Source organism: Alnus glutinosa, chromosome 12 (assembly GCF_958979055.1).
Source record: "Alnus glutinosa chromosome 12, dhAlnGlut1.1, whole genome shotgun sequence".
Classification (NCBI taxonomy): domain Eukaryota; kingdom Viridiplantae; phylum Streptophyta; class Magnoliopsida; order Fagales; family Betulaceae; genus Alnus; species Alnus glutinosa.
The window spans coordinates 1,538,735-1,605,959 of NC_084897.1; the positions used below are offsets into that span (position 1 = coordinate 1,538,735).

The window sequence follows — 67,225 nt, forward strand, 5'->3', positions numbered from 1 at the left end:
AGCTTAAATAAATTATTAAGATTTCACTTGTTACACAATTCACGATTACAGCCATTAAGGGTTTATTATCTCAAAGAGTAATCAGGATTTGGATTACTAAAATAATTTTTTGAGGAAACTTCACAAAATGATATTAAACTATCGCGTTTTTTCAATTAAGGGTATCGATGTAACAAAACGTTCAATTGAGTATATGCATTTATCAAAACCGTTCAATGTAGGTATTTTATCACCCTCCGTTCTAAATCGATGACGAAACCTAAAACACGTGCGTTTCACGTGATATTTTAGCCTCGAATAACCACTTTTGCCCCTCTAAGGAACATGACCCGTTTTGCCTCTCGCTTCACTCTCCCTTGGTTCAATCTCTATCTCTCTTGCTCTTCGCTCTCTCCATTTCTCTTAGACTTCTTCTCTCTTTCTTTCTTTATCACACACACATAAAAGAGGCAAAGGAAAAAGCAAAGAAGGTGAAGAAGGCTCTGCCAACGTCTTGGTTTCTTAGCCGTTCCTGGTGCGGTGATTCTCGGTTTCGGAGGTTCCTGGTGGTGTCGCCATCGGCAAGTTATGTGCTGCTTCTTGGTTTATTTTCGGCCCGTTCTGTGGTGGTGAACAAGAATGATTTCTGGTGTTTTTGGTTCCTTGTTCCATTGCTTTGCTTTATGGGTCATGGGTATCAACGTGGATGTGTTTTTGGTTGTGGCTTCATTTCATGGACGTCTTTTTTTTTTTTTGGACATAAAATCATATAATAATGCGGAAAACAAAATCCATCTTTAAGGTTTCCTGCTTCTAAACCAAACTCATCAACACAAAAATTTGGAAAGTTCCCACAAAAGAGTTTTAATATTTGAATAATGTCTAGAAGTCTCAGGAGGAATTTCTCTAGGCCTCCTCCACTGGGTACTCAAACGCAACATCTTTGCCATAAAGTTTCCTGTGGACCGCAGCAAAGGTCTCCAACTTGTACTCAGTGTTGTTTCGTTCCTTAGGGTCAAAGAGATCTGCTGCGAGAGAGAGTGCAAAGCCTTAAAGCTTGTCTCTGGTCATGGACGTGTTTGCATGGGGTGGACATGTGCTTCTATGCGAAGCACCACTGAAGGCAAAGGCAGTGACTTGCAATCCCACGAAGTTGAGCTCATGCATATCGACAAAAAAAACAAAGGTGACTGCCGGTTGCAGAGAGTTAAGACCAGTTATGGCAACTCCCCAAAATCTCTCTTTCGTCCCCTCAGAGGATGTTCCACCAGAAAATACAACAGATTTCTCTCTTTCCTCCGTATCATCACTGCCTTCTTCATCTGTATCATCACTATCACTTCCACCAAATTTTTGAAAACTTACAATGCTGTAAAGGGCGTGCTTTATCACCGTGTGGGAAACCATCATGAAAAAAATGTAAAAAAACTATTTGGTTTTGCTTAAACCGAAACAGTGAATGTCCATTGCATATATATAGCCAAGTTGGCTTAAAGCATTTGTACAAAGGTTTTTACAAGAGCTGATAATTGTTACTACAAGAAGCTAAGAATCAAGAAGATCAATATGAACAATAATAGAGGAAGGCCAAAGCAGGAAAGTTGAGAAGACTGTTCTTGAGGCTTGTCTTAGGCGCAGCTGTACAGAGAGCTAATAATTGTTACTACGAGAAGCTAAGAATCAATAAGATCAATATGAACAACAACAGAGGAAGGCCAAAGCAGAAAAGTTGAGAAGACTGTTCTTGAGGCTTATCTGAGGCGCGACGCGGCTGTACAGAGTCTGAAAGAGTTGAATGCAGGGCTATTATAGTTGTAGCCTTTTATAGAAAACATGGACACATGTTTTCTGTGAAAGGCTGTTGTAGCTTAGTGCTTTGTTGACTTGGATTTGTTGCATGAGAAGGTGAATGCGTGGAGATTGCAGGCTAGCTTTGCGATTGAAGCTGAGCAGGTGGAGGCTCATGATTTTCTGCATGAATGGAGGGACACGTGGCTGAATTCACTTGCTGTTTTCTGCATTAATGGAGGGACACGTGGGAGAGGCTGAACTCACATTAGCAAAATGTACTGCATTTTCTTAAACTGGTTTAACACATCACATATACTCTGTTTTACTTTGTTTATGAAAGTTAAAACAGAGGAAGCTTATTAACAGTTATCTCCTAGCTGCATGTCAATCTCCTTATTTTTAACAAAGTTCTTAAATGTCTCATTCACAACATGATCAACATCTGAGCGCCAAAGCCCAATCCCAAGTTTCCAAATAAACTGCATCCGACGACCTAGTGCACCGTGGTAATGCGCATGAGAAACTGGGGCACACGGGAGCTGCTAGAGCCCAGTTCAAGGGGTTTCCCACGGAAGGCCCTATTGCCGAAGCTCTTGGGATCGATCTTGCCCCCAAAGAGACTCAAGCTCGCCAGTTGGTTCGTGCATGTCTCGTGGGAGAGAGTCGGTGGTGCAAGTTAAATCTGGCCTACAAGTTTTGTCCTTCATTTCAGGGGCTAACAGGAAGAATTTGATTTGAGGGGCGAACAGGACCAAACATAGGGGCGTGCATTTTATAAGTTTTGTCCTTTAGGTGTATTTTAGCATTTTCTTAAGGGGCATAACAGGAAGAATGCCATTAAAATATCACGTGAAACGCACGTGTTTTGGGTTCGTCATCGATTTATAATGGAGAGTGACAGAAAATCCTACATTGAACGGTTTTGATAAATGCATACACTCAATTGAACAGTTTGCTACATCGGTATCCTTAATTGAAAAAACGCGATAGTTTGATACCCTTTTATGAAGTTTCCCCTAAATTTTTTTAAATAATTAAATATAGTGATGTATGACTTTGAGATAATAATGAAAAAAATAAAATAAATATAACCTAAAGGCCATCCACTTACCAAATTCAAAACGACATTGTTTTAATGAATTTAATTAAATATATATATAATATATATTATATAAAGGGAGTGCATATGAGGTTATTAACCGCATCAGCATACCCTAAAACCAATATTTGTATCCGCATATGTGGATAATGGTTTTTGCTAATAACATATGCGGATAGCTGATTCATGCAGTTATTATCCACCCGCATTTTCACCCCTAATATCAGCTAAGAGCCTAGGGCCAGGCAAACCCTGCTTGAACCCGCTCCAGTCGACCCGAGCTATCTCATCGATTCCCGACAGCCTTTAGCTCGAAGTTGGTAATGGTTTCCCGAATTTCAATCAGGTCAACTCGAGTCGAAGTTCATTTGTCAAAAAATTGAATGGGATGTGCTATGCATCATCCCGATGCATGGTACTTCTCTCATTTTCCCACTTTTCAAAATTAACATCGGATCTATGGGGCTCACGTGGGCCCCACACATGAGCTCCATGGCCTCCACAAATTCAATTGTAATTTTGAAATTTGGAATGATAAGAGAATGACTAGAAGATGAAATTAATCTTTTCTCAAACCAAATACCATCATAAAAACCAACTATGAATAAGAATAATGATACATACTACACCAAATCCTATTTGGTGATGTGGCAGTGTCTATCAGGTCTTAAATTTTTTTGTTCACGTACTATAAAGTGCTCACTCCCTGATGTGACCGTAAAAATCACCATTGAATGCTATATGTATTTTCGTGACGTGACAATATGTAGCTTTACTATGTGAATGTGAAAGAGTTTTGTTATAACAAAAAAACTTTTGGTTGATGTCTTAAGGTATGCATGCAAAATTATTATTATTATTTTTTTAAAAAAGGATAAAAATCCAAATGCCAATACAAAATACAAGTAGAGAACATGCATGTAAGCCTTAGGATACGTTTGATATTACGATTTTAAATTAAATTGCATAAAATGAATCGTTTGGAAATTCATTTTTAAAAAATTGTAATTTGAAAGCACATAAAATATGCATTTTCAAATTGTAGGTATGTGGGTGTTTTTTTGAAAAAGTCAAATTTTAAAGGCAAAACTGAGATTATAAAAATTAAACTGCAATTTTGCTAAGCGTTTAACTGTGTTTTTTTTTTTTTTTTAAATTACATATTTTTTAAAAATTGCAAACCCAAACGACCTTAAAATCTCATGTTAGCAAATTACTGAACAAGTTTGTGGTAACCTGATTTGTCATCATCGACTTGTCGAGGTTACTACGCGGAAGATATAGAAGGTCATGATTCATAGAAAAATCCTAGGCCTATATATATATATATATATATATATATGAAAAATTAAATCATTGATTCCTATAGTTGACATAAATTACAAATCGCTCTCCCTGTTATCAAAATTAATTAAGAGATCATTGTGGTTGGCTTAATTTACAAATCGTTCCATAGAGTCAAATTCTTTTTACATATATATATATATATATTAAATCATTAATTCATGTGGTTGGCCTAAATTACAAATCGCCCCATCTGGTATCAAAATTAATTTAAAGATCATTGTGGTCGGCTTAATTTATAAATCACTTTCTAGATTCAAATTCTGTTAAAAATATTGACAGATTCAGTTAAGCGCTACGTCAACGCCAATAAGACGATACGTGTCAACCATAATAATAAAAAAAAAAAAAAAAAAATAAATAAATAATACTTAAAAATTATTTTTTAAAAAAAATTGAAAAGAGAAAATGAGTGGCTGCCAGTTTCCTTTGGGTGTGGCACGCGGCCACCCCTATATGCCCTTGGGGTGGCCGCACGCCACCCCTAGCCACATACGGAGGTGGCCGCACGGTCACCCCTATTGGCTAGGGGCCCACCCCTTATCTATTTTTAATTTTATTAATTTTTTTTTTTAAAATTTTGTTTATTTATATTTTTAATATATTTATATATATTTTTTTATTATAATTAATATGTGTCGTTATATTATTGGCGCTGACGTGGTTCCTCACCGAATATGCCAAATTTTTTAACATAATTTGATTATAGTGAGTAATTTGTAAATTAAGCCAATTACATGAATCTTTGAATAATTTTAATACCAAAATAAATGATTTGTAATTTAGACTAACCACCAAAACGTATGATGCATATGCGTAAATATATATAAACCTCATGCTCGGCCCATTTGGAACCACTCAAGAAAACAACAAGATGCGTGTACCATTGGCATCCGTCAAAGAAGGCAGCTACATGCACATGTCAATGTTCATGGTATAGGGCCAAAGCCCAGTCTTTGTCACGTAGGACTTGCTATCTATTTATAATTGGACATCTTCTTCTTCTTCTTCTTCTTATTATTTTTTTTTTTTTTTTTTTTTTTTTTTTTTTTTTTAAATAAAATTATATGTATTGGTTTGACACTGTAACAAATAAATTCATATAATTTCAAAATAAACTTATAAATTTTTGTTGTACGCCTATGTAATAAAATGATTTATCCTTAAAAATGTGATAATTTTTCTAACAGTCCTCATAAAATTATAAATTTATACTCATATAAATTTTTTATAAAAAAAATAAAAGGAAACAATTCACATTATGTATTGACAATATTTCTCAAAACTTTTAATGAAGACAATGTCCTTACTAAAGTCAACAAAAAGACTAAAATGACTATAATTTTTTTTTATTTTTTATTTTTATTTTTTTTTTTAATTTTTCAGTAGGACAAAATGAAAAAATCTTAATTTAAAAGGAAAAAATAAATTTAAGGGAGAATTGAGCATGTCATGTCAGTCAAGAAGAGATATGATTATCCTAAAACACAACTTCTAACCACCTTTACACGTAACAATTTTTACTTTTACTTTTTTTTTTTTTTTTGGAAAAAACCCCTAAATCTAAATAAGGAACCACCTTACCACATGGATAAAGTGGTCAAGAATTATATTTTAGAGTGACAAAATATCATATCCTCAGTTAAAAATGCTCAGAAAATGCAAAATATCATTTATCTTGATTATATCCGGTAAGAATTTGGTTTGTCGTTGGTGAAAGAATTTTTGGAGATCTTATGTGAAAAAAAAAAAAAAAAAAAATCCAAATGTGGAGAGTAAAAAGTTAGGGGATAATTTCAGTTATTTTTTACTTGAGGTAATTTGTACTGTTTATTTTTTCAGAGGAGATCTAGTTATCTTTTGGTAAACAATGAATTAAAGAAGAATTTTTTAAAATATAAAAATTCAATATATTATATATACACTTGTCATAAATGTTAAAATGATACAATAAAAGTAGGGCCGAGATCATTTGTCAGGCGCGACTACGCTGAAAGAATAAGCTGAAGCCACAGCGTTGTTGACAAAAACAGAAACACAGAAACCAACGACTCCATTTTCCAATTCAATCACGAAGTTTCGACCCGTACAATGCTCCGACACCTGTTACCACTTCTACTGCTCTTGTTATGCTCCAACTCGATCGGACGGGTCAGCTCGCACCAAGAGTCGGGCGAGTGGAGCTGCGAGTCCGACTCGGAGATTCAAGTGGAAGCCGAGTTCAGGCCCGGCCTCGTCACCGTCGACGGCCACGCCGACGACTGGAAGGACATTGATGGCTTCGAGTTCTCTCTCCTTCCTGCTCTCGACCCAGATGAGGACCACGAATACAAAGGCGGAAAAGTGACCGTTAAGGTGTACTGTCGCTAAAATATTGATTCAAATTTTGCTGGGGTTGTGGGTTTCGTATGAAGTTGCTCTTTTGATTGATAGATGTGGGTATGTTGCAGGCTTTGCACGATGGTCATGATGTTTTCTTTATGGTACAAGTTGATGGGGACTATGTGTACTCTAAAGGGTAAGTCCTGATTTTGAGAATGAGGGTTGTTTGCTGTTTGTGAATCTGTGATTGAGTGAGATTTGTTTTTTGTTATCTGTTTGATCTTTTGGACACGTTCAATATTGGTGACATAGCTTTTGTATTCACTTTCTGGCAACTGGATCTGATTCAACTTTGTTATCTGAGAATTGTTTGCTTCCCCATCTTATTACATGGTGTTATTGTCTCTAAAATTGTTCGGAAGGCGAAGAAACTATATGGGTTTCATAATTTTGATGATTTTGCCAATATGATTGGTTTCAATTTTAAGTCAACTTTGCTGTGCTGGCTGTAAAATTCTATTTTGCCGTGCCATGCTTTCATGGATATTCAACAGAAGTGCATGCTTTGTTGAATTGAATGAGCAATCAGTTTCAAGCCTCAAGTCCTTAACACAAAATGGCTCTTGTTGAATTGGTTGTATTGTCCTTAATGCAGTAGTAACAACAAATGCCCTTCTGTTGCTCTCATGTTTCAAATTGGAGAAAGTGCCACCTATCATAATGTAAGTCAAATTATTCCGGTGATTATCCAATTATGATTATCTTTTCTATTTTCCTATAAATTTTTAAAGTTTCTGTTGCTCTTCATTTCACTTTCCTCTATCTACTATAATTCAAACTGAGAAGATTTGTGTTGTAAGATGGGTGGATGTTCTCAAGGGAAAGACACATGCAACAACAAGTCGTGCAAAGGGCATGAAGTTGATATGATGCACTTCTCAATTGGAAATGCTATTCCAGGACGGCTCTATGGTGGCAATCCGATAGACAACAGGGATGGATATGGCGGTGACAGGTGATGTAATACAATCCCTATCCTTGATATTCACAGCAATTTGTACAGGAGTAAGCATTTCTCTTAGTACAATCCCACGTTTTGACCTTCAGTACAATGTAGTACAACGTCACTGCAATGTAGTACAATCTTATCTTCTTAGATAGTGGAATAATTTTTCCGGTTTGTATGTTTATTTTATTAATTACTTTTTCATAACACAGGTTTGGCCATTTGGTTGACCTTTATGCGTGGACCCCGCACTGTAGATACCTTGATGGACTTGGCCCTTCAGGTACTTCTAGAATTAATAAAATATCCTATTGCTCTATTTTTTATTTTTTATTTTTTAATGAAGAGTGAATTTATGAGACCCCAAGAAGATTAGACAACCTTTAAGTAACGGAAAACAATTGTTAAAAAAAAAAAAATCAAAGAGGGATATGGCACCAAATGAAGTGACTTCAGAAGCAAAAAGCTATGAAAGTGACATGGACCTCATGACTCCTCCAAAATCAAAATTCCATATTTGTGATACAGTCCATTGCATGCTTTGCAGATCTTGGGACTCAGCTAAAAGAATCATTCAAATATTTGGTTTATCTTCAATTGTCTTGTTGAATAATCGACATATCTTTAATTGGACAATGTTAGACTATTATATATTAGCCTTCCCTTATGCCCACTAAACCAACTCTACTTCCTCCTTGGTGAACTCTAAATTGTTGCAGCCGTGCTTTTGTAACAGCCTCTATCCTCCTTTTTTTAAGCCTTCCTATCTTTCTTTAGCACCTTTGATATTAAGCAAATCATTAACCTACATTTGTGTTTACTTTTCTGAAAAAAATTCTGGTGTTGCAATGACTTCATATGTAACACCCCAGTCCCAAATGGAGAAGATAAGGAGTAGCTCACAAAGAGTAGGTGGTTTATAAAGATAGTCATGAGTGTTAAGTCCCACATTACCTAGTTAGTAAGTGAAGTTGAGCTTTAAGGAATTCTACGGAAACTGCAAATTGACTAGTTATTTTGAGGTGATAGCGCAGATGTGACTAGCATTTTTTCTTCTATCGTTATAAATAGTATCAGAGTCACCTAGTAACACTAGGGCATATGGTACTGGAGCACTGTATGACGTAGTCCTGACGAGGACATTAGGAGTTTATAACATCCCGATCTCATATAGGGAAGATAAGGAGTAGCCCACATAAAGTAGATAGTTTATAAAGGTAGTCATGAGTTCTAAGTGTCATATTGCCTAGTTATTAGGTGAAACTGAGCTTTATCAGGAATTATGGGGAAGCTCCAAATTGACTAGTCATTTTAGGGTGATAACGCAGATACAACTAGCGCTTTTCCCTATGTCATTACATCATAACTATTTCATTCTTCCTCTTTTTTTTTTTCTTTTTCATTTTTATACTTATTTTTTCCATCTGAAACCATATCCTTTAAAGCTAGATTTTCTTATTATATTCATGTTCACCCACGTCTTTTAATTTGTAATACTAGACTTGGTTTTGAAGAGAACAATATAAGTTTCTTCATTGTATTGCTTTAGTTTATCATTCATAACTTGGACAAAGTTTTCATCTAAACTGGATTGGAGGAATTAAAGGTTTTTCTCCAACCCGGTCTATTAAACAAATATATGTCCAAAATGCATGTGAGCATATGCATTTTGGACACATGCCAGCTTAATAAACTGAGTTGGTGGAATTTTCTCCAACCCAGTTTGGAGGAAAACTTTATCTTCATAGCTCTGGCTTCTGTAAAAATATAAATCTGTCATAGCTTGGTATGCTAAATTCAATGAATTCATCCTCAGGAATTGTAAGATTACTTGAACGAACTATGTATATCTCATATATGTTAAAATTTGGAAGAGGAAGAGTGCCACCCCTTGAGGGCATTAAATGGGTCAGTTAACTATTGAAGGTAGACACTCCTAGGGCACCTTGAATGACATGTGAAACAATATCTCCCAATTAGGCCAAAAAGGAACCTTTCAAACTTGCAGTAATACATGGGTTTTATTAGTAAATGGATCAAGTGAAAGTGAAGCTGTTAAATATTATTATTATTATTTTAAAGTTGACATGATTAGATAATGAAACAAAACTCATCGCATTGCTATTCATAAAAAAAAAAAAAAAAAAAATGAAACAAAACTCCATTGTTAGGAACACTTTTAATAATGCTAATGCTACATTGTCATTCAACACCTCATCGCTGTTTTTGTCTTCAACAATGCCTTTATCCTACTTTATCCCTTCGACGACAGACTTCAACACCATGGTCACTGACATTGCTACCAACATGATGACATATATGAATCTGTATTTTCATTCAAATGTCTTTTTTGGCCTCCTATTTTTTTTTTAATAGAAAGCCCAACCAAATAGTGGCTTAATTTTTTTGTTTTAAGAAACAATTTGGTGTTTAAGCTGATGGAATTCTAAGTTCTTACTCGCAATTATGAATCTTGGAATCTTGGTAAAATTTCTCCATGAATTTAGTTGACAAGATTACTGTTACTTTATTGGTTTTTACTTTGTATACCATGATAATCATTAGTCTATTATTATTATTTTAAAGTTGACATGATTAGATAATGAAACAAAACTCATCGCATCGCTATTCATAAAAAAAAAAAAAAAAAAAATGAAACAAAACTCCATTGTTAGGAACACTTTTAATAATGCTAATGCTACATTGTCATTCAACACCTCATCGCTGTTTTTGTCTTCAACAACGCCTTTATCCTACTTTATCCCTTCGACAACAGTCTTCAACACCATGATCACTGGCATTGCTACCAACATGATGACATATATGAATCTGTATTTTCATTCATATGTCTTTTTTGGCCTCCTATTTTTTTTTTTTTTTTTTTTTTTAATAGAAAGCCCAACCAAACAGTGGCTTAATTTTTTTTGTTGTATGAAACAATTTGGTGTTTAAGCTGATGGAATTCTAAGTTCTTACTCGCAATTATGAATCTTGGAATCTCGGTAAAATTTCACCAAGAATTTAGTTGACAAGATTACTGTTACTTTATTGGTTTTTACTTTGTATACCATGATAATCATTAGTCTATTATTATTATTTTAAAGTTGACATGATTAGATAATGAAACAAAACTCATCGCCTCGCTATTCATAAAAAAAAAAATGAAACAAAACTCTATTGTTAGGAACACTTTTAATAATGCTAATGCTACATTGTCATTCAACACCTCATCGCTATTTTTGTCTTCAACAACGCCTTTATCCTACTTTATCCCTTCGACGACAGTCTTCAACACCATGATCACTGACATTGCTACCAACATGATGACATATATGATTCTGTATTTTCATTCAAATGTCTTTTTTAGCCTCCTATTTTTTTTTTTTTAATAGAAAGCCCAACCAAACAGTGGCTTAATTTTTTTGTTCTATGAAACAATTTGGTGTTTAAGCTGATGGAATTCTAAGTTCTTACTCACAATTATGAATCTTGGAATCTCGGTAAAATTTCTCCATGAATTTAGTTGACAAGATTACTGTTGCTTTATTGGTTTTTACTTTGTATACCATGATAATCATTAGTCTATGACAAAAGATGGATGCTGAATTCTTGATCAATTTTTTACCATGAAGGTCACTAACAATTTATGATATCCTTCATTGCTTTTGAGAAGAAGGATCTCTTTGCACCTGAAATTTTTATTCATCCATTGGTATACATACCCCTTCAAGGCAAATGGAAATCCCCAAGTTTCACTTTGATTTATTGTTTTATTTCTTTTACCTCTATGCTAATGGTCTTTGAACCAAATGGCATCTCGCATCTCCTCTCCCCATGAGTAAGCAGTGGAGGGTAATATCATGGTTGATTTCTGTACAGGTGCCTGTGTTGCATATGCCTAAGTATAGTTCTCTTTATTCCTCCTTCCGTCCTCTAGCTTTTACTTGGTGCTTTTCTGCTTCTTCTATGATAATACTGTAATGATCAAATTATGAATGGTTTATTGACACCAGACAGAACTAAGATTGTTCTGACAACGTTTGATAGCAGCAGAAACTATGAATTGAAGATAGAAAAGGGAATTCAGGAAGAGAGAAAATAATAAATATGAAAGAGATAACCCACCCCTAATTGCCCCAAATAAGCAAACATAGAAATAACTTTGAAATACTTAAAATTTAATTGATACTTCAAAACTTGATTCCAAAATAATACAGACATGCCTTTATATAGGCAAAGATTGAGTATTTTCCAAGCAGAATACTTGGAGAAAAAGAAAGAAATAAAAATACAAAACATAACTGTAAAGTTGGAGACAAAGTAAGATTCTTGTACAGAAAGTAAAATATATTATTCTAAAAATAATCTTTAAATATTTTGTATGATTCTTTATATTTTTGGGATGATCTTATTCAAGAAATAATTTTCAAATCCTATGCCTGATTTTCTTCTGCATCATTTATCTTTTTTCCGTTTTCAGAAAATGATACTAGCGCACAGAATGATTGGAAAGGTGCATGGTGGCACAGTAGCTTCACTACTCACTCTGGTAATTAACTATTTTTTTTTTTTTGAGGGTCTGATATTCAAACATTAGTTCTCCACCCATATAAATAGTTGGATGCTCCATTTAGATAGAACTATCACTTGGCCGCATCAGAAACTTGAAACGGTAAGTGCTGAACAATTAAAAAAATGGATGCATAATTTTAATGAGGTCTCCTCAATTGGATGGTCCCTATACATGACATAAGCATGCACATCAATACACACATATGTTATGTATAAGTTAAACCGTTTTATTAATATATTTCAATTTCTGCTCCGCTCATCTGTAATTATTGATCCCTTTTCTCTTTCTTTTTTTCCCCCCGGTAATAACAGTAGTGTAACTAGTGTTTAATATTAGAATATTAATTAAATGATTAAATTCACAATTTCTTATTAACTTAAACTTTTGGGATAACTGATGCTTAATATGGTATCAGAGCATGCTTGTGTCTAAAGTCAAGTAATTTAAAATAGAAAAGACAAACAACTTTACTTAGTTTATTATGACTATTCTAATTAAAGTTCCTTGTGACCGTGTGCTTTTTTCATATCATTATTGTCATGTGGTTGTTTGTTTATCAGTTTTTAGTTGTGTTTCAAAAAGGTGCTTTATGTTTCACCTTTATTCATAGTCTCATTTTGAAGATTACAAACTATATTTCTTATTCAACATTTATATTTGATAATTGCCTATTACAGGTTTTATAGAGGAAGATAGTCCATATGCATCAGATGGTAAAAAAGGCACATATTATTTTGAATTCTCTAGACCTTTGAGAACAATGGATCGTCTTCAACAGGTAATAATGGCAACTGCTGCATTCAAAGTTTTAGCCATCTGGGACTAAGGGTCTATTTGAGTTTACAATTTCAAAAAGTGCGAATTGAAAAAACGATTTTTAAAAACGCAGTTAAGCGTTTGGCAAAATCGCAGTTTAGCTTTTAAAATTGCAGGATAGCCTTTAAAATTTTGCGTTTTCAAAAAAGCACCCCCTTAGCTGCAATTTGAAAAAGCAGTTTTCTGCGTTTTCAAATCGCAATTTTTTAAAAATGCAATTCCCAAACGATTCATTTTCTGCGATTTGGTTTAAAATCGCTCTTTTTGTCTACGAAATCGCAATCCCAAACGCACCCTAAAAAAATTGAAAGTGCATGATCTATGTATTTTGTGTAAATATTTTAATCCATTGTACGTAAGTTACTTGCATAAGTCATTGGTCCTTCACTTGTTAAACAAAATGGATAATGAAGCATGGACCAAAACTTCCTTGTTATCGATCAAGAGTTAATGAATATCACCAATGAAGATTGCCCTTAAAAATTGATACAATTGCCTCATCTATTTGATTTCGGACTTTAATGATATTAGTCAAATGAGATTTTTGGTCATCTTTGTTTCAAGTAGGTCATTTTTGAAATATAAATTTCACTATGTTTGTTTGAAAATAGGTCATTTTTCAAAATTGAAACTTTTTTTTTATTGGCAAGTTACGCACACACCTGGTGAGATTTGAACCTGCGACCACCTCACCCTCCACCTTGCTACAAAGGGAGGAAAATTTGGGTACAACTTAAGGAAACTCTTTTCTGGATACTGTGATGTTTATCTTGTTGATATTCTTTTTCTTATATGTTAAAATTTGTATCTAACACTCTTCTGTAGCTTGAAGACAACCAAAGATGTTACAAGGATGATCTGTGTTTTAATCTCAAATTCTCACTGTTGGTCTGCTTTTTTGTTTTTTCTTTGATGATTAGTGATCATAATTTCTTATTTCTTTTTGCTCTTGTATACTTCTTGTGTACTTAGAGGCGCTTTATGCTTTTAATGATATCTCGATTACTTTTATTAAAAAAAAAAATACGTGTTGTGACAACAGAACCTTACTTTGTTAATGTTACCTGGTTCCTGCAGGATGCTCAGTTTACAATTGGCGGATCGAGTAAGATGTCAGTAGCATTCTGGTATCCGGTTGATGGACAACCATGGCATGGTTCTGAACACTATTCTATTAACTGTGATTGGGTACCCTTGGAAATCTCTTCTGGAAAATCTATGGTAGCCAAGTCTGCACTAGGCGGCTCCGGGAATGTTTCCAGTGCCTTTGCCCTTCTATTATCAGTAATCTCTTTATGCCTTTCTGTTTTTGTTGGCTACAAGATTTTCAGAACCAATACTGTGAGGCCCTACACAACCATGGATAGTAACCTTTAGCATAGCAGTGTGTTTGGGATTGTACTTGTACCATCTATTGAGATTGTACTTCTGGGTTAGTACTTCTTGGTACTTCCACTTGCATTCCATTTTTTATTGGATTAAGGTGTTGCTTTATTACACCTTAGTGGGTTTTGGGACTTCTTTATTTCCACCCACCCTTCCCTTTTTCTCTTCCATTTGATGTTTCTAGAATCAAATTCATCACTGTGAAATCTTGTGCATTAAGAGAGAGAGAGATATATATATATTTAAAGTGTTCTGATGTGACGTAAATATAAAAGTAATTTTTGAGTGTTTTGGATTTTTTGTTAATTTTTTTTTTTAAAAAAAAATAAAAAATAAAAATAAAGAAGAAACCAAAAGGGAGAAGAAAAAAGTGTTATCAAACAAAGCCATGTGGCAAAGTTTTCAATGACAAAGTTTTTTCTTTATACTTGGTTAGAGAAGTCTTTCAATTCGGTTTATTAAATTAACATATCTTTAAGAACTACATGTTGTACTTGTGATGTCAATTGTTAGTTTAATAAACAAGATTCTTTCAACTCAATTTGAAAGAAAACTTTCTCATTTTTTCAATACCCGCTTATTAAAATGACATAAAAAAAGAAATTTTGTATGTTAAACATATGTTATTTTAATAAACTAGATTGATGGAATTTGGAATTTTCTCAAATCCAAGAAGAAAACTGTCCTGTAAAGCAAACGTAAATGACCTTCCTTTTCCCTGCAATATATTCTAAGAGGACTTTGTTGCATAATTTCACTGTTAAACAAGCATAAAGCATGAACGAAGCATAAAACTGTCTTCTATTTTTTTTCTTTTTCTTTTAACATATTCACGTGCATCTCATTCTCTCATAGATTATTGTGCTCAATTTTTCTAGATTCGGACAGGAACTCGACTCGTTAGTCAAAAAGTTATGTAGAATAAGAAATTTTAACTTTGATCGGACCGGAGCCAAATCCTTATTATTTTTTTTTTATTGGTGGATGTCAAAAAGTTATGTAGAATAAGAAATCGTGACAATTTGTGATGCAGGTTGGGTTTGGATCATGTCGAAATATAAATATTAAATTATATAGATTAATTCTAACACGACTTATTTAATTAAACGAGTCAAAACTTTAACTTGCTAATTACGGTTGGGTTACGAATTATGTAAAAAATTGTCAGGTTTAAATATCGTGTGTTAGGTTCAAGTTGTATCAATGCATGAATATAATAAGAGTATATAGATCAACCATAATTTTACTCATTTAATTAAACGGGTCAGACTTTTTTACCCTAACTCGCTAATTTTATATTAAATTCATATCATATTTGCGAATCATGTTAAAAATTACAATTTTTACTTAAAATATATATATATATATATATATATATATATTTTTTTTTAAACTAACCATTGAATCTGTTTTCTTACCTCCGGTTCCTAAATGTTAATTTTAAAAAAATTATTAAAATTACCACAGAATTGTATAAAAGTTGTGGCATTATAGAGAGGCAAAACGACGACGGTTTCCCTTTTGGCTAGTTGTAAACGTAGAGATCGAATCCGAACTGCGAAGATCCCAAGTGCGAACAACGGAGAGAGATTCGCGTCAACGAAGGTAACTTTCATCCCACATTCATTTCCAAACTCAGAAACTTCACAAAAAGATTTTCCCTCACTTTCTCGTGATTCTCCGCGTCGATTTTCCCGAGAAATTTTCCTCTCCTAGGGTTTCTTTTAGTTATTGACTGATATGAATGTATTTCTTTAAAAAGTCGCGTGGTTTAGGTTTGACTTGTATGAATTGTAAGATCTTAGTTTAAAACTAGTATAGAATTTGTTGAATTGTATGATTGGATTTACACGAAGTTCGAGTTTGATTCAAGTTGGAAAACTTCTGCTTTTTATAGAGCCACAGGAGGTTCTTGATTTGGAAATTCTTTACTGGTTGGTCTGCGTTTGGTTGTGTGGGGAATTGGGAACTGTAAACTGTTAGGCTTTGAATTTCATATCCACACAGTTAGAAGCCGCCTATTTATATGTTTTACACGAACAAACACTGAATTCCATTGGTCTTGAATTCACGAAAACTAGTTCCAGAACAGATCAGGATGGAGTTTTAAATATCTCAACCAATTGTTTTTAATTAATTGGTCCAGATTTTGTGCCCTCAGATTTAACACCTCTAGAGGATACTGATCCATCCAGAGTGGATACAAGTAAGGCCTTTAAACTTTAGGAACTGGAATTCCAATCTAGTTGAAAGTAAACTTGTCCTTGAAATGTTCTGGTCTATAATGTTGTTCATGGACGAGATTTTTGATATGCAAATCATGTTTAATCTAGTCATTAGTTGAATTTCTGTTTGATGGGTTTTGTAAATGTTATGATTTCAATTTTAACTTATAGAGTTTGCGAAAGTTGTGGGAATTGCCGAATTGGTTGCACTTTGGAGCTGAAACTTGACAGTAAATGGCGAGGATCAAACCTCAAGCTCTGCTACAGCAAAGCAAAAAGAAGAAGGGGCCGACTCGGATAAGTGTCACCACTATCATACTGTGCAATTTGATTGTTGTGTTGATTGTGTTTTTCCTGTTTGCTACATACAGACATTGGTCTCAAAGGTTTGTGAAAGGTTTTTTTTTTTGGTGCTCGTATATATATGTATATGACAAAGTGGGATTCATTCTTAGAAAATGATATAGAGGAACAATTTGGAATCTTTAGGAATATGTGAAATATTTGGCATTATATATGCACACATATTACATATATAGACACACGCCTGCACGTGCTCACACACACACACACACATATATGGACAATTTGTGCTCATTAAGGCTGTAATCGAACCGAACCAAACCCAGTATTGAATGTTCAAGCTCGGTTCGTTTAATTTTTTTGGAACACGAGTCGAGTTCGACCTTATCACCAAACCAGATAATCTGTTCAAGCTCTGTTCATTTATTTTTTTAACGAACTTGAGCTTGTTCACGAGCTATTCAATTTATTTAGTCATTCCATATATAAAATAAATGTCGCGATTGTTTAATGTTTTTTAAAAATTAATACTAATTATTATTTACTTAATTATGGTTAAGATTTATTGTTTGAGTAATTAGAGAAATTAACTCAAATCTTAAATAATCTAATCTCAATTTCATATGTTTATCTTATAGTATATTTATACATTCATATACACACAAATGCACTCATATCTATATCTAGACTCACAATTACAATAATTCAACTTATATATATTACATTACGAAGAACAATTTTTTTTTCTTTGAATACTTAACATGTTCTCATTACAAAGTTAAAAATAATATTATAAAAATAATAAAAATGAAGTTATACGAGCTTATACGAGTTTATACAAGTTGAGCCGAGTTTATACGAGCCAAGCCTAAATTTAAACGAGCTTGAATTTTTTGTTCAAGCTCTGTTCATGAGTAGCTCTGCTCGCTTACAACCCTAGTGCTCATATATGCATGATGAAAGAAAGCAGAGATTTAAGATATGGACTGGCCAAATTGATTGAACGAGGAACTTTCGCACAGCATGTTGGTTTAACTATATGGTTAAGTAGAATGAAATGGATGAAACCTTACTGGTGTTTATAGTGCTTAAACCTTTATGCATCACTATAGTTTGTTTTCGATTTAAAGTTTTAGTTTGACATGATGAAATGTTTCACATAATTTTTTGATTATTCACAATAGTGTGATTTCAATAGCTTTTGAATATAAATTATATACGAAATTCCATGTATACAGTTATTAAGTTCAGAACAAGTTGCGACTTCAACAAATGATACATAAGTTTTTGTTTCAGTGGCTTCTGTATTATCTATACATAAAGAATTGGAACTACTTAAGACTGTTATTTGTTGGCTAATAACTTTTACTTGCTAACCTGTGTTTAGGTCAAGGCTTCAAACAGATAGCCGCTTGACTGGCGTATCATTTTCTGAGGTAATCTTATTGGCAGACCTTAATAATTGTTCTATAATGGGTTTTATAGTTTTGTAGGTTTTTTTTTTTTTTTTTTCTTCCCTTCTAGCTATTGTGGATTAGAAATGTCGTTAGCCACATTGTCGATGTTGTATAAAGTGCCAGATTTGTCTGGTGTGTGCTTGTGTTTGCATGTGTGTTATAGAATTTCACTGCTAATTTAGAGCCCACTTATTCATAATGATAATGCCTCTTTTACTGAGTCTATTCTTTAATTTGCTATAGGATGAGGATGCTTTTGTGGATCCAAAGAAATCCGATGTCCCTGGATATGCTGTAGGTTTCTCCATTCAGTCTCTGTAGTTTTCCATTTGATATGTATCAAATCTTACATATGAGCTCTGACAAGGAGCCATTGCTTTGTCACAAAGGCAATGCTTTTTCATACTATTTTGAATAAAATTCATATACTGACATTATTATCCCTTTTTCTTTTTTGTTCTTTTTTCAATAGGTTTTGAATACCTCAAAAGGCGATATAACAGTGGAACTTTACAAGGAAAGTTCTCCTGAGGTTGTTGACGAATTCATTGACCTATGGTGAGTATTTGAGTCAGCACTTTTGCCTGTACTTTATGATTATTCAGAAGAAAAGAAAAAACTGTCATGTAGCTGATAGTGTACATATTCTCCTTATCCTTCTTTTTCCCCCTTTTCTCTCTTCACGGGGCAAAGCAAATTCTCCATTGTATGGTACATTCAATTAGCTTTGTTTATCCCTGCAAACTTATAGAAAATTGTTTAGTCTGTAAAATGTACATTATGAGACTTATGAGCAAGGTTTTGCATTTCACTGTACTTTGACTTATCCCAACAATAAAATATGTTATTGACCCAGTCTCTCAACAATAAAGACCTTGAAAAAGTTGTTCATTTTTATCTGCAAAATATTGTATTGGGTTGCCTTGCTACATTCTTCATTTCTACTTTGTGTAAATCTCCTTTTTACCCCTTTGATCAGTTTCTATTTGTTCTATTAACTAGCTGATTGGTCATACATTACTCATTTGCTTGAGATCGTTGGAGTAGGCAGCAGTTTTGTTACTGTCATGGTTATTATATGGTTGTGGGGTTCTCTTTGTTTGTCCTTTTTTTGAGTGGGAGTTTTGACACAGAGGAAAGGGATATAACTATTACAGAATGCTAAAAAGATATTGCAAGTTCCATGTTAAACAGTTCAGTGGAATCATGTACATGGTGATTGAAAGCTTTGTTAGTTGAACTGATTAACTATGAATTGGGTACGCATATGGTTCAAGTTTATGGTCCAGGCATGGAGGCATTAAAGAACATCTAAGATCATTAACTACCTGTAATTGTTAAGGTAGTTTATTAATCATTTTTCATGTCAAATTGTAAGTGGATAATTTGTCAACTTGAATAACATCTTGCTACACAAAAAGTGTTTAATCTTGGTTGTGCTTGTTGCACATGTCCACTGAATGCTACCACCTTCAGAAGTTTTCTGAGGCATGATACATGTTCTTCATGACAAATTTTACTGAATCTGAATGAAATTGGTTTTGCAGTCAAAAGGGCCACTTCAAGGGGATGCCTTTTAACCGTGTTATAAAACACTTTGTGATTCAAGCAGGGGACAATCAAAAGGCAGGAGCTACAGAAGATTGGACTTCAAGAGGAAAGCATAACAATCATCTTGACACAAGGTTGGTGACTATTTTTGAAAAGATATTTGATATTTTGTTACTATATCTTATGTTGGTCTCTTCTGATACGTGAAATTTGTAATGTATAAACAGTATGAAACATGAGGCGTTCATGCTTGGAACTTCTAAGGGTAAACGTGATGACAAAGGATTTAAGCTTTTCATCACAACTGCACCGATACCGGATTTAAATGAGAAGCTTATTGTATTTGGGCAGGTCGTCAAGGGACAGGAAGTTGTTCAGGTGCCAAACAACTTCGGTTTCTTCTAATTGTGATGATGTGTCTGGTTTTTTTTTTTTGGCTGTTGTTAGTTAGATACTAGCAATTAGCAACTGCCAATCTGGACCCTCTTTCAGACACATGAATTAAGATCATATTTGTTGCCTTAGTATATATAGCATATAATCGAGATGCCATGTTGTAGCGACTGACCTTTAGGATATAGTACACTAGCACCATCTGGGCTATGTAATCAAACTAACATGGACGAATGCTGTTTAACATCAATGACGTTTTACATGTTGATATTGCTAATGTTCCTTAAGTAATTGAGTTACTATATGCTATTTAAACATTTTGTTCTTAAAATTATAAAGATCATGCAAGCTATCTAATTTTTAATTTTACTTATTTCTGTTGTGATCTACAGTTTTTACAGTCACAATTGTGGTAAATGTTGCTTGCTTGTCATACAATGTTGTTACCAGGAAATTGAGGAGGTGGATACAGATGAAAACTATCAACCTAAATCTCATATCGGGATCATCAAGGTGAGTCTGAAGCAGAAAATCTGAAGGCCGCGGTTCTCAATTAAGAACATTTTAGCTCTGCTTCCTTCTCTCCAGATAACCATGTTCACAGGCACTATAGTGCACCTTGGAACTTTCATCTCGGGTCGCACTGAAGGATTTAGACCATGATACTTCTCTCAGTTTTGTTTTTGTTGCATATTATGGCAGATAAAGAAAGCTTATTGATTCTTTCTACGTAACGTGCTTCTAAGGCTTGATATACACTATTCTAATTTGTATTGCAATTTGGATGTAATTTTCCCATGGGTTGATGAGATTAGAGTAGGTTTCTGTGATTTTGAGAATGATGTATCCGGTAAGATCATAATCTCTCTCTCTCTCTCTCTCTCTCTCTCACGCACACACACACACACAATTTACTTCAAGACAAAGGTGCTGCTTTGGTTGGAAATAATGAAATCAAAGATGATGATACCCCCCTTTTCTATTTGCAATTCTTGTGTTCCAAACATCCGCTGTAGAAATTAGCTCCGTTTGTTGATGCTTTTTAGAGTATGTCTATTGTTTTTTTATTTGAAAAAATGTTCTTATGTAATATAAAGGTAAATGTAGTTTTGAGTGTTTTGTGTTTTGAGTTTTTTTTTGTTTATGTTTTTGTTTTGAAAAAAAAAAAAAAGAAGAAAAAAGAGGAGAAAGTGTTATCAAATGGCCTATTGGAGGAACTGGAAGTTTGGAACCAGAACTAATCACACGCTTGCGTAGGGACGCATTGATGCTGGCCTTTTGCGTATAATATCCCATGATTTCTTCGGCACAAGCTTTTCCGAATGAAGTCACAGGAAAACAAATCAAAACAAAACAAAAGTGGTATGCCGTTTCGGTTTGACGACTGAAATTCAGGTGCTCTTTGTGCACGCTACATGTTGGATATTTGGTTTTTCCATTTGTTTAGGCTTCAAAAAATTGTTATGACAAAGAGATAAGAAGTGATACACATTTTTTTATTCATCTTCACACAATCAAATTTCAAATTTATCATTGAATTTGTAGGACTTAATGTGGGTCTCATAAATCCAATGAGAATTTCTACGGTTCGTTTAGATTTAGCTTTGTTTGTTAACATTTTTATTTTTTGTCTTTTGTTTTTCATTCCCAAAACAAAAAATTCATATACAAAACACTTCTTTCGATGCATCAGTCTCAAGCAATGTGCTTGCGTTTGCAGATTCTCTATTAATGATTTACATAGACCCACTTTTCATTCAATTTGTGGCAATTTTATTTCATTTAAAGTATGTACCGGTGTTTCTTGAAAATGTTGGTGCCCCCGTTTGGTTGCTCAAAAAATCTTTGAACTCGTAAAAAGAAAATGGTTCTTAGTTTCTTGGTTACGTTTTGCATGCGATTGACAGGTTGGAATCGTATTTAAGTTTTGACATTGGAATGGAATCCATGTAGTGGTTGGTTGGGCTGGCAATTGTGGAATTGCTTTGCTCTCTACTCTGTTTTCAGCAATTTTTCTGTTTCGATGTGATAGGGTCATATCAGAGTAAGAGCCTAAGAGGTGGAATTGGAATAGAATTTCAACTAATTAGAATTAGATTAGTTAATATTAGGATTAGAGATTATTTGAATTTGAATATCAGAACTTTAGGTATTATCACTTTAGGCTTTATCTACTTGTATATCTATTTAAAGGCCATTTGGTTGTTAATGAGAATAATTAAGAATTGATATAGACTTTTGTCTGGTGGTTTGTTTTCAGCCTTAATTAAATTCTCTTGAGGTCTGTCTCCAGCCATTAATTAGAGTTCATTATAAGTACAATTTTCCTTTCATTTCTACATTCATCCTTGTTTTTCATACTTTTGCCACAAATCACGTATCACGGTATTTCTTGGAAATGTTGGTGGCCCCCGTTTGGTTGCCATTGAAAACAACGAAAATCTCCACACAGAGCTTGCTTTTCACTCAAACAACACATGGGCATTTTCAAACATAAGCCAGAGGGAGAAACTCTCCACATTTGATCCAAGGGCTTGCACAACAAACTAAAATCTATTCGGGGCAATGATAGGATCTAGGGGATTCTATCAAGAGAAATCAGGAAATAGAACAAGAAAATAAGAAAACAGAAAAGGTGATGATCACTTCAAGGAGATCAGGCCTCCAATATTTGTTTCAAGCAAAAGTAATTTTCCTTGATGATTCAGTCATACATCATCTACATCTTTTTATAGAAGAAAATCAAGCTAAATATGGAAATAGAAAATCAATCATAGTAATGAAGACAAACGTAATTCCCAAGAAAATAATATATAAAAGGAAATTAACGTAATGACCAAGCCAAGCGTAAGGACCAAGCCAAGGGAAGGTTCGAGAATCCTATCGGGCAAACCCTTTCAAGCAATTTCTCTATGTCACTGCTTATTTCAATATGATCTTCCTCCAATCGCTGCCGCATCTCAGGAGCCAACTTGCCAGCCGCTATGTAAGTCTTAAGCAACAAATGGTAGATATTGGAAGTGAGAGAGTCAAAAGTCTTTAGAATACTGCAAAACTTCTCGGCACCATCAACGTCTTTTTCTGCTTCAAAATACTTTAAAAATGCAGTTGTTGTAGCTGGGGTTGGACGCCATTCATTGTCCTTGACTTGGGAAACAGCTGCCTCCAGATGACTAAGAGCCAAATCCAACTGATGGGTCTTCAAGAAGTAAACAATGAAAGATTCCCGAGCTGCAAAGAAAGGCCCTTCGCACCTTTTAATGGCAGTGTCAAAGACCAATGAGGCTTCTTTGAACATGTCTTGGCTTAGGTAGACACTAATAGCAACATTTGCTAACCTTATGTCGTAACTGGAGCAACTAGACTCCCATTCCTTATAACATTTTGTCAAGTCATCAACGCCGCCTTTTAGTCTGCGAAGAGCGTGAAGCGTACAAAGATAGCTCATATTGTTGGTTGTTGGGAAAGTCAACTTCAGGGAATCCCATACCCGATTGACCTCATCTAGATTATTAGTACCGGCATACAAGCTAATCATATAATGGTAAGCCTCACGCTCTGAGGGTTTCATCACTTCCTCTAGCATTTTAAGAGCCGACTCAGCTTTCTAAAAAAGGCGAGCCTTGACATAGATTGCAGCCAAATTACTATATTTCGTCCAATCACATTTGCTTTCATCTTCACTCATGACTCTTTCTACCCCCTCGATATCATTTAAAGATGCATAACTATTCATCCAAATATTGTAAGTAAATGTGCTCAGTGGGATGCTCCTCCGCTTCATTTCTTGAACCAACGGAGGCACTTTCTCGGGCTGGTTCATTTTCATATATAGAGACATAAGATTGGTAAAAGCCAAATGAGATGATAGAAAGTTCAACTCACCCATCTTCTTAAAGAGACCTAACGCCTTGTCTTCTATCACTTGCTTGCAATAGCAGCTCAGCAGAGCACCATAAGTTAATTGGTCCTTTGCAGTTGGTGGAAGAATACTGAAATATTCCTCAGCCGCAGGAATCCCTTTTGTTTTAGATATAAGATCTAAACGTAAAGCATGGTCGGCAGAGCTGTACTTGACTTTCCTCTTCTCCATCCATTCCATTATCTGCATTGAAGTAATAAAAAGAATATCACTAACAAACACCCATTGTGCTCAATTTGTTATTTGAAATAAAGATTAGAAAATCCATAGGAAAAACCAATCACAAAAGAAGTTGTTTAGTTTCATATGAAAAAATTGCGATGATATACGATATTCAGTCACCATGCAAAGCATAGGAATCAATTTGAAATACCAATAAAAACTGCATTTTATCGGCTATATGTCACATTACGCCACAAACTTGAACAAAAATTAGCACTTTGAACTTTATTGACTCTCGCATAGACAAAATACTATTATGTAATCTGACTATAAGATCTCATCACAGGAGGATATCTCTTCATCATCTAGACCACCTTCTACCCTTGGCCAGGCAGTTGATTATGATATGATTGCTACAACTACTCTTGCTCAGTCAGATACTGCATCTAACTGTCTTTAATCCTCCATTCACAATCTGTGGGTCATTGATTCTAGATCAACAGAACATATGACTGGTTTGTCTCATACCCTATCTAATTATCATCCTATTGGCTCACTTCAGAGTGTCACACTCGCTAAAGGTTCCCTAGATAAAGTTGAAGGCTCAGGAAACACACATCTTAGTCATGATCTTGAATTATTATATGTTTTCTATGTTCCTAGTTTTCCTTTTTATTTAGGGTTAAATACTTTATTAGTACCTGAGTTTTGGAAACTTTATTTTTTTGGTACATGAGTTTCAATTTGCATCATAGATAGTACCTCAGTTTTTGGGAAAAGACCAAATTTGTACTTCAGTCAAGTTTTTCGTCCAAAAATTAACGGCTCGCCACGTCACTGCCACTTAGTACCACTAGAAACACGACACCTGTCCCTTGCGACATGTTAGCACCGACATAAAATAATAAAATTAATTAAAAATAAAAATTAATTAAAAATAATAACATTCTAAAAAATAAAATTGAAAAAAAAAAAGAAGAAGAAGAAGAGGGGTGGCTGAGCCACCACCCCCCTTGGCCATCATGGGGGTGGCCGGCCACCCCCATTTTGGCCAAGGGGGTGGCTGAGAGGGGTGGTTCGGCCACTCCAGACCGGCCAAGGGGGTGGTGGCTCAGCCACCCCTCTCCTTTTTTTTTTATTAAATTAAAACTTGACTAATAATTATAGAAAATAATTTCCCCCCAAAATCTGAAAATAACGTGGGTATGTGATATGGAAGTGTTTGGATGATTTGGCAACTATGTGGGTGTTGACATGTCGCGAGGGACAGGTGTCGTGTTCCTAGTGGTGCTAAGTGGCAGAGACGTGGCGTGCCGTTAGATTTTGGACGGAAAACTTGACTGAGGTACCAATTTGGTCTTTTCCCAAAACTGAAGTACCATCTGTGATACAAATTGAAACTCAGGTACCAAAAAATAAAGTTTTCAAAACTCAGGTACCAATAAGGTATTTAACCATTTTATTTATTATCCACATATTTTCACCAATTGAAGGTGAAAATTGGGTTGCTCCCTCAGCAAAACTAGGATAAAGTTGTTGAGCCAAAAAATCCCAATTCAAGATAAATTCAAGAGGAAGTGGGATCTCTTTAGGATCTACTCCAACATTTAGAAATTGGTTAATAGGTAAAGATACATGTACTTGATGCCCCGCCCAAGAAAGAGGCCCAAGCCCTAGTAGCCCTGCTAAATGGTGATTCAACATACATTCAACATCTTGGAACCAAGCCAATTTTGGAGGAGATGGAATGTAACGTTCAATTCAAGAAGGGATGGGGCCCATTTGTTTATATTTAAACAAGGAGGGCAAATAACCAATGGTATGGGGAGAATACACGAGGGAGCAAATACTAGAAATAACATATGCCTATAGACAAAAAAGATGGCTTGTCCTATCTCGTCATAACAAGCTGAGCTAGATGGGTCCGAAACTTCTCTTTGGGGTGGATATGGAATTAGACTTTAAACTAGTGTATGTCCTCAACATTGCTCTCGATGAGGATAGATGCATATGGTATAGGAATATGGAAGAGAAGATCAAAGCCTTCCACAGGCCATGAACGGGAGTTTTCTAATGAATTAGAGCAGGCCCTGCATCGCTATATTGAGGAAATGGGTTTAACACTTCTTTATCAAGCTTCTATGTCTCGCTATCTTTGGCTTGAGGCCTTTTCAACAGCATGTATCTTATAAATCGATTATCCACTTTTGTGCTTGGTAATCGTTCTCCTCATGAGGTTCTCTTTGGTACTCCTCTAGTGTATTCACATCTCAGGGTATTCGGTTGTGCATGCTATCCTCACTTACGTCCATATCGAAGAGAAGATCAAAGGTGACACTAATTAAATATAAATAAAAAACTGGGGTCGGTTATGAAGTCGATGGTGATGTGAACAGGCATGTGATTATGTTGTAAATATATTCATCAACTTAATATGTCAATGGCTCATGGGCACATGCACTGTTAATTCTGTCGATCTACCCGACGGAACCTCCAGCAGAAGTGGGATGAGGATTGGACCTTCTCAGTTCTTCTTTCTTACAATAATTGGCAATGCATTCAAGCTTATTAATTTATTCATCAACATTATATAAAAGTGAGTGGGTCATTCTGCATTCATGTTGGTGTTTGTCGAAAGATGCAAGTATTTGGAGGAAAGCAAATGCGTAGGGATTTGTATCAATACTTGTAGGCTTCCAACACAGGTTAGTGATATTTTTCAAATCATTTCAATACAATTTCTTTCATTTGCCTCTTAAATTCTTGGCCTAAATTCCGTGGGAATGAGAGCGGGAGTCGGGGCCTGGGTGCCCCAAGCAGCCCCAACCCCCTCTCTCATTCTCTACCCGAATTCTCTTAAATATTCAAGTAGAGAATTTCAGAACAATAGGAGCTTTTGGTACATGCGCTTATTCTCTTGTACTTGCGTGCATTTTTCGGATTTGATCAATTACTAATCTCAAACTGTTGTTGTTGCTCTTTTATTAATGGAACCAAACTTTAATGATTATAGTTGTCAGGTAATCCTTAAATTATATGTTTCCTTACAAACATCTTATCCCCTATTCAATTAAAAAGAGAGGGTGGTTGATTTTTTTTTTTTATTTTTTTTTATTTTTTTTTATGCCTCCCAATTCTTCTCTGTTGTTCGGTCTTTTACACTCTAATTTGGCAATGAAATCAATCGATTCTCAACAGCAAAATGGCATAGAAGTTTGCTTACAATTTCTTGTTTGAGTCCAAATTAAATCCCACTTTCCTCATTTGCAATCAATCCGATATCTTACTATTTCTTTTGTAGATCTAACATGGCAGTTTAAATTTGGGGTTCTTGCTCCATTGCCTGAAGATGATATTAGCCTCAAGGAACCATGCTTGGAGATATGCTCAAACGCCACTCGACGTAGAGAAACTGCTAGAAACATGGCTTTACAGCAGTGCCCAGAGGCCTAAAAATACTCAACATTGATTAACACATAACATACGATATCCGATTTTTCAACAATTTGTTGTTTAGATTGATGATAGGGTCCACTTGTTCAAGCAAGGAGGCGGAATGTCTGAAACCTATTCAGACAGGTAGATCTCATAAGAATTTTCTTATATTTATTGTCCAAATTACCAGTAATCCGAACAGCAAAATTACTGAAAATCTCTATCCCGGTCATATCACAGTTTTATTTTATTATAATTTGGTTGCTTTTTGACTCTTCATAAACACTAATGGTTATATCAAATAAAAATCTCATTTCTATTCCGAGTATCTAGCCAGGATGCCAATACCATAGACTAGCTAAAACAAATATGCATTCACAATTAACATGGTGTAAACATATGTGGTTGAGAGAGGGAGACAGCTGATATTCAATGTTTTAGAAAGAATTTTCAGAACTACAAGGATATCTCACGGTAGACTTCGTAGACAACGGAAAATTAGAAATCGAGTTGGATCCCAAAACTAAACATGCCGTTTCGGTTTGACGATTGAAATTCAGGTGGTCTTTGTGCACGCCACATGTTGGATATTTGGTTTTTTTTTTAGTAATTATAAATGTCGTTCTTGTGTTTCTCTTGTATTCTTTTAAAAATAATGTGACTTTTAAAATCACTATTAAATTTTGATTTAATAGTGATTTATCACAAATTTAATAACGATTTTAAACAACACATAATTTTTTAAAGAGACATAAGAATGACATGTATCGGTACTCATTTTTCCTGACCGTGAAAACATGTATCCATTTGTTTAGGCCTCAAAAATTGTTATCACAAAGAGATTCCCTTGCATAGAATTTCTACAGCTCGGTTCATTTAGATTTGGCTCCGTTTGCTAACATTTTTGTTTTCTTTTATTTTTCATTCTCATAACAAAAGCATTAATAAACAATTCAGTTTCAAAATACTCTTGAAAACACAAACAGTTTTCACTTTTTTGTTAGGATGACACTTTTTCTAACCAAAAACAAAAAGCAACCTCCAAAAAACACTTTTTTGGACTCTTGAAAACATGTATCCAAGTGCACAGGACTTCGATCAACCCGGAACTCTATTTATGATTCATTAATTCTCCTTATCTACCGCCTCAATCTTCGAGGATTGCTCTATGTGGACCCACTTTTCATTCCATTTGTGGCAAGTTTATTTCATTTAAGGTACGGTTTTACTATATACTCTATATGTAGTTCTACCTTGAATAGATTAGATAGGGGGCACAGGGGGAGTTGGACAAGTGTGTGTTACCATTGAAAACAACGGAGATCTCCACATGCAGCTTGCTATTCACTCAAACAACAAATGGGCATTTTCAAACATAAGCTAGAGGGAGAACTCTCCACATTTGATCCAAGGGCTTGCTCAACAAACTAAAATCTATTCAGGGCAAACCCTTTCAAGCAATTTCACTAAGTCACTGCTTATTTCAATATGATCTTCCTTCAATCGCTGACGCATCTCAGGAGCCAACATGCCAGCAGCTATGTAAGTCTTAAGCAACAAATGGTAGATATTGGAAGTGAAACAGTCAAAAGTCTTTAGAATACTGCAAAACTTCTCGGCGCCATCAACGTCTTTTTCTGCTTCAAAATACTTTAAAAATGCAGTTGCTGTAGCTGGGGTTGGACGCCATTCATTGCCCTTGACTTGGGAAACAGCTGCCTCCAGATGACTAAGAGCCAAATCCACCTGATGGGTCTTCAAGAAGTAAACCATGAAATATTCCCGAGCTACAAAGAAGGGCCCTTCACACCTTTTAACGGCAGTGTCAAAGACCAATGAGGCTTCTTTGAACATGTCCTGGCTTAGGTAGACACTTATAGCAACATTTGCTAACCTTATGTCGTAACTGGAGCAACTAGACTCCCATTCCTTATAACATTTTGTCAAGTCATCAACGCCGCCTTTTAGTCTGCGAAGAGCCTGAAGCATAGAAAGATAGCTCATATTGTTGGTTGTGGGGAAAGTCGACTTCAGGGAATCCCATACCCGATTGACCTCATCTAGATTATTTGTACCGGCATACAAGCTAATCATATAATGGTAAGCCTCACGCTTTGGAGGTTTCATCACTTCCTCTAGCTTTTTAAGAGCTGACTCAGCTTTCTCAAAAAGGCGAGCCTTGACATAGATCGCAGCCAAATTACTATATTTCGTCCAATCACATTTGCTTTCATCTTCACTCATGACTCTTTCTACCCCCTTGATATCATTTAAAGATGCATAACTATTCATCCATATATTGTAAGTAAATGTGCTCAGTGGGATGCTCATCTGCTTCATTTCTTGTACCAGCGGAGGCACTTTCTCCGGCTGGTTCATTCTCATATATAGAGACATAAGATTGTTAAAAGCCAAACCAGATGACAGAAAGTTCAACTCACCCATCTTCTTAAAGAGAGCTAACGCCTTGTCTTCTATCAATTGCTTGCAATAGCAGTTAAGCAGAGCGCCATAAGTTAATCGGTCCTTAGCAGTTGGTGGAAGAATATTGAAATATTCCTCAGCCGCAGGAATCCCTTTTGTTTTAGATATAAGATCTAAACGTAAAGCATGGTCAGTGGAGCTGTACTTGACTTTCCTCTTCTCCATCCATTCCATTATCTGCATTAAAGTAATAAAAAGAATATCACTAACAAACACCCATTGTGCTCAATTTGTTATTTGAAATAAAGATTAAGCAAATCCATAGGAAAAACCAATCACAAAAGTTGTTTAGTTTCATATGAAAAAATTGCAATGATATACAATATTCAGTCACCATGCAAAGCATAGGAATCAATTTGAAATATCAATAAAAACTGCATTTTATCTGCTATATGTCACATTATGCCACAAACTTGAACAAAAATTAGCACTTTGAACTTTATTGACTCTCGCATAGACAAAATACTATTATGTAATCTGACCATAAGATCTCATCACAGGAGGATATCTCTTCATCATCTAGACCATCTTCTACCCTTGGCCAGGCAGTTGATTATGATATGATTGCTACAACTACTCTTGCTCAGCCAGATACTGCATCTAACTGTCTTTTATCCTCCATTCACAATCTGTGGGTCATTGATACTAGATCAACAGAACATATGACTGGTTTGTCTCATATCCTATCTAATTATCATCCTATTGGCTCACTTCAGAGTGTTACACTTGCCAAAGGTTCCCTAGTAAAGTTGAAGGCTCAGGAAACACGCATCTTAGGCATGATCTTGAATTATTATATGTTTTCTATGTTCCTAGTTTTCCTTTTTATTTATTATCCACATATTTTGACCAATTGAAGGTGAAAAATGGGGTTGCTCCCTCAGCAAAACTAGGATAAAGTTGTTGAGCCAAAAAATCCCAATTCAAGATAAATTCAAGAGGAAGTGGGATCTCTTTAGGATCTACTCCAACATTTAGAAATTGGTTAATAGGTAAAGATACATGAACTTAACGCCCCGCCCAAGAAAGAGGCCCAAACCCTAGTAGCCCTGCTAAATGGTGATTCAACATACATTCTACATCTTGGAACCAAGCCAATTTTGGAGGAGATGGAATGTAACGTTCAATTCAAGAAGGGATGGCAAATAACCAATGGTATGGGGAGAATACACGAGGGAGCAAATACTAGAAATAGCATATGTACAGGCAAAAAAGATGGCTTGTCCTGTCTCGTCATAACAAGCTGAGCTAGATGGGTCCGAAACTTCTCTTTGGGGTGGATACGGAATTAGACTTTAAACTAGTGTATGTCCTTTAGTCCAAGAAGGTGGACACAACATTGCTCAATGAGGATAGATGCATATGGTATAGGAATCAGGAAGAGAAGATCAAAGCCTTCCACAGACCATGAACTGGAGTTTTCTAATGAATGAGAGCAGGCCCTGCATCGCTATATTGAGGAAATGGGTTTAACACTTCTTTATCAAGCTTCTATGTCTAGCTATCTTTGGCTTGAGGCCTTTTCAACAGCATGTATCCTATAAATCGATTATCCACTTTTGTGCTTGGTAATCGTTCTCCTCATGAGGTTCTCTTTGGTATTCCTCTAGTGTATTCACATCTCAGGGTATTCGGTTAAGCATGCTATCCTCACTTACGTCCATATCGAAAAGATAAATTACAGCCTAAATCTACAAAGTGTGGTTTTCTTGGTTATAGTACTATCCACAAAAACTACAAGGAAGGATCCCTACAGGTCAGGTACCTAGGAGTCGCCTTAATTTATTCCAGGCTCAAGAAAGCTGCTTGAAACACACTCTAGTGGACAGAATTACTGCTAGAGCCAAAAGTTGGACCTCCAAAGCTCTCTCCTATATTGGTAAAGTCCATCCATTCTCTTTGCTATTCAAACAAGCAAGGGCCGAGCGCGCTAGCAAGAAAACGGATGCGCGTTACCTAAGCTGGTCTCTCACTGACAGATTGTTTGTGTTTGGCCTTCTCTCTCCATGACTTAGCGTAACCATAAGGAATTCCCTTAACATGCTGACCAAGCTGAAAAACGGAAGGGTACGACTTTTTAGCCTCCGTTTGCTTGCTCATGTTGTTCATCTTTCCTTCCGCTCGACGACTAAGTGCATCAGCCACACTGCTGGAATTCCCCGAGTTGTATTTCAATGAGAATGCAAGCCCTTGAATGAATGAAATCAATCCACTTTATATGTTTTGGATTCAGTTTCTTCTGTGAATTCAAATACCTGAGAGCTTGATGATCTGAATATACCACGAATTCTCGATGTAATAAATAATGTTGCCAATGGAAGATTAGGTTGTTACTTAATTGCGCACACATTCTAATATCAATATGTTGAGTGTAACCTTCAAAATAAAATAAAGATAAAAATATCTAAAATCCATTTCCTAACGCAATTATATTATATCAACCAATCACTCTTATAACTACTAATCCACACAGAATTCCCACTCGCTCTTGTGACTACATACGTTTAACTTAAGGCTCACACATTCCATTAAAAAAAAACACGTTTAGAATAAATAACAAAAGAAATATAAAGTCTATAATTCCAAAAATGTGGATTTAGTAGGCACTAAAATATTTGATAATGGGCGTAGAAATGGGAATAGTTGGAAACCTCGAGGGCATGGTGGAATCTGCCGTACTTGCGGAGCTCCTTGATGCAGCGAATGGGCTTGCGTACCAAATTGCCCTCCGCGACGTACTTGTCCAACGTCTCTGACACGCTCCCTCCGTTGGCCCCCAGAGCCGATAGCCTCCGGTACAGTCGACTGTCTCGATCCACATTTCTCTTGGTCGCCGTCTCGGCCACCGCCGTGCAGAGCCGTCTGATCATGATCAGCCAATGTCCGGCGGAGATCGGGCGGCTCGGGTTCGTTCTCGTCAAATTCATCTCTCTCGCTCTCTCTCTCTCTCTCAATTCGTAACAGGGTTTTGTTAGGGTTTAAGGAAATGGTTGATCTATGGGAAAATTATATTTTTACCCTCTAAACTATAAGTTGTTTTGGAAACTACTAACTTTTATACTCTGACTTTTCAAATTATTAAAAAGTTTTAAAAATATATTTTTTATCGAAATATGCCTATAATATTTTTGGCATGTATTATTTTTAATTAAAAATAATAATTTTTTTTTTTTTTTTTTAAAAAAATATATATATATATATATTAAAAAAATGAAAAAAAAATTAAATAAGAAGGTCTTGCGGTTGGTCAGAGAGTGAAAATTCAGACCCTTATTTGTTAAAAAGGCTAAAACTCAGGCCCTTGTGAGATAATTTCCAAAAAATAAAACTCACCGTTCTGCTAAATTCATTACTCGAAAAGATAAGCCTGGAGTGAGCAGTGAAATGAAGCCACTGGCTCTTCTTCGTACCTTCTCCTTTTCTTCATCTCCATCTCACCCTTTTTACCAACCAAGGCCGCCTCTTCCCCACCAAAACCATGGCTTTCGCGTTTTATGCTCTTCTCTCGAATCCAAACCGGTGCGTTTTCCCAATCCTCTCTTTCTGTGCGCAAAAACCTCTCAGCTTTTTCTTTTTTCTAATAATCTATGCGATTCAATTCTCAGATAAAAGCTGAATACAAGCCCGGAGTGTTGGATGATTTGTTCCTCAACTTGTTCCGCAACAAATTGGTCAAGGTGGTTTTTCCTAATTGGTCTGGTATCAGAATTGTTTGAGTGTATGAACTGTTCTTAATATCTTAAAGCTTTTAAAGTGGTAAAACAGGAGGTTGGATGGGATTCGGAGAAGCCGGGTTTTGATGGACTAATTGAAGTCGCTAATAGACTTATGATTAAGGGCAGGACCAATTCTGATACCAGACAAGCTGCGGTAATTCGATCTCATTGTTTACAAATTAAACATTTAGTAAAATTACAGTTTGACCTTTTAAAACGCTCCTCATTGCTTGGGGTTTGAAAACACGTATTTTTCTGCCTGAATTTCTATATTCTCCGGCCTCCGGGCAACCTAATAAGTAATAACAGGGTTCTCAATTCCAAGTGGAGAGCGTGTACAACAAGTAGAGGATAAAGCAATTCATTGTGTTTTGTCGTGTGCATGTGGCAGGTAAGGATATTGATATCACTCTTTCCTCCATTTCTGTTGGAGCTTTATCGAATACTCATAGCACCAATAGGAGGAGGAAAAGTGGCTGCAATGATGGTAGGTGAGTTCAAATCCTTAAGGGCGTAAACAATATATAAGGTCAAAAATTTGGAAAAAGCCTAAAATCTTTCTCTGGGTTTTACTTTTTACAGCAAGAGTGACTGCACTCACTTGTCAATGGCTCATGGGCACATGCACTGTTAATTCTGTGGATCTACCCGACGGAACCTCCAGCAGAAGTGGGGTGAGGATTGGACCTTCACAGTTTTTCTATCTTACAATAACTGGCAATGCATTCAAGCTTATTAATTTATTCATCAACATTATATAAAAGTGAGTGGGTCATTCATGTAGGTGTTTGTCGATAGATGCAAGTATTTGGAGGAAAGCAAATGTGTAGGGATTTGTATCAATACTTGTAAGCTTCCAACACAGGTTAGTGATTTTCAAATCATTTCTATACAATTTCTTTCATTTGCCTCTTAAATTCTTGGCCTAAATTCCATGGGAATGAGAGTGGGAGTCGGGGCCTGGGTGCCCCAAGCAGCCCCAACCCCCTCTCTCATTCTCTACCCGAATTCCGTTAAATATTCAGGCAGAGAATTTCAGAACAATAGGAGCTTTTGGTGCATTCTCGGGTTTGATCAATTACTAATCTCAAACTGTTGTTGTTGCTCTAGACTTTCTTCAAGGACTACATGGGGGTTCCTTTATTAATGGAACCAAACTTTAGTGATTATAGCTGTCAGGTAATCCTTAAATTATCTGTTTTCTTCCAGACATCTTATCCCCTATTCAGTTAAAAAGGGTGGGGTTGATTTATGCCTCCCAATTCTTCTCTATTGTTCGGCCTTTTACACTTTAATTTGGCAATGAAATCAATCGATTCTCAACAGCAAAATGGCATAGAAGTTTGCTTACAAGTTCTTATTTGAGTCCAAAATCCCAGTTTCCTCATTTGCAATCAATCCGATATCTTACTAATTCTTTTGTGGATCTAACATGGCAGTTTAAATTTGGGGTTCTTGCTCCATTGCCTGAAGATGATATCAGCCTCAAGGAACCATGCTTGGAGATATGCCCAAACGCCACTCGACGAAGAGAAACTACCAGAAACATGGCTTTACCACAATGCCCAAAGGCCTGAAAATACTCAACATTGATTGACACGGCATTTGATCACATATCCGAAATTTCAACAATTTGTTGTTTAGATTAATGATAGGGCCCACTTGTCCAAGCAAGGATGCAGAATGTCTAAAACTTACTCAGACTGGTGGATCTCATAAGAGCTCTCTTATATTTACTGTCCAAATCACCAATAATTCGAATAGCAAAATTTCTGAAAATCTCTATTCCGGTCATATTATAGTTTTGCTTTATATATATATATATATATAAGATTTTCTAGTTTACCAAAAGTTGAAGTATTACAAAAATTTCTTAACGATTTATTTGTGCACAAAACAAAATTGTGCTGTAAATTTTCCGCTTTACCAAACGATGGCCAAACTAGCCAAAAAAATAAAAATATTGAACTAATATGCTGCAAAAATTACTTATATGAACTAAAGGCTACAATCATACAGAAGCAGGGAACTAAAAGCACCAAAAAAAAAAAAAAAAAAAAAACACTTACAAGCATAGATAACAATTACAGGCAATATCATTTCAAGCTTAACCTAAAAGATAAGAGTTCTGATCATGCGAGAGTAGTGTGATTGAATTGTACAAATTACCGATCCCAACCAGAGGGCCTCCGCCTTTCTCTAGCTCTATCTCTCGAACTGCAACATGAACAACAAATGAAGATAATTACGAATCACCATCTAAATTTTAATTAGCAGAACATAATACCACTAGATAAACTGATGCAAGTTCAGCTCATAAAAGTAACCTTTCTGAGTTGTTTTGGCTTGCATTTTCTCCAGAGCCGGGGGTGTTTACACCTGACATAGCGGGAGTGAATGAACTGGTTGTTTGTGGTTTATATGTATCTCCACCAATTGAACCACCAGATACAAAGCCTGCTAGTGCTGGTCTCTTGTTGGCATAAGCCTTTGAACTGTTGCTCATGCCCTGATTCTGAGGGTTTGATGAAGCAGCAACAAAATTACTCTTAAATTGTGCCATCATTCCTGTCTTGAGGGAATTAACAGCTGCAGATCGACTTGGAACAGAACTGGATGTAGTATTATTGGATTCTGCACTATAGCCAATGCCCAAGCCATAATCAACACCACGAACACCTCGACCACTAGCACCGCCCTTCGCTCTACTCTTTTTCCCTCCTGCACAAGACATTAAATTAAACATAATGTAAGAAGCTACCAAAAGGTTGTCCAAGGGGTGTTTTATAAATCAAACAATGCCAAGCTTCCCCCATCTTGCAAAGACATCTTAAGAAAAAGGCAGTAATAGTATCTGCCCCATATTTCACCATCTTTATTTCTTCAACCAAGCATGATGCTGATTGGAAGACAAAATCTTGTTTCATAACTTTTTAAGCAATGCCATAGGAATTAGAAAAGTTTTTTCTTTGTCATTTTTTCAACAAGTAAAATAATCCAAAGATTTAAAAAAAAAAAAACCGTACCTCCTTTTCTTGCATCACGTTTGGACCTGAATCTCCCGTCCTAATGTTTACAAGATAAATGTCATTTAATCATACAAAATGGGCAAGACAGACCTAAAAACTTGTGCCAAATCTAAAGATATCACAAAGGAAAATGAACATGGGAACTGTAAATGTTCCAAGCATGAGATACTGCCATCGAAAAAAATAACCATGATGTAAACTTAGGAGACTATGAGAGTGAAAACAACAAGAAGAAATGGAGAATCAAAATTGAACCATTAATAACACTGGGCATAAAGCAGAAAATTACTGGAAGAGAACAGCACAACAGTCACAAGCTAAACCATCCACGCCATGCAAAAAAAATAATAATATTTATGCCCTATGTTACTAACATCTTCAACTTAGACTTCTGCACTCATAAACAATATGACACGTTCTTGTACAAGATGCGCTTGAATTTATGCACCTGCTTCAACTCCATTTAGAATTCATTATTTAATGCTACTGTGGACTTTACCCTGGTTGTTTCCAAGGTCATGTGAACAAGTTCAGAGTCTTTGTACATTACCAGGTTAGGTAAATTAGGCTTTTCAAGTGGCAAGCTGCTTTTAGGGTTTTGTAAAGCCTACAAGTAACCTTATTAATGTATAATAAGCTTAATCTAGAGAAGGAACGGAAGCAAATATTTAAAAAAAGGTTTGCCATCAATAACCAGTTCCAGCACAAGGACCCTTTTTAACTGAAAGGCTGTATTTAGTATTAATAGTAAGAATCTTGCGTGAAGTCCACAAGATATATTATCATACTCAAAAAGATAAGGCATGCATTAGCCATCCTGTAAAAGCTTGAAAAATCCATGGGCGACCCCAATAAGAAATACGACCAACATCTGAAAAGTTCAGCATGCTATAAAGCACAAAATGAAGATAGACTAAGAGCCTGTTTGGGATTGCGTTAAGGAGCGAGCTTAAAAGTGCTTTTAGTACATAAAAAGTTGTGCCAAACAAAAATGAGTCCGTTTGGTAAAGAACTTAGAAAAACACTTTTGACTTTTTCGCTCTAAAAAAGCCCAAAACTGTGTTTTGGAAGAAGCTTAAAAATGAGGCTTTTTCTAAAAAGCTCTTTCAAGCTTTCAACTGGTCCACCATTTACATATGCAGTACATAGCTTAAAAAGTTTAGGAATAATTCATCTTTTAGCAACCTAAGGACCTGTCTAACATGCGCATAACATATTAATATCTATGCCTGACAATACATTGCTTTGTAAAATTTTAGAGGAAGTCATGTCAAACAACTTATATATATCCTATTTGGATTTTTCTACTAATAGTCCTAGCCCAACTAACAACATGAAGATTACAGTCACCTATTCAATATTTCACGAAAGATTAAGAGAAGAGCTCACAGGTAAAAATGAGAATGCAAGTTATCGAAATGTAAAACATCAATAAACTGAAAAAATTACCTTCATAGCAAGATCCATCAGTTCCACCGAAACATCCTGACCAGCAGCAACCAAACTATTAGCCAATTCACCAGCAAACCGTGCCTCTTTCTGAGTAATTAGAGTGTATGCAGTCCCATCTTTGTCACCAGCACGGCCTGTTCTACCAATTCGATGGACATGCATGTCCATGTCTCTCGCAATATCAAAGTTCACAACTGATTTAATTGACTTGATGTCAAGACCACGAGCAGCAACATCAGTTGCAATTAGAACATGGTAGATGCCAGATTTAAATTTTTGCAAGATTTCCATACGAGAAGCCTGGTCCTTGTCACCATGAAGAGCTGCAACTTTAAAACTTTTCTGAGCCAGTTGTGATTCAATCTCATCCACAGCGGCTTTTTTTGAAGCAAACACTAAAACATCTCCATCATCAATCATTCTAGGTAGCTGTTCAAGAAGCCAAGGCAACTTCTCTGCATCTGAAGGAATTACATGAACCACCTGAGTAATATCCTCATTGGCCGTTCCCACCTCCCCCACTGTAACTCTTACAGGATCAGTAAGGATTTCCCTAGCTAGCTTCTCAACTTTACGGGGCATTGTCGCAGAAAATAATAAAGTCTGGCGGTCTGGCCTAATCTGACCAACAATGGACCTAATTTGCGGTTCAAATCCAAGGTCAAACATCCGATCAGCCTCATCAAGTACCAAGTAAGTTGCTCTTAACATCGTTAGTGCCTTCATCTTTATCAAGTCTATCAATCTCCCAGGAGTAGCAACCACTATCTCACATCCAGCCTTAAGTTCTTTGAACTGCTCCAGTTTCGACATGCCACCATAGACAGCAGCGACACGTATCCCATGTGACTTTGAAAATTTCTTGGCCTCTAAGTATATTTGGTGTGCTAACTCTCTAGTAGGTGCACATATCACTCCTATAGGACCCTCTTCTTTCGCAAGCTCAGGCTGATCCATAATATGGACAATCATGGGAAGAACAAAAGCGGCAGTTTTGCCAGAACCCGTCTTTGCTATACCAATGATATCTCTCCCAGATAGCACAACCGGAAAAGCTTGGCACTGTATTGATGTAGGCTTTTCATACCCTTGTTTCTTTATAGCACTCATGAGTTGCAAAGAAAAACCAGATTCTTCAAATGTCTTAATTGGCCTTGGAACATCAAATCCTGATACACGAATAGCCAAGCTCTTCTGGTACTCAGCAACATCCTGCTCACTCATCCCTAAAGAAGCAAAACAAATTACATATTACCAAAGTTTAGTGCCTTTCCCTTGCTTTCGAAAAAAAAGAAGAAGAGTAGTTCACTTAAACTTCTATCTTAAACCTCTTCACTATTTGCTCTTAGGCATAATAGAGTAAAGACACGATAAACTAGTACATTGAAGTAGAACTATAAGTTCATTACCAGAAGGCTATGTCTCAAATTTATCCCTGCAATTTAATTTTTTCCGCTTTGAATTCCCTGTTCCAATTCTAAATTTCTCTAATTCAACTACTTAAACCTTCATCCACGGTAATTATCAACATACATCCGGGAAAAAAAAAATTATATATATATTTGTTCACACAAACAGCGTATAACGCATATAAAGACACAATAAACTCGCACAATCATGTAAACTATAAGTTCATTACCAGGAGACTATGAGTCTGTTTGGCCCTGCCATGGCGCAGGCTAAAAGTGCGTTTTTAAATAAAAATACGAGAAGTATCTCATTTAACAGTGTCTTTAAAAATGGCGGATTGAAAACATCTAAAAGGCAAGGGAGTGTGTTTCTAAAAACACACGATTTTAAAAGTCAAGTTGCAATTTTAAAGGCAAACCGTGATTTCACCAAATACAAAACCAAACAGACCACATGCCTCAAAATTGTCCCTCAATTCACACCCCCCTATGAATTCTTAGTTCCAACTCTAATTTACTACTTAGCCCCTCATCCATTTCAATTATTAGCATAAATCAGAAACAACCATATTTTTGCTCACACTAACTAACAGCATATGAAGCATTGAGAATCTGAGATAAAGAAAATCAACTCAGTAAAGCAATTACCGGAAATCGAATCCTTCTCCTCGTAGAAATCCTTATTGAACGGCTCGTAGTCGATCTCGCTGTGGTCCAGAGGTGGAATCGGCTCGATCCGCTTCTTGTCGAGCACCACCGGGTTGTCGTCGGAGTCGTACTCCACCATTCCGGCGTCAACCGCCTTCGCCGCCGCGTAGACCTCCTCGTCGGAGTCGTACCCTGCACGGAGCGCCTCTGATGCCAGCGTCAGCCCTAGGTCCTTCTTCGCCCGGAGGAAGCTCTCCATCGGATCATCCTCGTCGTCGTCGTCGAACCTTTCCGCCTTCTCCTTCGCCCTAGGCTCCGGCGCCGATCGCATCTCCTCCTGGATGCCCTCCATGAATGCGTCGAGAGGGTCAATCTCGTCATTTTGGTCGTCCTTGGCGGTCGCTTCCTCGTTTTCCTCGAAATCGATATTGTCAACGTCGGTGTCCTCGTAGTTGTCGTGGGGAGGGACGTAGAGCCGCTGAGGGGGTTGAGAGCGCTCGAAGTTGTAGGTGGCTTGGCGGTTGATGCCGAAGCCTTCGAATCCGAACTTTCGCTTGGACATGGTTGGGTTCGAATTGGTGGGTGTTGGATTGGTTTTGGGGGGGTTTTACTCGAAGGTCTGTTAAGAGTATTAGGTCACCGTACTGCGCTACGACGGAGGCCGACTAGGGAATGAGAATGAGAGCTGTTGGACGGGTCGGTTGATTTTAGACCCGCTCCATTGCGCTCTTACTGAGTTACTGGTGAAGTTTCGAATGAGACAATTTAATTTTTGAGAAAATTATATTTAAGCCCTTTAAACTACTAAATAGTATCAAAAAGACTTAATTTGTGGAAATAATTCCATAGTACCCTTGGGGCCACCCCAAGAGCCAAAAAAAAAAAAAAAAAGTTAAGGTTTGGCCATTGGGGGTGGCCGAACCACCCCAATGGCCACCAAAAAAAAAATGTTAGTGTTTGGCCCTTGGGGGGTGGCCAAACCCACCCCCATAACTCTTGGAGGTGGTTTCGGCTACTCCCAAATTGGCCTTGGCGCTGAGCCACCCCCTTGGTCAAAATGGTAGCTAGCCACCCCCGTATTTTTTTTTAATAGTTTTTTTCTTTGATTTTTAAATTAAATTTTAAAAATATGATCTTTTTAGCACTTTTTCGTAGTTTGGGGGCCAGAGTGTGAGGGTTGGTAGTTTGGGAGTCTACATAAAAAACGGCTGGTAGTTTGGGAGGCTTAAATATAATTTTCTCTTTATTTTTTTTTTTTTTATTTTCTTTCAAAAATTCTCTAATATAATTTATTAAATTGACATTTATTTTGAAAATGTGTATAATTTGTTAATCCTATTAAAAAAAATACATGCGATAATTATATCCTCTAATTTAGGTACAGATGTCAATTTTCTCTAATAACATATGTCAGTTTAATAATCTGAATTTATATATATATGGCTTAAAATAATGAACTAAAAGTCATCTTAGTTCAAAAGTTTAAGTTTATAAATTTATATTACATTAATTTTAACAAAATTTAAACTAGTTTTATAAATAAATTATAAAATTGCAATTATTATGTTTAGTTACGAATAATCAATTAATTGCATCTGAGCTTTAGATCCATATAACCTGCAATAAATAGTTAAAGTTAAGAACGAATATCTTTACCGAGTGTTCTGACGGAGGGATTACTCTAATACTTAAGTTAGTAAGATGAGCTTATTTGAGATAATTCTCAATATGGCCTGAAAGAGTATGAGAAGCATACCTCTAGGAATGGCTTTAATCTTGGGCCTGCTTGGCAAGCCACTCCCGCTCCTATCTGCGTCGTCTTTTTTCCCATCAGCTACAGTACCGACCTGTGACCCTTCTCTGCCACATTCAGTTTGAACTTCTTTTGCCCGTTGAAACTTCGTTCTTCGCACTTCCTTTTTCTCCTACTCTAATGTGCGCCTCACATCTCACCTACACTGCCATTGCAGAAACCCTTCCCTTTTTCCTTTTTCACGCCATCAACGCAGCTCCTCAGCGACATGCCATCAGCCCTCTCTCTCTTCAGCTTTCTATCTCCTCTCTTCTCACACTCACTTCTATCACCTGTCTCTTCTCCGTTGTTTCTTTGATCTAGGGTTAGGGTGTCGTTTGGGGTTGTTCTAAGGAGGTTTTTAGCAACTTTGTGGACCATAAGCTCTCTGTGATGGAACTTCAACTTGTTGTCTTTCATCGGTGGTGCTCTAGGTTTGCCTATGCTGGCCACTTCTGTAATACCCCGTATTTTAAATATGGATATAAATATTTATTTATTAAAGAGCTTTTATAGTTTTAGTCCAATAAAAATTTAAATGGACCTTAAACTTTGGAATAACGAAAATAGGGTCAAACGAACTCTGTTTTGGTCGATTCAAAAATCAAAACGCTCGTCTCAAAGTCCTCTAGCTACCCTCAAAATTTCATAATTTTTGGACTTCGTTAAGGGTATGAAAAAACCCGCGCAAACAACTACCATCTGTTTTAGACGAAAATTGATATATATTAGTGGGCCCATTTCTATTCCTTAAGAGCCCAGCCCAGTCCACACGTGAAGCTAGCCCAGCCCACATTAATTTAGTCCTCTCTCACGTTTCAGCATATGGTTTCCCTTCAATTGATTTTTTTTTACAAATATCTTATCTTCTTGAAGCTCAAACGTGTTGCCCAAGCTGTGTTTAACCAAACTTGCTGCTCAAGGGTGATTCTCGGCCATAGATCTAAACGTGCTGCCCAAGTATAAATTCCACCCTTTGATTCTTCTTGCTGCCCACGCTGATCCACTCCCAACCCTTGATCAATTCTACCCAAAATAATCCAAGCCATCCGTTTGTGCATAAAAGTAGAGCAGCCAATTAACGGACAGCACTCCTCCTTTTCCTTCTGCATTCTCTTCTCTTCTCTTCTTCCTCAGTTTTTCTCTTTTCTGCAAGCTCTCCCTCTGTCGCTGAAATAAAAGAAAAAGAAAGAGAGAGCAGCCCTCCTCTTCTTCGCTTCTTTAGTTTTCTTCTCTTCTTTAGACTCTCTTTCTTTATTTCAGTCCAACAGAAAATAAAGGATCCTCTTCCCTTCTTGTTCGGACAACAGCCTCTAAAAGCAAAAGCAATAGCTCCTTCCTCTAATCTCTCACGGCACACACAGAAAAGAAGAGGCCAAAGGCCTCGTTTAGTAATCCCCTCCCCTTCTCCTCCCCTTTCCTTTGTGAGAATTTTTTTATTGTGTGAAAATAGAAAGTGATTGATGTGAGTAGAAAGAATTTATATGAAAAAGTGGAAAAAATTTGTATTGTAGTAGATTTTTTTAATTAAATAATAAAAAAAAAATTATTAATGTGATATAAAAAGTAAAAAAGAAAAGAATGTTTTGAATTTGATGTTTTTTGGGAAAGGTAAAAGTAAGGGGAGGGAAGGAAAGGGAAAGGGGATGGAGTTAGTAAACGGGGCCATATGTATGGAACCGGCTGTGTGAGTAAAGAAAAGTAAGTAAAAAGACAAGATTGGAAAAGGATAGAAGGGAGGAGAATTCTCTGGAAGTTCTCCCCTTCCTCTTTCGGTCAACAAGGTCAAAAAGTGATAAAAAGAAACAAGAGCAAAGAAAACAAAAAAAAGGAAAAGAAGACACCAAAGAAAAGAGAGAGATATATAATAAAACAAAAAGAAACATGGAGAGAAAGGAATGACTCTCTCGGTCAACATATAATAAAAAGAAAAAAAGAAAAAAAAAAGCCTTTTCTACCTTTTACAAAATATACTTTTGGCAAGTTTATTATTTAGCTTTGTTTATCTATTTCATGATTTTAAAAGTTATTAGTATTTTAAATGTTTATGGTTTTATGAGTTTAAAAGTACTTTATTGTTTTTGTGTTTTATGTTGTTTTTAAATAGAGAATTTTAAGTGGCGTATTTAAATAATAAATCACGCTGTTGTGATGTCCGAGTAAAAATAAATATTTTTACAAAAGCGCTATTACGTCGCCCTAATATTTTAAAGTATTTTAGATGTTATTGATACTAATGCCGTTATTCGGTCCGAATTTTATAAGAATAAAATAAAGTTATTATTTTATTAATTTGTGTTGATACATAAAACTCATTATTTATATTTGGAAAGCTATTATGTTTATCTGTTATAAAAATAATATATGTGTGTTTAATTAATCGATGAAAGAAAATTAATAATAAGAAGAGGATACCTTAGTTTAAGTGTTAGGTTTCAAATCTCAGAATATTTCTCTAAACTTCTTTTTTTGCAACTTATTTAGGTAGAAGGTAGCTAAAATATTGCTCTGAAGATATCAGGTAAGGGAAACACTATCTCAAAACCCCGGCAAAGTTTTAATAAAACTCTTTCAAAAGAAAAAGTCGGGAATTTTCTAAACTCTTTCAACTCTTTTAATATTACTTGTCTTTTTATATCACCATTATAATAATGCTCTTGTCATATGATGTGATTGAAATCTCATGTGATCATACTTCGTTTATATTTGATACATGTGAAATCATAGTTTCCAAAGTATGTGCACCATATGAATAAAGTTGATGATATCATAGTATGTGTTACATGTGCACCATATGAGCAAAGGTTGATGATATCATAGTATATGTGTTATATGTGCACCATATGAGCAAAGGTTAATGATTTCATAGTACATGTTTTATATGCACACAGTTTTACCCCCGCGGTACCATGTCATAGATGATCCGGATCATATATGTGTTACGTGTTATGTGCTATGTGTTATGTGGGTAGCATGGCAACCACACGGAAGGACTAAAGTGTGGGCTACCGGCCGGGGAGGCCTTCACCTAGGGAAGTTCCCAACCCGGTACGGCTCTCCCCTGTGACGACAGGATGGGCTCATAGTCGTCTTTCGAGACGAGCCAAACATGCGCCGCTCATGGTTAATTAGCGGATATTGGACCAAGGGTGGATAAAACTTACACATAGCATAAAATGATTCATGCACCATTCTACATTTGATATAATTGTATATCGTTTAATTGTTTCTTTAATTGCTAAATTATTTGAATTCTATTTAGAATTCCTGAAAAGAAAATTACACTATTATTGTTGTGTTTTCCTTACTGAGTTGTCGAACTCACCCCCTTCTTTCCCCAAATCTTTTCAGATGACACTGTAGACCGGAGTATTTTCGTTATGGATGGCATAGACCCCACCCCTAAGAGCAATAGATCAATAAAGACCGGCCTAACTTTTGTATTGTGCATATTCTATTTTGAATTTCTGAAAATATGATGTAATAACTAAAGAACTACTATATATGTATATATTCATATAATGAAATATAGCCATGCGCTATTCCTGGGAAATTGTGTACATGTTTTAAATTATAGAGATGTTTTATAGCTCAAGTTCGCGTTCTCCTTATATCCCAAAACGGGGGCGTGACAACTTCTCCTGATTTCGACCCGCCTGCATTTTCGATCCAAATAGAAATCATTAATGGTTTTCCATCCAAACTACATACATAAAACAACTGCATATTATTTTGGCTTAAGTCTCATTAGAGGTATTCCACATACTTAAGGCCATTGCATCCCTTACTTTCCCCATATAAACTGAACTGGCATTTGATTGGTCAAGTCGTTCCCTGGGTGAAACGTTTTGCGCCATGTCCACTTCTTGCCGATCATCAACATCAACCCATGGGTTTAGTCTGCGCAAAGCCACTTTAAATAGTAGATCAGTCATCCTGTTATAATTTCTAATAAAGTTATGTAAAGTGCAACATGCAATTACAAATAGTCGCTGGTGTCGCAGAGGGTATGGGGGCATTTTTTCTAAAATTGGAAATCAGTTCTTCAACACCCCAAAAGATCGTTCAACCACAATCCGTAGAGATGAGTGCTTATAGTTAAATAGCTCCCTCATATTCATGGGAAGTTCTTGCCCATTTTGAAATGTGGCCAAATGATACCGTTTACGCCGATACGGTGGTAAGAACCCCCGATAGCAACCATATCTGGAATCCACGAGGTAGAAGGAACTTGCACCGCATGTATAAATTGAAATTTTGAATTAACTAAAGTACAATAACGAGGATGCTTACATGTTACATATGAAATATTTGTACTGTATATTACCTTCTTTAGGGGTTAGGAAGCATAGTGTCAGATCATTTACACAAATTGTAAAAATGCGGGAGTCGTGCGCACTCCCCTCCCAACCAGCGTAGACATAAGTGAAGTAGAGACCCAGGTCTGCCACACATGATATTCTGAGTGGTTGTTGCTTCCTATCTCGGCATGTCGTGTTATTCGCACCGGTCACCTTCACATTGATGTGTGTGCCATCAATAGCACCTATACATTCTTGCAGGCAAAGTATTGTTTATGAGTATAGAACGGTACGTGATACAAACAACTATAATACGAATTGCTGAACTAAGATAAATTAGGCACGCATTGCTCACTGAAAATCATGGGTAAAAGTCCCAATTTCGAACTACGACAAGGTGTGGCATTTGCATCTGAGTGGATTGGATTATTATTTTAACTAACCTACAAATGGCTTTGCAAGCCTTTCTGCAGTATTCGCTCGCTGTATGGGTTGATCGTTGAAGCTTATCAGCCACGTCCCTCTGCGACCAATTGTGTGCCATTAGGAGGAAAAATACAGCCATTTGCTCTGTTAGCTTCACGTATCAACTGCTATGTAAGAAGCCATTCTATTTTAAGGTGTTATAAAGCGCAAGAAATGTGTCAGGCCACATTCAAAAGCGCTCATAGCATGTTTTCCTATTGGGATTTGTTAACACCCAATGAACCCACATAGAGCCCGTTAACTAAGATATTCTCTGAGGTATAGGGTGCATTCGTCTTTCTTCAAGTTGTTGGTTTCACTCAGCTATACTGATGACCATTTGCCCTAGTTGTAATTCAATTGTCATGGTGTCTAGATTGTTGATGTGACGTCCCACATCGCCTGGGAATGAGGATGTGCTTATATGTATAAATGCACCCTTTATGACACAACGCGTCTGGAGCCCAAATGATTGGGTGTAAGGAACAAAGCCTTGAGGTTGAGGGTTCGAGTAGTCCCAAGATACCAAAGAGGACAATATTGTGGGTGGGGTCACCATGGCTGCGGCGTGCTCTGATACTACAACAACGCGTTTTAAAGCCGTGATGGCAATGAACCTATCATAACTCCGCAATTAAGCGAGCCGCTGCGAGAGCAATCCCAGGATGGGTGACCTCCTGGGAAGTCTGATATGGGGAGCCAAAAGCGGACAATATTGTGTCATTGGGGGTGGGTCGTTACAAATTTCTACTCACTGAGGAATCCTAGGAACTTAGATTTACGTATTGTTGCATTTGGTTGCATTTATGATTATAGAATTTGTTGGTGAAGATATATGTAATTGAATTGTGAGTTATTGGATTGGGAATTAAAATGGTAAGTTGATATTGATAATGATTGGTTGTTTATGTTTATGGAAATTATTGAGAAAATTATTCATGATTGAGTTGAAATATATTGAATTGTAATTGTACGGATAAATGGATGTTGATGAATCTTGGTTGTTTATGATTATGGAAATTATTGAGAAAATTATTCATGATTGAGTTGAAATATATTGAATTGTAATTGTACGGATAAATGGATGTTGATGAATCTTAGTTGTATATGGTTATGGAATTTAGATGAAGATATGTGTTGATGATTGAGTTGTAAAGTGTTGAATTAAGAATTATGTTGAGATGGTTGAGATTAATATGCGGGAATTATTAGGGATTGAATGACATGATGTTGAATATATATATATATATAGGGTGGAATTGTGGATGCGTGTAGATGGAAAAATTGTTTGGACATACATGTGTAACAATAGGGGTATGATAAGGTAATTTGGATTTATGAGAACTCGGTAGTTGATAGATGGTAAGTCCAGTGTTGTAGTATCTGGCACAGTGGTAGGCCATAGTGAAGCAGCTCTTGGCTGAGATGAGTGGTAGGCCAGAGGGTAGCATCTATTGGCTGAGATGTGTGGTAAGCCTAGCATTGAAGTGCTAGCATTAGTGAGATATGTGGTAAGCCTAGTATTGAAGTGCTAGTTCACGTGAGATGTATGCCCTACGGGTCGTAGCTTTACGGGCGATGTTGACAATAAGCCTAGCATTGAAGTGTTAGCACTTTGTGAGACATGTGGTAAGCCTAGCATTGAAGTGCTAGCACATGTGAGATGTGTACCCTGCGGGTCGTAGCTTTACGGGCGATGTTGACAATAAGCCTAGCATTGAAGTGCTAGCACTTGTGAGATGTGTGGTAAACCTAGCATTGAAGTGCTAGTACACGTGGGATGTGTGCCCTGTAGGTCGTAACTTCACGGGCGGTGTTAACGGTAAGCCTAGCATTAAAGTGCTAATAATTGTTAGATGTGAGAAATATTTTTATGGTATGCGTGGTATATTGTTTGTAGAAACCGTGATAATATATAAGTGTGTGAAGAATAACGTAACTTGTACTAGATAATGTGTTGTTATGTGAACTTAATGATTTGTGAATGACGCTGTTGAGCCTTGTATGTAATTATGTTTGTGTATAGTGTATACTTAGTGAGTTTTATACAACTGAGGCCTCGACACTTCTTACTGAGGTGGTGAACTCACACTTTCACCTATACGGATGTGGCTACTACCACAACCGTATAGGTGAAGCTTCTTTGGATGCAGGAATTGATGATGCGGAGGAGGACTCCGTTGCACACTATGTGGAGTACTACGACTAAGCACGTCACTTGAGTCGTAGGAGTGTCGGACTTGGATAGTCCCTTTTGTGTATTTTGTATATGGCTAGTGTGACTTATAACACGTAGATGTAGCCATTCTTTTGTATGCATAATTTTATGCTTAAGTCCCCTTTGCGTATTTTGTATATGGCTAGTGTGACTTGTGACACGTAGAAGTAGCCATTCTTTTGTATGCATAATTTTATGCTTAAGTCCCCTTTGCGTATTTTGTATATGGCTAGTGTGACTTATGACACGTAGAGGTAGCCATTCTTTTGTATGCATAACTTATGCTTAAGCCTTAAGCAGATAGACATTAACAGGCTCTTTTGTGTAATGAACAGCTTATGATTATAATGTTGACTTTCGCAGTTAGATTTCGTATTCCACTGCATATATAATGTAACTCTGATATATCAGGTACATGTTAAGGAATGTGTATTATGAGTTGGCTGGGTGACACGTAGTCATGCCACTGTGATGATTCATTGTATTTTTTTTTTTTTAAAAAAAAAAAAAAAAAAAAAAAAAATGGGTCGTCACAGAAAATGGTATCAGAGCCATTGCCCAGCCTGAGATGGTGGGAGCGTGCACAAGCCCAATGAGGGACGCCAGCGGGGACGCTGGGTCCAAAGAGTGGGTGATTGTGACGTCCCACATCGCCTGGGGATGAGGATGTGCTTATATGTATAAATGCACCCTTTATAACACAACGCATCTGGAGCCCAAATGGTTAGGTGTAAGGAACAAAGCCTTGAGGTTGAGGGTTCGAGTAGTCCCAAGATACCAAAGAGGACAATATTGTGGGTGGGGTCACCATGGCTGCGGCGTGCTCTGATACCACAACAACGCGTTTTAAAGCCGTGATGGCAATGAACCTATCAGAACTCCGCAGTTAAGCGTGATTCTGCGAGAGCAATCCCAGGATGGGTGACCTCCTGGGAAGTCTGGTTTGGGGAGCCAAAAGCGGACAATATTGTGTCATTGGGGGTGGGTCGTTACAGTTGAACACAACGCCTTCGCTGTTAAGCAATGATGCAATGGAATATGTGTCAGAATCATCCTCTTCACTCCACGAGGCTGAAGAATCGGAACATGCATCCAATTCATCATCCCAGTTTTCATAGTCAATACCTGACGGTCCACTAGTATCTATTTTATGTCACCTGTGAACTCATCATTAGGCATAGATGCAATAATTTAATAATATTAAATTCGCAAAAAATGTTAGAAATATAGAAATTTAAAGAAGATAAACATCAACCAAAGTCTGAAATTAAGTGGCAATAGTTGGATAATAGTCAGATAATTTCAATGAAGATAAATAACAACCAGTGTCTAAAATTTAAATGCATTAGGCAGATAATTTCTAAAAGATAAACACAACTAATGTCTGCATAGATAACGAATATGCGATTTCACAAGTCCTTCAAGTTAATCCTCGAGTTAGCCATCCCACTCTCCCCATAGGCTACATGCCTATGAATATCTTTGCTTTGTTCTTGTCGCAGAGGAGTTAGCAGCCTTCCAGTAATTCTCCTTTGTCACAGGATGCTTAAGCGCAACTTCGTTCAAGAGCGTCATCGCATGATTCGCATCTGCCACTACATCTGGTTGTCGACTTGACACTGACCCTTTGCCTGTTGCCAACCTGCATTGCATCTGGTCAAATTGTCTTCGCATTTCTAACCAATCACCCAACATTTTCTTGATTTCCAAGTCCTCATTAGTTGTGTTAGTACGCTTGCAACTCCAGGAGGAATGGATGGGTGTCGCACGCCGCTTTCCTTTTGTTTAGGGCATCCTTCTGCCTGGGCGGGGCATCTCGAGCTCATCCAAGTCGATTATGGCGCACGAACTATTTAGGTAAATGACACGGTCGTTAAGGCCTCGTTCGTCATCCGTGTCCGGCGGATCCTGTGTGCTTGCATAGGCATACTCCCCAGTGGCATACGAACCCGTAAATATGGTTGTTAACAATGGGAAGAGGAGCGGTGGATTGTTCCTGAATTTGTAATACTTATCCGCACCGTAGTCCTTCAAAACAATTGAACACATCAATCAATTTGTGAGTTTGCTACGCAATATGTAATATGAAATTTATAAGAAGAAAAATGAGTTGATGCTTACATGTTTTAGTTGCTCCCACTTACCCTCACTATTGGTGATCGTGTTTATTGTGTGGTCCCAACCGAACCTTGTACCGACCTTACCGCTTTAGAGCATCGAGAAATCTTTGTGATTTTGTTTCAAGTGATTTATTTTATTCTTCATTTGCTAGCTGCTGTATTGACAGTTGTCAATACGAAAGTTCAAGTCATCGGTGATTTTATTTAGGTGAGTGCCGAAAGGTGGCATCACTCCTTTTTGGACCAACCCCAGCAAAATAAAGACCAAGTGCTCTTCATTTTCCAGGGACCAAACAACGGGAGGAGGTTTGGGCTGGCTCGAACCCCTATTTGGGTGTTTCCGTGGAGATTTTCGTAGTGTCCCGATATTGTACATCTATGAATATGGCAAAATAATTTATCAAACTAACCCACATCTTCTACAAATGCTCCCAATCAAAGTACCAATTCCATCAAAATGACAACTTGGAATGTAAAACCAAGACTAACCCACTTAATAAAACCAACCAATTCCACCCAAAAATGACCCATTAAACTTGATATTTTTCATGTCCTCCAAAAATACCAACTGATCAAAATGAACACCAATATGTTGGTACAAACACTGTCTAATTGATGAGTTATAACAAAATCAATAGTTAATAACTTGGCAACCTGTAAGGTTAATAGTGATGCATAACATGATGACGTAAGCGGTAGCATAAATCTAGGGAAACAAATGTAAATGGTAGCAACCGTAGCATACATCTAAGTCTACACATCTCTTCAAAATACTGGGTAAACACATATATAGACAGCAAAGTAATAATCTAGGAAAACAACCCCTACATAATAAGGAAACTAACCTTGCTAAGTGAGTGAGTAACTGGACCTGTGAATATGATTCTTTCAAACCGACGTTGCCCCTTCCTCCCGTTGGTTGCTCTTCCCGGATGGCAGCTTCTTATTGCAGCCTCTCTTTTGCAAACAGAGGTAGAGCTCGGATCCCTTCGCTTGCCCATGCTTCAAATGAGGGCAAGGGGCTCTAGTTTTGTAGAGGCCTTGTTGGTACGGACGTCTGGGCTGTTAGAAGCAACTGTTTACACCTCTGGTTCACATAATATAGAAACCAAACAAAGAGAGGTGATGGGGAAATCTTGAAAAGATATTTTCGTCTAATTAAGTGCAGAGGATAATTCAATTGGTAGTTAGGATAATAATGGAAATAGGTGAGGAATGAGAGGGGAAAAATTGATGGGTAAACGATCAAAAATGTCTGCCACTTGTCTGAATCACTGGGCATGGCGCATTGATGGCGTTTGGCTCAAAATGGAATCTCACAGTTTTTCCTTTATTTGCTTGTGACTAAATTGACTGGAGAGAGAGGAGATGAGAGATCAAAAGAGAGAGGCAGAACAGAGAGATGCGAGAATCGTTCGGAGAGTGGAGATGAGAGATGGGCAGAAACAGGTCATAAAAGTGAGTGTGAGAGAGGGAGGAGATGGAGAGCTGAAAAGAGAGGGTTGATGGCGTGAAGAAGGAAAAGGGAAGGGTTTCTGCAATGACGGTGTAGGTGAGATGTGAGGTGCACGTTAGAGTGTGAGAAAAGGGAAGCGTGAAGAACGAAGTTTCAACGGGCAAAAGAAGTTCAAACTGAGCGTGGCAGAGAAGGATTACAAGTCGGTACTGTAGCTGATGGGAAAAAAGGCAACACAGGTGGGTGCGGGAATGGCTTGCCAAACAGGCCCCTTATTTATGTGGAGCATTATTTCTCGTTGCTTTCATTAGTAAAATGTGAGCTCAAGGGAATACCATAATTGAATTCTTGCCCACTTGTCATTAGGACTGTTACTCTCCCATTCACCGAGAATATTATGAAGTTCCGATGTCCATGTGACATGGTAAGTGTCTCCTCCATGTATTTACCATGAAAAAAATATTCTTTTACATTTCTTGTACATATTTTTGTAGTAATTACCTTTTCTCCCACGGATTATCAAGTTTTGCAGAAATCCCCAATGAACTACCAACTTGATCAAAATAGAGCATTCAACTACCACAGTTACATACTTTGCCCCCTTCCGTCAGTTAGAGTGGTTAAAATTGATGATCAACGGGTCATGTGACCGTCACGTGCTATCTAACAAATTTATCTTCCTATTTTACCCTCTCTCTCTCTCTCTCTCTCTCTCTCTCTCTCTCTCTCTCTCTCTCTCTCTTCTCTCTTTCTTAGTTTTCTCCTTCCTTCCCTTCTCTTCTTTTCTTCTCCCTTTCTTCATCTTCCCGGTCCCTTTCTCTCTCTATTTTCTTCTTAGTTTTCTCCTTCCTTCCCTTCTCTTCTTTTCTCCTCCCTTTCTTCATCTTCCCGGTCCTTCCTTCCTCTCTTCTCTGAGACCCAAAACAGAGAGAGTGTTAGAACTTGAGAGACTAATCGTGGAGAGGGAAACCGAACGGTCACCGATCAAAAAGAGAAATGGAGACGTGGAGAGACCCAGAGGACCTGATCTTCCATCATCGCTGGTAGTGGAGCCCGTGAACCCGAGATGACCCAATCGACCCGTTGACCCCGTGAGGAACTAAATGAGACCTGATCCTTAGGTGGGTCGTTGGAGAGGACGATTCTTGGTGATCAACGCCAGCAAAGCAATAGGTCTGGTTTAAAGGCCCATTTTCGGTGGCATGTGTGTGATTTTCGGCGATTCCAAGTGAAATTTCCGATCGGTTCTTAAAAGCTTTAAACTGAAATTTTAAGGTAGTTCTTTATAATTTCTCGTGAATCTATTATTGTGGATTAATTTTGAATGCGTTGGTTTGATGATTGTTCTTGATATATTATGTGTGTGTGTGTGTGTGTGTGTGTGTGTGTTTGATGCTGGCCATATGACCCTTTGCACCCATGATTGGGGTTGGCCGAATGGTCTTTGGATGAGTTTTGTATTTAGGCCGGTTGATGGTTACGGGTGTTACTAGCCGTGTAACCCCTATTTGCCGTGTCCCATGATTTTGGGTTGAGTTGACAATTCTAGTATTTGGTGTTTTACTGATGGACCGAATTTGTGTAGTTTTGAGATGTTTTGGGTTGTGTGTTGATCTTGGCCAGTTGTGGTCTTGCCCTGTTTTGTTGGTCTTGGCAGTGGGTGTTTTGTGATTCGGTTGAGTGTATTGATTTGTGGATTATTGTAGTTTTGGATTGTTGTTTTGACCAAGTGGGTATGTCAGGGTATTCCGGACCCGGTAGAGTGGTGCTAAAGCTTGTGACAACATATTTCCCTTGTGGACTCCTCTAAAGGCTCTAGATTTTGGAAAGTGCTTATTAACTCCGTTCCCCTGGTTATTGACAAGTCCGTTTGGCGTGTCAAAGATGGGAACCTATTTTTTTGGCGGGACAAGTGGATGGATTCGGGTCTTATATGTCAGAAGGTTCAGATATCTGATATGCCTTTACTAAAAATAAAAGATTGCATGGTTGAACATAGTTGGGATGGGACTTAGTTGTTCAGCTAGTGGGTCAAGAGGTTGCTGATGATATTTTTTCTCAAGTTGATGGTACTAAACCAGGAATGGATCGGTTAATATGGCTTGGCAATAGGGATAGGAGATTTTCAACAAAAAGTGTTTGGGACTGGCTTCGTGTTTCGGTTCCAAAGCACCAATGGACGAACTGGATTTGACACTCTGCTTTACCAAAAAAAATTTCAGTTATTGTGTGGAAGGCTATGACCAATAGCTTGAGTGTGGACGACCGGATAAGGCGTATTGGTATCTCTATAGCCTCAAAATGTGAATATTGTCCACAGGGTGACATTGAGGACTTGGATCATGTGCTTTATAGTGGCAAGATTGCGGCTAACCTTTGGAAAATGTGCTCTAGCTTCCTGGGTATGCCTTATGTGGCTACTAGGTCTTGGTTAAGTACTGTTGAAGCTTGGTTTCGTAGATCCAAAAAATCCACAAAGGTTGGTAATTTGATTGGGTTGATTCCTTGTATCATTACTTGGAATTTATGGATATGGAGATGTTCGGCTCGTATGGAGGGACAAAAGGATTGCTTTAATGTTTTGTGGCGGAAGGTTAAATACTGGATTCATTGGGTTGGCTTGAGGCTCAGGGATACCGGTAATCTGCATCATCGTGATCAAGCAATTCTTCAAGAATTAAATCTGCCCACTGTTTCTCCTGCGAAAAGTACGTTCATTGCAGTTGCTTGGGAGAAGCCAGAGCTGGGTTGGTTCAAATTAAATACGGATGGCAGTAGTTTGGAGAATCCGGGGATATCAGGTGCAGGGGGTCTGACTAGAGACCATAAAGGTAATTTAATCTTTGCTTTTTCGGAGTATATTGGTATTGATTCTAATAATAAAGCAGAATTATTGGGGGTTCTTATTGGTTTGCGAAAATGTAAGGCGATGGGTTTACATAATATTATTGTTGAACTTGACTCATCTTTGCTTGTGACTTGGTTCGAGAAAGGTAGTTGTCGGGTTTGGTATTTGGAGGATTTTTGGGAGGAAATAGTTCTTCTTCTCAGTGGCCTGAATTCTCGGTTTAAACATGTGCTTAGAGAGGGTAACCAAGCTGCGGACTGGCTCAGTAAACGTGGTAGTGCAGGGATTACGCAGGATTATACTTCGAATAATATTCCCAAGGAACTCAAAGGGATTTTACGGATCGATAAATGTGGTTTACCTTGCTTAAGAATTAAGTGAGTTGTGGTTTATTTTTTTCATGGGATGTTTTCTTTGTAAATCCTGTGAATTTTGGATGTTATCATGGTATTCCTCCGCCAAAAGTGAGGCTTTTAACTAATAAATTTGGGCTGGGATCACTATTGGACATGTGATCTCGTCTTTTCTTTAAAAAAAAAAAAAAAAAAAAAAAAGTTTTCTTGTTCAACTAGATGTGTTTTTGGTTATGGGTATTTTTCTGTATATGGGTTCTTGTGTTCTTCGTTCTTCGGTTGTGGATGTGTCGGCAGTAGGTAGTTTCGGTTGCTGTGTAGTGTTAAGCCGATTGTGAGGAGATTTTGGGGTTGTAATGTATTCCGTGTTAAACTTGATGGTGTACCCGATTGTGTGTATGTGTCATAGATGATGTTGGTTTGCTGATTAGTCTTGAGGTTGTGTACCCCTGTTTTTGCAGTGTTCTCTATTCTTTTGAGAATTTAGATGATTATGTCTATATGAATATTAACTGATTTGTGATGATTTAGCCATATAGTGTTTTGGCCATGTACTAGTGAGTTTGTGATGATTATTGGTCATTTAGTGTCTGGTTGTGCATTGATTGTAAGTTTAATGATGATTCTTGGTTATTATGTGATTGATACTATTTTCCAACCCAAACTATTACCTGGTTTAGGAAATTTATTCATGTGATTGGAACTGTTTGAACTTTTATAGTATGAGACTAATGTTCTGCATGTCTTGATTGGACTATCTTTCATAGGTTGCGGGTGTTATCTCTCTTGCCCTTGGAACCTCAAGACCAGATGCAAGACAATAAGGGTGCGTTTGGGATTGCGATTTCGTAGACAATAAGTACGATTTTAAACCAAATCGCATAACATAAATTGTTTGGGAATTGCATTTTTAAAAATTGCGATTTGAAAACGCAAATTTTCTGCGTTTTCAACTCGCAGATAAGATGGTGATTTTTTGAAAACGCATAATTTTAAAGGTAAATTCGCGATTTTAAAGGCTAAACTACGATTTTGCCAAACGCTTAACTGCGTTTTTAAAAATCACTTTTTTCAAATCGCACATTTTTAAATCGTTATTTTAAATCGAACTTTTTGAAATCGCAAACCCAAACGGACCCTAAGGCACATTAAAAAGCTATGGCAACAATAAGTTTTCAGTTGATAGAATGCATGCCATACCTTGCAATTTTCTTTGAAATGCTATATTAATTCATTTGTTAATTTCAATTTGTATATGCAATTTTGTTGTTGAAAATAGTATGAAATTTGTGTAATTGTAGCTAAATATGGTTGTTTGTATATATAATTTTCTTGGTATATATTACCAACACGGCAATCACCAACAACAATTCTAGTAAAATATGAAGTTAAAAATGTTATCATAAATCGTGTCATTCCTTTAGCAAACCTTTTCATTTTTTAAGGATTGTCACTTGGAAAACCACATACAAAAAGCTGAGAGAAAAAGACTAACGTCTTAAACAAGAGAGGATACATACATGAACTAATTTAAAAGAACAATTTAAATATAAAGGTTTAATTACGTAAACTTAAACATTTTCAGATAAAAATATGAAGAAATTGATTTGAATTGTAAAAAATAATTGTTGGCGTTTACAAAAAAAATAAAAATAAAAAATAAAAAAAAAATGTAACTTTGGTACATGGGGGTAATTACATTTTTTCCCCTCATGAACTACCATCCTCTTCCAACATGCCCCTATGAACCGACAACGAAGACGAGGGTAAAATAGGAAGAAAAATTTGTTAGACGGCACGTGACGGTCACGTGACCCGTTGACCGTCTATTTTAACCACTCTGACTGACGGAATGGGGCAAAGTATGTAATTGTGGTAGTTGAATGCTTTATTTTGGTCAAATTGGTAGTTCATAGGGGATTTCTGCAAAACTTGGTAGTTCATGGGGGGAAAAGGTAGTTACCCCCATATTTTTTTTTTCTAAATTAATCATTGGGTCTGTAGGGCCCACAAAGACACACATATGGGTCATACAAATCTAATATTTGATTTAGAAAAGAGATGTACAAAAGATGACCAGCAGCTTCCCTATATATTCCCTATACATTAGGAATGCTATAGTGCTATCTAATGTATTGTGTAGCACTGTAGTATTTCCATATAATATTATAAATAACATTTATACTCTCTCTCCTCTATCCTCTCATGTCTCCCAAGTCCCAATCATTTTCTTCTTCCTCTCTTCAAACTCCCATCTCCCTTTCTTCTTCTATCAGCCGGCCATCAATCCAAAAGAGATAGTTGGATCTATCCCACCTTTTTTCCCTTCAAAAGCAAAAGAAGTGATTTCTCCGAACTCCCATCATCCTCTCTTCTTCTACCAACCGGCCATCAATCCAAAAGAGATAGTTGGATCTGTCCCACCTTTTTCCCTTCAAAAGCCAAAGAAGTGATTTATGTCTTTCCCCTCTCATCTAAGTTTTGGGTTTCCTCTAGTTTCGAAACCTTTGCTTCCAGTGCTTTAGTCATTTGTGAAACAGAACTTGTGCGGTTGCTAGGTCTATTGGAGCTAGGGCAACCCATCGGTAAGGAAGACCATCAGCTTGCTTAGCCACCATGCATGCCTGGATTATTCAGGCGGTGCCATGACGAAGATATCTGACTATACATTCTCAGTTTTAGTGTCGATGCTCAAAGCAGCTGAGGCTTCAGACTATGTGTCAACGGCTTGATTCTGCATCTTACGGGAGATGGAGACAATGAGAGAGAAAAAAAAAAAAGAGATGAAAAAATAATAATAATAATATTTTAATGTTATAGGAAAAGATAAATTACTTTTATGGGCCAAGTTGGCCAAATCCTTATAGGTTGAAGGTCCAAAGTCCAATAGGGCATATATCGGGTTCACCAAGTTAAATTATATCTTAATATTTATATTGTTTTTTAGTTGTTATATGACTTATAAAATTGTATATTGAGATGAAAAAAAGTGCATGGAAGTTATAGATGATTCTAGTTTTCTAATTATTTTTTGGTTATGCTCCCATTGCAATGTGTCCTTTTTCATTTTTGGTTTTTTCCTAGTGATTATATTTACTAATGTGTCTGCATGTGTACTCTGTAGTTGGTAATTGCATCTAAATGAAAATTGAATATTAAGGGCACGTGTCGTACGCAAAATAAATATTTTATTGGAAAAAAAAAAAATCTACCATCAAAAATGGAGGAAATCGGATATTCTTATTAATTGGTTTAGTGTAACACTATAAAATAATCATTCTTAAAGGGTAGTTTAATCGGTTGGGGATCACGCCCCAAGAAGCGGAGGTCACTAGTTTGAATCCCCCTCTTGTGTAGACATGTAAAAAAAAAAAAAAAAACTATAAAATAATCATAAAAATATATGTTTTACTTTACTAAACACTGCAATACATTAATAAATAAAATTATATTGTAATCAAATTTCTTAAAATACTGTTATAATACAATTATAATTTACAACAAGCAACATTCTCAAAGCTGCTTTTTTTTTGCTAACAATTTTAAAAAAGGAAATAATTTTTTTTGCTAACAATTATAATTTACTAACAATTAGCTGTCCCGAGTGATATTGGGATTCTAAAGGTATATATATATATATATATATTTCTTTTGGACATTTCCGCACAAGAGGGGATGATAAATTCGAACTAGAAACTTCCACTTCATGAGGCGTGATCTCAAGTCAATTGAGCTACCCTTTGGAGACTCAAAATAAAATTCTTGAGCCAGAGAGAGGAGGCCAATTTTGTAGCAAGGAGGGCAACGAAATATATGAAATTAGCAGCTTACGTATGATTTGTTACATATGTAAGGTATGTGAAATTAATTTATAAAATTTTATAAATAATTTTTTTACGTAATTAATTCAAATGATAAATTTTTAACGATAGTTAAATAAATGATAATTGGTATGGATTTACAATAAATAATAAACAATGATGATATATACACTATATGGTAAATGAATAAATTAATTTGACAGTTTGCCAATAAATTAGAATTTGTTTGAAAAGACAAATTATCACTCAAAATATAATTATTTGTATAATTTTCTATCTTATTTTTTTTATTTGTTCTTAAAAAAACTGTAAATATATAAAATATTACATTTTTTTTTAAGCATATAAAAAATATTACCTTGAAAATTCCTAATTAGGGATATTCCATATAATGTATCATTTCTATTCTAAAAGAAAAGAAGAACGCATAGAATATGCCTATAAAAGATTTTGAATTGTTCGGAGTTGATTTCCCGTAGCCCACCTGAAACCGACGGTCCATCCATTATTCCCAACTCCCAAGTTCTCTTGCCGTTGTTATTGGCGTTTTTTCTAAGGGAAGAGGGACATATTTTCAACTTGGTCTCCAAAATTCTTTTAATTTAGTCTATAAAATTACAAAATTGTTATGTATTCATTTAACATGTAAGAGGGACATTTTTTAATGATTTTATTTTTTAAAAATTATATGCATTTCTCACATTATAATTAAAAAAATATATACTTCTCGTATTCTAAAAAAAGATATGACAGTTTTATATGGGGATAAACTTAGTTTGAAATAAGTTTATGTCATTTTTTTTAAGATAAATGTTATTGAGTATACTGCTATACAATTGATATTATGTGGCAGTGAAAATCAGCCGTTAAATCCTCGAACGTTATTAAGTCTAAAAAATGATACCCACTTTCCCACTTTCACTCTCACGTTTTTTGACATTGCTTTTAAAATCATCATTTGATCAAAATCTGATAGTAATTTTAAAAGGTACATCAGAAAGTGTATGAGTGAGAGTGTGTGTGTATCATTACTCATTAAGTTTTATCTTATACTGTTTATTTATTGAGGTGTCCCACACATCTCTTTTTGTAGGACTATGATTAATTCTCTCGATTTCAAAGGAAATGAACAGTATCTATTTCGTAGTCATAATTTAAAGTTTGTACATTTAATAATGTATATGAATTCAGCGTTGAATTTTTTTTTTTTTTTCTGTAAATTTATATAATGTGGGATCGTGTACATCATTACATGTACCAAATTTTAAATCTTGACCATAAAATAAATAATATATATTTCATTTGAAATGGAGATGATTCCATTCCTTTTTGTATTATCTTCTATTTTTAATGCAATATTACTTAATAAAAGGAAAATCCGAATAGAGTGAGGCAATATGTTACGTCATTTTCAATAAAAATTAAAAACTTTTTTTTTGTAATAATATAAAATAAAAATATAAGTGTCATATTCTTCTTTTTATTCCCTTTTAATAATTATTAGTATAATTCCACTTAATAGTAAAAAAAAAAGTGTCAGCAATCCACGTCAATCGCTTAAAACTTAAAAGCGACTGCCTCGTTGGCAAGGGTACGTGTTGGACTACTTTCAGATTGATGCTCACGGCTCGTGCCACGTGATCCTCGTGCACAATGTTTAATCGAATAATCATGCATTTCTTTGATAAAGATTATAACTTTTATTATCGAAACATCGTTGTGCAAGTCAGGTTTTATAATACATTAAACCGTTGCTTTTCCAGCTTTAATTGAACTTGTGACTACTGACTAGTGAGAGGAACCCGACCCCTAATTATTGGAGTTTGTCAAGATGTCCCAATAATTATGTGTCTTTGTTTTTGACATAAGTCTTTTTCTTTTTTCTTTTTTTTAAAAAAAAGGTTTTTTGACATTGGTCTTAAGTTTGTTTCTTTTGAGGTAAAATATTTTCTTTAAAATATATTTTTTCGTATGTTTGATGCGGCATAACATGGTGGTTAATTCGAAAATAATTTTTGCTGACCCCAAAAAGCATAAGTGCATAGGCAAAAAATGCACTGAATTACAAATAGCTCTATATAGTTTAAAAGGTGATTAAACAAATAGGTTATTAGACACATTTTTCCCTAGCAAATTAGGCGAAGTCTATTTTATGTATCATATCAGCACCAATAATATTGCATCATGTGTCACTATATATATATATATATATATATAAAAAGAAAAAGAAAAAAATTGGTGTTAACATGAGACATTAACAAATTCCATTCAATTTGATAAATGCTAACAGAAAACATGTCCACGCATATATGTTTGTGTTTTCTGCTTATTCTTGGGAGTTTTTAAATACATTTTAAATCACAGCAGAAGCTCGTGGGTAAGTTTTAAGTTGCAATTGGAGCTCTCTATAATTATTTATAAAGTCCAATCTAATCTAATAAAGAACCAATGTGAAACGTAATACCCATGGGCCATGAGTTCTTTTATAATCCACCATTATATGTAGGTTATTTATCTTTTCAATGTGAGACTGAAAAATATTATTGAATAAAAATAAAAATTATCTTTATGTTATCACACATCAATTAAAGAGATTGACTTTGATCGAGTTTTGATTATTTGTTATTATTTTAAAGCAAAAATAACAGGAGAGAGTCATAATCAAAACTAAAAGGGATTATTATTATTATTATTATTATTTTAAAATATATATATATATATATATATATATATATATAAAAGTATGTTTATTAAAAAGTGAAAGTAGCCCAGGTCCCATACACAAACAGGTTCACTCATGGAGACATGGAAGGCTCCAGAGCAAGGCTGCCTTAAGATGAAATGGGATGTAAAAGCACTCCCATCAGGTCCTTTAGAGCATTAATAACAGTTACTCTATAATGGTTCCCTTCTCTATATTTAAGAAAAATTTCATGAAAAACATCAAAAAACCTCCCACAGCAGATACCCTATATTTAGATAAAGGGGTTGGGAATGAATAGTAATTCTCTATGTATACATGTCTACTATTCCTTCCTTATGTATTATTTTAATATAAAAAAAAATATAATTAATTGATATAGGGAAGAGAGAAAAAGTAAGAAAGAGATAAAAAGAATAAAATAAGAGTAAAAATATAATATTTAATTGATATAGGGAAATGTAAGGAAATCTATTGTGGGATATTTTTTTATAGGGAAGCAAAAAGTAGTTTTGTTCCCTAAATATTGGGAAAATGGTTGGGAATCTGCTGCTAGTGCTCTTAAAGTGGTTCCCTTCCATATGTTTAGGGAAAATATCACAAAAAACACCAAAATCGCACCTCCAGCAGCTACCCTAATTTTGGGTTTTTTGGTTGGGAAGCAACAGTGCTTCCCAACCCATTATTTTAATAAATAAAAAAACCGGCTCTCTCCTCTCTGTCCTCTCTCCTTCCCCCTTCCCGTGTCTAAAGATGACCGAGAAACAACTTCTTGCTGATTTTCCTTCACTTTCTCACCAAACAAACAAATAACCACCTTAATCACCACACAAAATCCAACTACGAGAACAATCAGAACCAAAAAAAAAAAAAAAAAAAACTCCAAATCCATGTCTCCCAAACAAAGTAATCAGATTCATTGGAGAAAATCGAAAAATCGGCTATTCGTCAGAAAATCGGCACTCCGTCAACCCACCGGAATTCGGCCCCTGTTTCGTGTCTCTTCCGTCAACCCACTAGAAATTCGGCCATTGTTTCGCCGGCAACAACCCAACAGAGATCCATCGGAGACGACGCCGTATTGTGGTTCTGCACCCCCGAATCGTGATCGGTCTCCGACACCATCGACGACAAATCCACATCCATTGCTTCAATCCATGATTTGAGCCCTACCTTAGAGATCAAAGCTAAAATTTTCGCAAAATCGCATTCCTATAATTTCTGGAAGAGATTTCTGAGTTGGTTTTGAGAGAGAGGACGGAGAAGATGAGAGATGAAGGTGATGGGTTTTGAGAGAGATAGAGGACAGAGAAGATGAGAGGAAGTTTCTGGAGAAGACGAGAAAGAGGAGGAGAGAAAAAAAGAAAAAAGAAATAAAATAAGAAAGAGAAAAAATAATAAAATAAGATAAGGAAATAGTATTTAATTGATATGGGAAAAATTTAGGGAATCTATTGAGAGGTGTTTTTTTATAGGGAAGTAAAAAGTAGTTTTATTCCCTAAATATAGGGAAAATGGTAGGGAAACTGATGGGAGTGCTCTAATCCTTTGTTTTTCGACGAAAATGATGGGAGTGGGGGCAGTGCTGCAGGATGAATATGGGACAATTCGGGCGGTGATGGTGACTGTTCTTCCATATGTCAGTGAACTTAGAGTACTAGCAACAGATTTCCAACCATTTTCCCTATATTTAGGGAACAAAACTACTTTTTACTTCCCTATAAAAAAAATACCCCACAATAGATTCCCTTACATTTCCCTATATCAATTAAATATTATTTTTGTACTCTTATTTTATAATTTTTCTCTTTTTCCTACTTTTTCTCTCTTCCCTATATCAATTAATTATACTTATTTTATATTAAAATAATACATAGGGAAATAATAGTAGACATGTATACATAGGGAATTACTATTCATTCTCAAACCCTTCATCTAAATATAGGGTATCTGTTGTGGGAGGTTTTTTTGATGTTTTTCATGAAATTTTTCCTAAATATAGGGAAGAGAACCATTATAGGGTAACTGCTACTAGTGCTCTTACTATGGTCGAGACAACGACTCTATGGAAGGCAATGAAACTATGTTCGGATTTGGGCTATAATCAGGTGGTGTTTGAGGGGGACTCCTTGCAGGTGGTGCAAAACTTGTGCAATGGTCAGACCTGGAATAGATACGCTCAACTCCTGGAGGATGTTTGTACGATACTACAAGGATTCCTGTTCCATGCAGTCTAGTTTGTAAGCATAAATGCGAATAAAGTTGCTCATGCTTTGGCTAAGTTGGTTGTCCATCACTCTATTAATTTTGTGTGGATTGATGAATGTCATTCATCAATTCAACACCTTATAATAGCCAATTAAGGTTCCTCTATTTGATTCATAAAATTATCCTTTTTGTCCCAAAAAAAAAAAAAAAAAAATCCTTATACATAACAAATTATTGGATTTCTTAATATATGTATCATATAAGATCTGAAAGCCACAAATCATGTTCTTTTGATTGTCATCATATAATATCAAAGAAAATACTAAAAATAAGCTGAAAATATACTTGTGTAACCTAAGTACATCTTAAAAAAATTAAGGTAAAAATGTTTAAGTGGTCTTTGATATTTTTATTTTTATTTTTTAAATCATTTTTAAGATATCAATAATTTTTTTTTTTGACATGTCCACGCAAGAGGGGAGGGGAGAATCGAACTAGTGACCTCCACTTCATGAAGCATGATCCACAACCGATTGAGCTACCCCTTATCAAATTAGTTATTAAAGTTTGCACCATTATCAAATAAAACAAAAAGAATCAATTGAGTTATTTGATATCGGTACAAAATTAAAGGATTGATTACTTATTGCATATCGAGATGGCCCAAGAGAGAAAAAGAAGAAAGAAGAGAGGTGTTTGAGGAGGAGGAAGGCGTCCCCCAATGGTGCTTCCCTCCTAGTCCTTCTATGGCTTTGAGGTTTTTTGTTTTTCCCACGGCTTAGATTCAGTGGAGCTTTTGTTCTCCTAGTCATTTTAGAGTTATGGAGCTTTGGGTCTCCTAGTCATTATAAGGCTATGGAGCTTTGTGTTTTTTTTCTTGTTTTTTGTTTCTTCAGGCAGGAAGGCTAACACAAGATATCTTGTAGGGAAGCAGCCTCTCCGTCCGTGTCACCGACGAAAGTTTGGCTAAGCTTTCTTCTTCTATATCTACTTTTGAGGCCAGATTTATGTTTTTCTGCCGGTTCCCCTGCAAGACACGCGCAGTTTCTCTTTCGACGTCGGCTTGTGTTTGGTGCTTTCTATAGTTTTTTTTTCTCTGTTTTTTTAGAGTAGTTTTTGAAAGTCTGTCTGTTAAATTTACAGATTTTACTAGATTTTTTATGGCTTGTTAGCTAGATCAGCCATCTTTTCTTTGTTAGATGTGCTTTATTGTTAAAGAGTGACTTAAACATCTGTTCTTATAATATTTGTTTATTTGTAGGCAGCACTAAAGTCATATTTTTCTGGTTTAGTGTGTAGGGTGTCGATGTGCCTCTATTCACTGTATTTGCCTTCGGGCGTCTTCAGATTAGTGTATGGTAGCTCCGGTTATTTTGTTTTTAACAAAAAATGATTTATTACTTATAAAAAAAAAGGGATAAATATTTATTTGCCCCTGTGTTTTACGACCTTTATTTTTTGCCCACTCAATTTTACTTTTTATCAAATTTGGTACCTGTGGTATATGAAAAGACGGAAATGGTACATCCGTCCAATTTCCCGTCCAAAACTAACGTCTAGCCACGTTATCCTACAGGTGTCAGCGTATAAGCGCGACACCTGTCCCCATGGCACACCTCAGCGCTTACGTGGCTACCATTTTTTTTTGAATGATTTCTTACATATATATATTAAAAAAAAAAAATCCAGGGTGGCTGCCACTCCCATTTTGGCCAAGGGAGCCACCATCAAGGTACCATTTCTGATACTTATTCAAACCACAGGGGGCACATCATGGAATTTATAAAACCACAGGGGTATATATTGAAAAAATATTTGTGTTTAAGTAACAAACATTTGGTAATTTTTTGGGTTATATCAATTGGCCACGCATATAATTTTGTGTTTCCAATTGTTACACATGATTGATTGTGTTTTGTTTTGTTTTTTTGTTTTTTTATGAAGGGTTTAATTCTTGTCAACATGTTATTTTGATACACGACAAGCATACATGTTACTTTGCTTCAAAACAGGCATACCAAATATACCGAATATTATTTGTATATAAAATATCATTTGTGATATAATTACAAAATTAAAGTACCATTTTTTGTACTTATTAAAACCACATGGGGCACATCATGAAATATATAAAATCACAGGGGTATATATTGAAAAAAAAAATTGTGGTTTTTTTATTTTTTAATTATAGGGGTGGCTCAGCCACCTCCAGACCGGCCGGTTTGGAGGTGGCCGAACCACCCCCATGGGCCACGAGGGTGGTTCGGCCACCCCTAGATCGGCCGGTCTGGGGGTGGCCGAGGCCAAAACCTAATTTTTTTTTTCTTTCACTTTGGCCCTTGGGGTGGCTGGGTCACTCCATAATTTTTTTTTTTAATATATATAAAAGAAATCATTAAAATAATAATAATAAAAAATGATAGCCACGTCAGCACTGAAA

The 67,225-nt window shown here is 36.2% G+C and overlaps 5 protein-coding genes and 1 pseudogene across 7 annotated transcripts; 3 read left to right on the plus strand and 3 right to left on the minus strand.

Moving 5' to 3' along the window:
- The first annotated feature begins 6,181 nt into the window (after positions 1–6,181).
- Positions 6,182–14,472, plus strand: LOC133852383 (uncharacterized). Its single transcript, XM_062289128.1, has 8 exons — positions 6,182–6,568; positions 6,664–6,731; positions 7,191–7,257; positions 7,396–7,550; positions 7,754–7,824; positions 12,022–12,090; positions 12,792–12,892; positions 14,008–14,472. Exons 1-8 carry the CDS (start codon positions 6,305–6,307, stop codon positions 14,305–14,307), a joined length of 1,095 nt encoding a protein of 364 aa, XP_062145112.1. The 5' UTR covers positions 6,182–6,304; the 3' UTR covers positions 14,308–14,472.
- Positions 14,473–15,818: 1,346 nt separating this feature from the next.
- Positions 15,819–21,234, plus strand: LOC133852009 (peptidyl-prolyl cis-trans isomerase CYP21-4). 3 transcript variants are annotated; one of them, XM_062288663.1, is made up of 8 exons: positions 15,819–15,921; positions 16,713–16,927; positions 18,232–18,280; positions 18,545–18,595; positions 18,774–18,859; positions 19,849–19,986; positions 20,080–20,230; positions 20,696–21,234. In XM_062288663.1, the coding sequence occupies exons 2-8, from the start codon at positions 16,776–16,778 to the stop codon at positions 20,780–20,782; spliced, it is 714 nt and encodes a 237-aa protein (XP_062144647.1). In that variant the 5' UTR covers positions 15,819–15,921; positions 16,713–16,775; the 3' UTR covers positions 20,783–21,234. The 3 variants fall into 3 exon arrangements, with proteins under 3 accessions (XP_062144647.1, XP_062144648.1, XP_062144646.1); XM_062288664.1 differs by lacking the exon at positions 15,819–15,921 and adding an exon at positions 16,463–16,522 and having other exon boundaries at positions 20,638–20,776; XM_062288662.1 differs by lacking the exon at positions 15,819–15,921 and adding an exon at positions 16,466–16,522.
- A 1,802-nt stretch (positions 21,235–23,036) lies between these two features.
- On the minus strand, positions 23,037–24,356 carry LOC133852780 (pentatricopeptide repeat-containing protein At1g02370, mitochondrial-like; annotated as a pseudogene).
- A 4,709-nt stretch (positions 24,357–29,065) lies between these two features.
- On the minus strand, positions 29,066–33,253 carry LOC133850983 (pentatricopeptide repeat-containing protein At1g02370, mitochondrial-like). Its single transcript, XM_062287265.1, has 2 exons — positions 32,900–33,253; positions 29,066–30,425 (listed from the first exon to the last, which is right to left on the minus strand). The coding sequence occupies exons 1-2, from the start codon at positions 33,173–33,175 to the stop codon at positions 29,199–29,201; spliced, it is 1,503 nt and encodes a 500-aa protein (XP_062143249.1). The 5' UTR covers positions 33,176–33,253; the 3' UTR covers positions 29,066–29,198.
- Positions 33,254–33,591: 338 nt separating this feature from the next.
- LOC133850984 (beta-carotene isomerase D27, chloroplastic) lies at positions 33,592–35,743 on the plus strand. Its single transcript, XM_062287266.1, has 8 exons — positions 33,592–33,767; positions 33,854–33,925; positions 34,014–34,118; positions 34,356–34,455; positions 34,547–34,638; positions 34,749–34,829; positions 35,075–35,143; positions 35,404–35,743. Exons 1-8 carry the CDS (start codon positions 33,633–33,635, stop codon positions 35,539–35,541), a joined length of 792 nt encoding a protein of 263 aa, XP_062143250.1. The 5' UTR covers positions 33,592–33,632; the 3' UTR covers positions 35,542–35,743.
- Positions 35,744–35,925: 182 nt separating this feature from the next.
- Positions 35,926–41,256, minus strand: LOC133850982 (DEAD-box ATP-dependent RNA helicase 24). Its single transcript, XM_062287264.1, has 5 exons — positions 40,503–41,256; positions 38,443–39,671; positions 36,991–37,030; positions 36,292–36,685; positions 35,926–36,181 (listed from the first exon to the last, which is right to left on the minus strand). Exons 1-5 carry the CDS (start codon positions 41,062–41,064, stop codon positions 36,130–36,132), a joined length of 2,277 nt encoding a protein of 758 aa, XP_062143248.1. The 5' UTR covers positions 41,065–41,256; the 3' UTR covers positions 35,926–36,129.
- Between the last annotated feature and the right edge of the window lie 25,969 nt (positions 41,257–67,225).

Coding starts and splice junctions, on each gene's coding strand:
- LOC133852383 (XM_062289128.1), top strand. CDS start 6,305: ATGCTCCGACACCTGTTACCACTTCTACTGCTCTTGTTATGCTCCAAC. Junction 6,569..6,663: donor GCGGAAAAGTGACCGTTAAG/GTGTACTGTCGC, acceptor GGTATGTTGCAG/GCTTTGCACGATGGTCATGA. Junction 12,893..14,007: donor CAATGGATCGTCTTCAACAG/GTAATAATGGCA, acceptor TGGTTCCTGCAG/GATGCTCAGTTTACAATTGG.
- LOC133852009 (XM_062288663.1), top strand. CDS start 16,776: ATGGCGAGGATCAAACCTCAAGCTCTGCTACAGCAAAGCAAAAAGAAG. Junction 18,281..18,544: donor CTGGCGTATCATTTTCTGAG/GTAATCTTATTG, acceptor AATTTGCTATAG/GATGAGGATGCTTTTGTGGA. Junction 19,987..20,079: donor AACAATCATCTTGACACAAG/GTTGGTGACTAT, acceptor ATGTATAAACAG/TATGAAACATGAGGCGTTCA.
- LOC133850983 (XM_062287265.1), bottom strand. CDS start 33,175: ATGAATTTGACGAGAACGAACCCGAGCCGCCCGATCTCCGCCGGACAT. Junction 30,426..32,899: donor GATTCCACCATGCCCTCGAG/GTTTCCAACTAT, acceptor ACTTTAATGCAG/ATAATGGAATGGATGGAGAA.
- LOC133850984 (XM_062287266.1), top strand. CDS start 33,633: ATGAAGCCACTGGCTCTTCTTCGTACCTTCTCCTTTTCTTCATCTCCA. Junction 33,768..33,853: donor CTTCTCTCGAATCCAAACCG/GTGCGTTTTCCC, acceptor TTCAATTCTCAG/ATAAAAGCTGAATACAAGCC. Junction 34,639..34,748: donor GAACCTCCAGCAGAAGTGGG/GTGAGGATTGGA, acceptor TCATTCATGTAG/GTGTTTGTCGATAGATGCAA.
- LOC133850982 (XM_062287264.1), bottom strand. CDS start 41,064: ATGTCCAAGCGAAAGTTCGGATTCGAAGGCTTCGGCATCAACCGCCAA. Junction 39,672..40,502: donor GGAGAAGGATTCGATTTCCG/GTAATTGCTTTA, acceptor TTGCTTCTTTAG/GGATGAGTGAGCAGGATGTT. Junction 37,031..38,442: donor TGATGGATCTTGCTATGAAG/GTAATTTTTTCA, acceptor TGTAAACATTAG/GACGGGAGATTCAGGTCCAA.